The sequence below is a fragment of the Pelodiscus sinensis genome, chromosome 2 (genome assembly GCF_049634645.1).
Source record: "Pelodiscus sinensis isolate JC-2024 chromosome 2, ASM4963464v1, whole genome shotgun sequence".
In the NCBI taxonomy this organism is placed as follows: Eukaryota; Metazoa; Chordata; order Testudines; family Trionychidae; genus Pelodiscus; species Pelodiscus sinensis.
This window is the reverse complement of record NC_134712.1, coordinates 200720357-200792445: the sequence shown is the minus strand read 5'-3', so window position 1 is coordinate 200792445 and position 72089 is coordinate 200720357. Positions and strand designations below refer to the sequence as shown.

The 72089-nt window shown below is 43.0% G+C and overlaps 1 protein-coding gene and 1 long non-coding RNA gene across 4 annotated transcripts; one reads left to right on the top strand and one right to left on the bottom strand.

Annotated features, from left to right (window-relative positions):
* Window positions 1-16063: 16063 nt before the first annotated feature.
* Window positions 16064-21539, bottom strand: LOC106733020 (transcription factor Sp8). Of its 3 annotated transcripts, XR_012902007.1 has the most exons (3): window positions 20217-21532; window positions 17795-19351; window positions 16064-17395 (listed from the first exon to the last, which is right to left on the bottom strand). XR_012902007.1 is itself a non-coding variant. In XM_075922236.1 (2 exons), the coding sequence occupies exon 2, from the start codon at window positions 19316-19318 to the stop codon at window positions 17888-17890; it is 1431 nt and encodes a 476-aa protein (XP_075778351.1). In that variant the 5' UTR covers window positions 19319-19351; window positions 19810-21539; the 3' UTR covers window positions 16064-17887. The 3 variants fall into 3 exon arrangements, 2 of the variants coding, with proteins under 2 accessions (XP_075778351.1, XP_075778350.1); XM_075922236.1 differs by having other exon boundaries at window positions 16064-19351; window positions 19810-21539; XM_075922235.1 differs by having other exon boundaries at window positions 16064-19351; window positions 20217-21531.
* Window positions 21540-24836: 3297 nt separating this feature from the next.
* LOC142827323 (uncharacterized) lies at window positions 24837-54018 on the top strand. The gene is made up of 3 exons (XR_012902006.1): window positions 24837-25082; window positions 34837-34912; window positions 53157-54018. It is a non-coding gene; the product is annotated as an uncharacterized LOC142827323 (long non-coding RNA).
* Window positions 54019-72089: the final 18071 nt, after the last annotated feature.

Genomic DNA, 72089 nt, shown 5'->3' with positions numbered 1-72089 from the left:
CTAGGTTGGTGGGAACCATGCTGCCTAACCACCAGATCTCAGGACTTGAGCAGCACTTCCCAGCCCCCGAGCTTCGGGACTGGAGCCTGGGTGTGCTGAGCCCCGACATCCCAGCCCCTTGCTGGGGCCAAGGGCCGTTTGGGGAGAGTGTTTTGGGCTCCAGCTGTGGAGGATGGTTCCAGAATGGGAGGGTAAGCCAGCCATGCCCAGCAGCAGCACAAGAACCTTACCTGTGTAGGGCGGTTGGAAACATCCAGAGCCTCACCCCCTTGCTGGCACACTCTTACCAGTGTGCCACACCAGGGTGCACCAGCTTACTTTCACCTTTGCATATACCCCAGATCAGACCAAAAGTGTTTCAGTTTACTCCCAGTAATACCTTATAAGCTCAACCTTTTTCCTTTTAAGATAACACATCATTTTGTAATGCTCCTCTTGTAATGAAGAATGACTGCACAACCATCGTCAATCCTCCCAGATTGTAAAGCCAGGAGGGGCTGTTATGATGATCTAATCATAAGACAGGCCATTGGACTTTCCTGAATTAATTTCTGTTGGAATTGGACTAAATCTTTTACACACAAATCTATCCTGATTTTTACATTTTCCTCAAAGAATCCTGCACCACCATTGGTAAGCTGTCCTGATGTCAGGGGTCACAAAACCATTCAGTGACATTTAGCCCATCTGCCTCTCCGTTATGACTGAAGAGGAGTGGGGCCAAATCTGCCATCCTCTGGGCTGGTTTACACTAAAGATGTGAGTCAACCTAAGCCATGCTACTTCACTTACGTACGTAGGTCACTGAAATCAATATAATGTAGTGGTTTCTACACCCCACTATGTCAACCGGAGATGCTGTCCTGCCAACTTCTGCTTCTCTGAGAGAGAAAGTACAAATGTCAATGGGAGAGCAGCGCCCTCAACTAAGCTTGTCCTCACCAGACCCATAATATCGAAAGCACTGCATCAATCACAGCAGTCCCGATTTAGCCACAAGTATAGACAAGCCCTAAGTCTACGAGGATGGAGTAACAATGAAACGTTACTTAGTGCAACAGATTGTCCTGAGTGGCCTCTGATCCTAGATCTTTACAAATGGTACCTGGAGAAAGCTTTGTTGATGAATCATCACTCTCACCTTTATTTCCCTCAGCTTTAATCATAACCCAGCGGCAGCCCTCACACTGATGCATCATTCCACCTTTTTTGTTCCCATAAAAACAATTTCTTAAATTATTGCTTCATAGATAAATCCTGGTCTGGTTTAAAATGATACATTTACTAATGAGCTTAAAATATTGCCGTATACAAGTTTCCAAAGAGGCATCTGCAACACAAATTAAAATGTTAGAACTGTAATGGAAGACCACACCACTTTTTATTTATTTGTACAGGACTTTGAACTATTTATAACTCATTTATAATCTTCTGCATTAATAGCAAGCCCTTACCTTTTATATTATGGCCTCCTCCCTCCTCACCAGCTCTTTCCCTCCACCAATTATTTCACCATCAAATGCTCATTTTTCTACTTCTGCCACAAGAGTTGCCATAGTCCTTCCCACATGACTTCACATGCATGGAACATTCTCTGAATTGAGCCATAAAGCTGTTCTCTTCTCCTCAGACAGATCCACTCCTACAGTGACAGCCACATTAACTCGGCCAATGAGTAAAGTGGGTGGGTCAGTAGTTGAAAATACTTGATTGGTTTTGTTTATTTATTTAAAAATCCCAGCAGCATACATACGTTCCCTGATTTGGAAGCCTTAAATTGTGAAAATGCTAACCTAAATGGGGCTATCATTTCATTGCCTCTTTCTCTGTCTTGTCATAGCCCTTTACCTCATTTCACCCTCTGTAGGGTGAGGGCTGTAAATAATGTCTACATTCAGAAAAGTGCAGTGTTTGTGGGATTTTGAAGGATGGGGTTTGTGTGATACATCAAAGGTATTTACAAAAATCTTTGGCTGTGTCAACATTGGTGAGATCTTATGCAAAAGCAACCTGTCTACACTGGCCGCGAGTTCTTGCGCAAGAACACTGATGTTCTAATGTATGAAATCAGTACTTCTTGCACAAGACCTCTGATGCTCCCGCTCAGGAATAAGCCCTCTTGCGCAACTGTTTCTTGCGCAAGAGGCCAGTGTAGACAGGCAACATGAATTTCTTGCGGAAGAAAGCCCTATGGTTAAAATGGCCAACAGAGCTTTCTTGCACAAGAGTGTCTACACTGGCATGGATGTCTTGCGCCAAAGCACATTCCAGTGTAGACGCTCTCTTCTGGAAGAATTTTTGCTCAATATCATGCCACTGTAGACATAGCCTTCGTGAAGACAGAGGAAGGTATATTTTACCATCAGTTAACTAGTCAAGATGAGCCTTGGGTTCCCCTCTACCAGATACATTGAGAAAAAATTACAACTTACCTGGTCTGCTTTAGAATTTTACAATGTATTTGCTATCATGTTGTAAAAAAACCACCTTTTTGCCTAGTGTAAATATGTTTTGTGCCTACCTGAGCACCTACCACAAGGGAATCTTATTGCTGATTGAGGTCTTTAAGCACCATCATGGTGTTAACATCAGGCAAAACAATAGTCTGTGAATTTAAGAGGGAGGAGGATGCACCTTTGGTCAGAACACAGGAAGGAGTCAGGAGATTGGTAATCCAAAAAATGTCCTGTGTGATCTTGGGCACATGATGTGCCTCTTTGCCTTAGGCCAGGTCTACATTGCAAAAGAGTTAGCTGGCAAAGCTATGTCAGGCTGAAAACCACAACCCAGGTCGATATAACTATGCTGGCATCTCCGTGTGGAGGCAGTGTCCTATGATGGTAAAAGAGTCTTTTTGATTATATAGCTTATGTAATTCAAGGGGACAGTTTTACTCTATCTCAACAAAAGATGGTAGGCCAGTATAAACCCCCTTCTCGTGGTCTTCACTGTTGTAATGATTAGTGCAGTAAACGGCACCTTCACTAGCAGATGGGATATATTGTTATCCTAGTGTTAAGTTACCAGCTTGTATGTTTATGTTAACTAGACTTGGGGTGTAGCAGGCAGATCAGTCCTGCCTTTGTGTGCTGGAGTTGTTACTTGCCATGGGTAACCAGAGGTCCTGATATTAGGTGCTTTGTCTTGCATACATAGCTCTACTACCACTGCCCCTTCAAAAAAAGTGTCCCAGTTTTTCACATTTGCTAGCTGGTCACCATATAATTGCACTGTCCTAATAAACCTCCATGAATCTATAAGCATATATTATACTATACTGGTGGATCTGTATCAGCAAAATATTTCTAATGTAGACCTGACCTTAGTTTCCCCGTTTGGAAAATAAGACTCAATGAGCTTTGAGAATCTTGTCAGGAAGCTACTGGAGAAGCACAAAGCATTTTCAGATTACTTTCAGAAACACGGCAAAATGTTAAATTTGTATTATAAATTTAACCTTTATTATCGTAATTAATTGTGTCTTTGTAACAGTCATCAGTAACTGGACCTTGCAATATGGCCAAAGACATCACTTTCTTTTAAGCCTCTTTTTAGTTTGATTGCTGCTTTCCTACCTTAGTTTTTCCTGGCCAAATTTCCATCAGAACCCAGCAGATTTCCACAACTCCTCCTTTTTTTGTAAGGGGAGGGGGAATCCTCATAAATATGACACATTCATAAGTCAGACTTGCTCTTTATTCAGCCTGAAGGGATCTGAGTCTCCTTCCCAGTAAGTGAGCCTCTGTCTTTGCAGTATTCCCAGGTCTAAAATGCAGAACATCACCACTAGACCAGTTTAATACCTTGGTTGCCTGCATGGACAAGTGCTACCTCTAGATTAGTTTGCAGTGGTGCTCCCAATTTGCTAGCATGTACATAAGGCCTTGTCTACACAGGGAAATTGACCAGCATATTTCTTGCAGCATGGGGAGCTATTCCAGAGTGTAGGTTTCTTGTACAGTTTTTCTACTCAGATTGGTAATACTAGGGTTGAATTTCTTTCCTTTATGGATTATTGCTACAATTACCTTCCACACCACACATACTAAACCAGGAAGGATGTAGCACTACTTATGCTACTGCTTTTTAGAGAACAGAGCCTAACAATATTTTATCCAATTGTGTAACAAATACTTGTAACTTAAATAACACAAAAATAAACACCTATGATCTATCATTCCTATAAAGTGAGCCTCAGAAGCCTTTGAAAGCTTAAAGTACAGTATTCTGGCAATGTTATGAGTTTAAACAGTTTAAGGAGTTTGTGTACAAATCCTTTAATTGTGGAGTTAGATTAACTGAAGGGCATTTAACAGAGCAAGAAAGATGGGATGTGTGTGTATAAAAATGGAGGCATATATATATATATATATATATATATATATATATATATATATATATATATATATATATATATATAATATGTTACATTGACAGCTAAGGCTTACAATAGTGGAATATTCTACTTTTACCAGAAATATTTTTACAAAGAATGTACAAACAGGATCTGTGTAAAAACAAGGACACTTCTACCACTCGTAGCATGTAAACAGAACTAAAAATTAATAAATATGTAGTTTTCCATGTATCAGCTCGAGGCAGTAAAGATACTAAGAAAGCATTTGCTGATGCCATATATTCCTAATCATATTTATTGCACCTTTTCCATTTTGTAAGTAAGCAAAATATTTAAACCCAAGTTAATTTAAGTGATAGGAGACTGAGGAACCCAAGAAGAGTCATGGTAGGACATGTTCAGTTACCCATACCAGCTCGAATGTGGCACAAAAGAAGGTAGTTAGTTGATTTGCTTTTGATACTGAAGACATCCAGGACTCAGGTGTCATCACAAGAAATACCCGGTTACTTGTATATGGGCAGCTTTTAACTGCATACTTAATTACACATATAATCTACAAAACTAGGAAAGTGACAGCCAAGTGAAGTATTCTCACACTATTCATAAAACATAAAGATCCCTAGAGATTAAATTAATCAAATTCTGACTACTGGTGAGTGTTGTGTGTCAAATCAAATTCATGTCTTTATTTTTAGAAGAATACTTTTCTTTGATTTCTGTACTAAAAATGGCAATAAAATGTGTGTATTTTTAAAATAGTTAATTGATTATTTGTCAAGTTTTTTGGTTCCAAATATTAACTTTTTTGAATTTTATGCATGTAAGTGTTAGCATTTGGTAGCTATTTAGTTTTAACCATAAATGTGAAATTGAAAAAGTAAATTACCAAAAGCTTCTTATTGATGCTGCTAGGGCTCTTAAAGACCATGGTTCAAGACCTTTGTTTTTTCTATATTGCCTCTCAATGCACAAAACTTCCACTAGCAGTGCTAGACTTATCATACACTTTCCAAATGGATTGTTTCTTTTAAAGGAGAGAGACAACCATCTTTCTTCATTTTGGCAGCTTGTATCTCTTGTCATCTGCAGGACTCAGACAAACCATGTTTGTACTCAGTCTTCAAACTCCTCTTTTCTCAGACAAATTCCCAGTGAAGTTAGAGAGTTTACCTGTATAAAGGATCCTAAAACTTGGCCTATGAAAGAGCAGAAATCAGATTTGTCATTTATATTGTGTGTCTAGGGAGGATCTAAAAAGGGTTTTTAAGGGTAAGATAGATAAATCCCTGTTTTGGTATGTCATAATTCCCATCAATACGCAGCTAAGTCTTTGTACTTGTGTTGGAGGGACCTGAAAGTAATATTAGTAACTAATGGGTATATTTTCAGGGCATACATGCAGGCCCACAGAAGAGGGGGCAAAGGGAGCAACTGCGCTGGAGCCTGGCTGCCACCAGGGGCTCCCAGGCACCATTGCCACTTATGTGGCAACAGTGCCTGGGCCCTTTAAATCACCACTGCAGCATGCACTGCTCTCCGAGTAGCGATAAGGACTGGGAGAAATGGCTTGCACAGAGCTGCCCCCCATACATACCTTGTCTAAGGGCCCACTGTGGCCGTCGGCTCCTCTGCATTCATGATAAACTAATGAGAAGGTATTTGTAATATTTCTTGATATCTGCCTTCTTTAATATTGAATTTTCTCTGCAGAAACATAATGTTCATTATATACACAGTGTAAAGTATATACTGCACAAAGTAAAGCTTTTAAAAGCATTGAAAGAAAGTCATCAAACATCACTGCAAGTCACTATTTCATAAGCAGTGTTCTCTCTGTTCACCTATATGATGTGCCAACTTCATTTTTTTCTAGATTTCCTTTTTTTAAAACCTTCTCTTAATTATCCCATTATTTTGTTGGTGAAAAAACATCAGTTACATTACAAACAAACTAGTCATTTTAACTGCCAAATAATTAAATCAAAATGAAATACTAATAGGAACTAGGAAGATGTCAGTTCTGAGATAATCCTAATTTTTCTCTTTAGCTTTGAACTTTTATTAAAATCTCTTTGAAAGAGGCAGTAGAAAAATCAGTACATTTAGTATTTGTCTCACCTGCTTCTCCATATCTTATGCCTAATAGATAATAAAGCCTCTCCAAGTTACTCCAGGCAGCATTTCGTAACTGCCTGCTGCCCTAGAGATTGAGTTCTGGATAGTAGGAGCATTCTTGAGGTAACTCTGTGTGGGTGAGAGAAGGCAAGCTGCTTGTGTTGGGCAGCTGCCAATACCTGAAAAAGTTTTGCAAGGTCCATTTTAGAAATACTCTCGGGGCTTTTGTACTTGGCAAAGATCTACTGTGCATTCTGGCAGATTTTTGAATGTTGTCCCAGAGAACTTTACAAACAGGGCATGTCTAAACTACATCCCTCTTTCGAAAGAGGGATGTAAATTAGACAGATCAAAATTGCAAATTAAGCCTGGACTTGAATTTCCCGTGCTTCATTTGCATAATGGCAGCCACGCGTTCTTTCAAAAAAGGGTATTTTGAAAGTGAAACCACTGTCTAGACATGGTTCTTTTAAAAAAAAAAAAACCCTCTTTTCCATTTTTTGAGGAATACAGGATCTTTCGAAAAAGGGTGGGTTTTTTTCTGAAAATCGCATCTAGACAGTGGTTTCACTTTCGAAATACCCTTTTTCAAAAGAACGCGTGGCTGCCATTGTGCAAATGAAGTGCGGGAGATTCAAATCCCGACTTCATTTGCAATTTCGATCTGTCTAATTTACATCCCTCTTTCGAAAGAGGGAGGTAGTTTAGACATAGCCACTGATCACTTCTGTGTAAGTGAAGTTGATAGCTAAATATTGACCTTGTTTGCAGATGGGAAAACTGAGGCTGAGTTCGCTTTAATGGGCCATGTATTGGATGCAACATCTGAGGATTAGAACATAGAAATTCCTGTGCTCAGTCCAGTACTTGGTGCACTGGACCTATATCACTGAGTTGCTCCTATGAGTGACCAAAGGCTCTATTGACTACTTTTTAAAGAATGCAGTTCAAAAGGTACTTGCAGATGTGTAAAGCAATGGTTCTCAACCAAGGGTGCACATATCCCTGGGGCTACACAGAGGTCTTCCAAGGGGTGCATCAACTCATCTAGACAGCGCCATTATTACAGGGTGTATGGTCCAGGAGAACCCCACACACACTTTGCTATAGGCCCAGCCCCTGCTCTGCCCTATCCCATTTCTTCCCACACCTGCTCCACCCTCTCCTGCTCCCATTACACCCTCAAACTCAATGCAACCCTGGGGATTACTTCTGGTCCTGGTGCTGGCAGCAAGGGTTGAATGATTCCTGTCCCCTCCAACCATTCATTGCACTGGAGTCCTAAAAAAATCCAACAGTGTTTTTTCAGATATTGTCTCTAGATCCCTACACAGGGGACCATAAATAATCAAATGCCTTCAGCATAATTGAAGACTAGTTCATTTTTTAATATGTATTTGGAAAATGTATATTATTAAGCTTCCTTCCTCTCAATGTAAGGGAGTTAGCCACAGAAACTCAGGCCTTGTCAATATATGTAAACACACTAGGGCTACGTCTACACTGCACAGTTATTTCAGAATAAACTATTCCAGAATAGTTATTCCAAAATAGCTTATTTTGAAATAGCATGCCTACAGTGCAGGGAAGCCTCAAAATTAGTCCAAGGCAGGCTTCCTTACTGTAGAAATATTATCTCCATGTAGAGCCCCAGGAGGAATAACTTGGAATGGCCCTGGTGAGGGGCTATTTCGAATAGCAGCAGTGGAGCATCTATACACCCCTTATTTTGAAATAGCTATTTTGGAACAGGCATTATTCTTCGTAGAATGAGGTTTGAAGTCAGAATAAGCCATCCTTTATTTTGAAATTCTTTCAGAATAACAGAATTCCTGTGTAGATGCTCACATAGTTAGTTCAGAATAATGGCTGTTATTCCAAAATAATTTTGCTGTGTAGACACACACTAAGAGGTGCAAGACCTGGCTCAGAGCAAGGAGGGGGGCGGGCAAAATCCATTACTGAAACAAAGTAAGCATCTCTAACTACCAGTTAAGCTAGCACTCTCCCTGGGGTTCTTATATACTGCTATTCTTATTCAGGTAACAATTTATCCTGAAAGAGAAATCTCCCTTTAACTGTTGTATGCAATATGAAAAAGCAATAAAATCTGCCTATATTCCAACAATTTCATGGTATATGTATTAAAAATGAAGGAGGAGGGGAGAGATTATCCTGCTAATACCTTATACAAGCAAAAAGCAGGGTGTGTTTAACTGTCTCAGAGGAGCTGGTGCTACAATGATATGGCAATTATAATTAATTTATGACAAGGAAGGATTGGTTAAAATAAGTGGTTAGATAATCCCATCTCGGTATTATTTTTAAAAATAGCTTCTTACTAATATTGGTACTGGTTGCACCTGAAATTGAGGACTCAGAGGCTGTTAAAGCCATGGGGAGAATACAGATGGGAGAAAATTGGTATGCAACGGACTACGGGTGGGCAACTGTAAGAATAAAAACTTCCTTGGAGTAGTTCAAAATCTAGTGTGTGATGTGTAAGTGAAGGCACTAAAGTAGGTTGCATAAATCCTTCACGTATAAGTAGGTCCAATTGAAAAAAAATCGAGTCTGGTGGCACTTGAAACTAAGCCTAACAATTTTATTCTGGCATAAATTTTGCAACTCACAGGCAAGTCAGGAAAGCTGGTTAGTCTTTAAGCTGCCACCGGACTCTAGTTGTGTTTGCTGAAACAGACTAACACGGCCACCTCCTGGCCCAATTACAGCGTGAAGAAAGACAGTTTCTTTGCTGTTGGCTCCAGTCGCTGTTCCATCAACAATAAATGAGCATTGTCATCTGGGAAAGAGCCGGGCTGCACCATTGGCCGATGAGAGATTTCATTTCCCACGCAATGTAAACGGGACTAGCCGGTAGCCTCGTTGGAATCTTGGGTGAAATCAATTCCCTGTTGATTGTCTCATTGCTTAGTATCTTTCAAAGCCGTTGCTAGAAGGATTGTCCGAATGTAATAACGAGCTCGACCATTTAAGTAAGGACGCTTCCTACAACCGTGGGGGCAGTGAGCTGAATTACCATGTGGAATGATTTAAGGCAGCAAACACACGACGCCCCTCACCAGCTGGAGAACCCCAAAGAAGGGGTTTCAAAGCAAACTGCAAAGTAGTTTGAGGGGTCCCTGTGCGATTTAAAGCTCCCAGGTGCAGCTCTGAAAATGGCATGCCGGAGAGCTGGAAGTAAGAGCTTCGATTGCTCACGACAGAGTCCAAACCGCGTCCCCCAGGTCTCCCTGCCCAGCTTTGAAAGGGAGCCGAGCAAAATAAACAAAGCAAATGTTCAACACCGCTTCGGGGCCGCCAGCGTTCTCAGAGCTTGCTGGTGCTTCGAGGTGAGACAAAGTGCGGTATTCTCGGTGGTAAATGGAAGTGCCCGCTTTTCTTTTCGCCTTGACCCCTCCGTCTGGGCACAGAAAGTCAGAGAAATCAACCGGGAGGCTAACATCGCTAAGCAAACACTGGTCGCTTTCTACCTTCCCAGGTGCAATCCCGGCGCCGCAGCTACCGGAGTGACTGTTTACACGGACGGGGACATAGCTCCTGGGCTTCGAATTTTAAGGCAAACCTAGTGGGACTTGTTTGCCCGAGATTGACTCCGACAAACAGCTCCGTGCAGCTAATCTGCGAGCCGGGGCTCTTCTCCGGAGAATGGGGATTTGAAACCGCGGCTCCTTCGCACCCTTAAAAATTAAACCCTCTAATGAGGATCCCGCGAAAGGGAAGGAGTCGTTAATAAACCTTGGTGGCGCGGAGTGGGGAAAAAGATTTCCTAAGAGGGAAGGAGGCAATCGGCGATGATCTCCAGTAAAAGAGAGTTGAAAGCCACTTGTGGCTGCTACTTGTGAAGCCTCATTTAGCATCGAGTGTACCACGGGGACGCTGGTCGGTGGTGACAGCTCAGTGGGAATTCCCACTCCAGCAACCCATGAAGTGTTACACCGCATAATTAGTCACCTTCTGGGGCCCATTAGAAGGTGTCAGCCGAGGAAGAAATTCAATTTCATCTCACCCCTCTGAGCTTAATACTGCAAAGCGCTGGTGTTACCTAGTGTGTGGGGGTAATGCTTTGCCACACAATGGCGCACATTAAGGAACGGAAGGCTAACTTCTGAATCGCTTTGATTTCAGCCACATTCTTTTTGTGATTTTAACGCAGGTGAGTTTATTTGCTTGCCCGAAGAGAAGAGGCAGCATGAGCGAATCGTGCGAAACGCTGACGGGCAGCATGTCACTATATAGTACAGTACTTCTGCTGTTACATAGATCTCTTGGTTTCTGTTATTTCCACTCCATCTAAGGAAGTGGGTTTTACCCACGATAGCTCATGATTCGATATGAGCCACAGGACCACTTGTTTTTAAACTATATCCAGTGTATGTGGATAATATATATAGGCACCCATCCAACTCTAATCAGCAGATGATTACCACGATAAACTACGGCATGCTATTGTGCTTGAAGCTAAAGGTAATCCGAAATTACAGCCTATAAAAGGCCTTTAGAAAGTCCTGACCTGCAGCAGAGCTGTGTGGGGTGCTAAAACCTGTCTCTTTCACCCACAGACTGCCAGATCATACCAATGCCTCACCCACCTTCTCTCAAGTATCCTGGGATCAACATTGCCACAGCAACACTGCACCCAGCAACCCTCTTTGCATTTCATCGGCAGGCGGCTTGGTTCTCGTTTGCAAGAGTCCGCCTTAGGGATGCCCTGCGCCCACGCACAAAACTCCGCGTGCAAAAGGTCAGTGCCTGCCAACAAGGCCGCGCTGCGTTTTAAGCAGCTGCATAAGCACCTACGAGAGAGCCGTCTCCCTCCCAGCCCATCCAGCACTGACACTAGACCTCGGATCCCTGCCCCTGGCCAGCCCGAGCGGTTCAGTGCGCGATCTGGGTCTGATTTTAGGGGAGTCTGTTCCAAACCCCAGGCGATGGGTTTTTTAAGCTCCCCACTGAAGGTGTTTCATGGACAGACGCGGCGGGAGGGGGGGCACAGCAGCTCTGGGGTCAGCATGGCAGCCCAGCAGCTGGTGGCGGTAAGGCCCGGCGAAGCCAAGCCCCTGAAGACAGGCCAGCCAAAAGAGGCGGTGCCTCGCAGCCCCCGTCCCAGCCAGGGGAGCACGGGGTGTCAAAAGCGTCTGCAGACGCCAGGTGACCTCGGATCGCTCCAGTAGGGGCAGCAAGCGGCCTCGCCACCGCCTCGCCTGGGCGGGGGGGTGGGGGGAGATTAGGGCTGCGCCCCTGTAGCCCGGAGCAGAAGCCAAGCAGCGGGACAGCGAAGCTCCGAGCGGAGCAGCCCCGCTACCTGCTGCTGTACTGGGCACCTGCAAATGGGCGAATGCTGCGGCCGGAGCGAGTACACTGTCCGCCCCGCCTTGCTGGAGAGAGCCGCTCCTGAGTCCTAGCCAAGCGAGCCTCCCGGCTGGGACTGAAATCCGCACCCCCCCCCCCTTCCCCCCAACGCAGAGACTCCAGTGAGGCCCAGGGCGCGCGATGCTCTGCAGCCGGCCGCCCCCGTGCTGAAGCCGGGCACAGATCCACCCAGCCTTGCCCTGCGGGAGCCAGGTCTGACACCCCCCACCCACAACATAACTGGAGTTGATGCAAAAAGAAACTCCGGCGCCTAAAGTCTTCAAGCCCCTGGCAGCTGTATAGAGCCCCCCAGCGCCGGGCTCCCCTGCCCCGGAGCACCCGCACAGCGGGGCAGACCAAGGGGGAATCCCGCCTGAAAAGCGCCCAGTAGTGCCGGCAGAAAGGGGAAGACGCAGGGGGGCGCTGTGAGCCTGCTCAGGGGAAGGCCGGCGGGCTCCTTAGCATGGGCGAAGGGCGCTCGTGTGGCGCACAAGGCAAGGCTCAGCGCTGGACGGGGACCCCAGCACCAAGCCCAGCCATACGGCAGCAGTTGAGCGTGACACAACCCGACAAGGCGCCCAGTCCAGCAGCTCTGTGTCCCCCTTCTCCGCCTCCTCCCCAGGCTAGCTTAAAACGCGCAGGATACACGGGGGCTGAGAGTGTTCGAAAGGTGCTTGCATCCCGGCAATGCTGCTCCAATATGAGAGCTGCTGTTTGCCCGCGCTCTTTGCCCTGTGCGGTAATTCTAGCTCTCGGGGTAGGGGGCAAAAGGAGGGGAAAGAAAACTTCAACAGAGCGAGCAGGATTTCATTTCCATTTCGGATCAGATCCGTCCTTGGATATAAGCAGGAGCTGGTTTCTAGCCCACGTCCCGAAAAGGAAAGGAGGTTCCCTGGCAAGGCAAGAGGGAAGTCGTGGATTGAAATGTGGAGTCAGCTATTGGGCAGACTCATGATTTGGAACATGATTCCTTTGCTCCCTACCTGCCTTCACCCCCAAACGGGCGTTTGGTCCTAACTTGGCTCCATCAGCGACCTGAGAGGTTACTGTGGCGGTTGCTCTCTGGAGAAGAAGAAGGAACACACACACACACACACACACACACACACACACACAAACACGGAGCGTTTTACTCTATAAGAGATGAGTGTGGAAGAGAAGTTCCGCATTGTACTGATAACTTAAAATCCACAAAGGCGAAAAACAAAGTTGTTCCTTCATGGCTGGGTCCATTAGAAACCTTTCAAAGCCCATAGTATGTGACATAAGTTATGCCTGTAGCGGAACTATCCACCTATCAGAAGTATGACTGTTGAGATTCTGGTTCTAATAAGCCAGGTGTAAATACAGAGTAACTCCATTTAAAGCAAAATTTAGCTCCCTGGGGGGGGGGGGGGGGATTACCGGAATTTACCGGGATCTGATACACAATGTGCTATGCAATACTGCGTTACAAGGCATTTTTAAAAGTAGCAAAGTGAATAGTTCCAAGCAGCGTTTAAAAGTCACAAGACTAGAAACTCAGAAAATCTTAACTGAAGTAGGTTTTCCCCAAAACACACTTTTCTGGTGTATAACAAACACCTTCTCTGCAAGATTCTACGCGAACTAACCGACAAGAAGGAAATACAGATGATTGTAGAAAAATTTAAAATATTCAGATTTAAAGTAGCGAATTCAGTTTTTTCCTCACGGACCTGGGGGAGGGGGGGGATTAAGATCTGATTCTTAAAGAGTCCTTTAATATAATAAAGCAGAGTATAAAATGAAACTAGCTGATTTTGCAGCTCTTTTCGGTATGTTAAGAGACACATAGCTACTTTGAATTTGAGTGGAAATGTTTCAACATTTCATCAGACCTGAATAAGTTCTGGAGTCACTACATCTTATGACACCACACTAACAACAAATTCACACATTTTCTGTGCTATTTCTTCTCAAAGCCAAAATTAGAGATCGCGTCACCAAACACAATTGAAGAATGCCAATTTTAGGCAGCTCCGCATCTACCTATCTACACACACATTATATATATATGCAAACCTAGGGAATTATTTTTTATAAGTTGTCATCATACACATTCTTACAGTGCTGACTTCTTGAAGGCTCTGAAAATGTTACTGTTGTATCACCGGTCTGCATGGCAGGAAATGTTCAGCATTCATTTTCCTTTTTACATTCTCAGGGAGAAAAGACTGGATTTAAATAAATGGTTTCTGGCTTGTATTATTATCTTTAGGTATTAGACTGATGGGGCTGGAGGAAGGAGAAAGAAAACGCATTTAAGCAGAGTCAGAAATCACTAATATTTTTCAACCAACTCAACTGCATGCGCTTTCCCTCTCTATCCTTCTGAAAAGTAAAACTGAAAAATGAAAAGCTGGAATAAAAGGAAAAAATAGGACTCGAAATTTGACAGACATTGGTATAAGCTTGTGGAAGAAAGACTTAAAAGGTCAAAGAGCAAACAAGAATGGCCGCAATAATTCTAAAGCGCTTGGAAGGTGAGTTGATGGACACCGATTTGACCTGAAGGTCAGCACTAGTTTAATTCTACCTTGATCTACACAACGCTTGGTTTAAACTCTGGATAATTTGCAGTTGGTACCAAACAACTCAATGCCCTTAGCAAGGCGGGTTTAGTAAAAAAAATAAATCAAAGGGGAAAGAGATCAGAATTTTGTTCCCGGAAGACGTTAACGGGGAAAAAAATGTCTACTCTTATACAACGGGAACAGGTCACACACCTTTAAGGGGGAGGGGAAGGAAGAGTTTTATCATGCGCAGATCCTGTTATAAACCTGCCCCACGTCCAGAAAGCTAGCTCCATAAATTTAGCAGCAGTCTTCTCTTTATTGTCATGTTAGCCTCCTTTTCTTTTAAGTGACAGACTGAAAGAGCATTATTATGAGTTACCAGAAGTAGCATTCATCTTAACATTTAACTTTTAACTTTTAACATTTAACATATAACTTTCCTTATATTCCTCAGGACCTAAACTATTATTTAAATAAAAACTACTTAATTTTACATAGAGATATAACTAGAGCTACATTTAAATAAACTGATCCCACTTAAACACCATTAAAAAGAGGCACCACAAACTGTTGCTTTGTTTCAGTGGAAAACTTTGCAGGCCTCTAACAGTTACATTTGTAAAAAGGCTACTTGAAATTTAGTTTATTTAGAATAATTCCTGGTTCCAGTTTATTTTAAATGCCCATAAATTTACAGGATCAAGTTCTTGGGTGCATCACTCCTTTACAATTGCTAGGATATGCTATAGATGCTTATATATTTCACATACATGCACAGAGTGCAATTGTGGGAATTTCCGATCTGTATACATATTTCTTTAGTTACTGAATTTCCCATGGATTCAATAATCTGGCAAAATGTGTTTCCTATATTTAATAGAATAGATTAGGTTTTCAAAGAGAAACAGGTTCTAAGGCAAGAAGAGTTGGCCAGGACTTTTCACCAAAATCTAAAAATTGTATGCATTTTCATACTCTTTGTTCTAGATCAGTAAGTGACATTCTGTTCTAGGAAACCCACACAGTAAATAATATTTTTAAATGATGTTCACTGACACCTATGGACAATAACCAATTAATATATCAACAGTTTTAGTGCCTCCTGAGTGTAAAGTCCTTGAAATTAACAGATTACAGTTCTTGAAATTAACAAATTCAAGCCCAATACCAGAAGATAAGTCCCCCCCATAATGCCTATACAAAGTTGGAGTACCTCATATTAGTTACATTTTTGTGGGTGGATATGGTGGCCTTATGGTACCCAAAAAACATCCCCAGAATATTATTTTAGATTTTCAATAAATAATGATTTTTAATATAAATTGACTGTTTACAATTGATCTGACCTAGAAGAGAGAAAAAATTAAAGAGCTACATGTAACCCAATTAATTCATACACAGTGTTTTCATAGGATCAATACACTGGCCAGTAGTGCAGTAGGCATTTCCTTTAATTTCAACTATTGTTGCAGTTTTCACACAGGCTAATTTATCCATTTTAAAGTCTCAAGACTAAGTGCAGATTGCACAAGATACTAGCCTTTACAATTAAATTGGATTCTTTGTATTCCCTTGTTGACATTAAAATCTAGAGAATTATTCAGACTGCAGGAATTGCAGGTAAATAAAGAACCACCTACAGGGACTGCATTAAAAAAAACAATTAGTTGTCCTAATAGAATGTTTTATCTGGAGTTTATTAATACCATTTAAAATATTACAGATAAAAATCAATTACATATTTCATGCATTTAAAATGCAAATCTAAAATGTTCCAGCGAAAGGCTTTCCATTTCAATGTGAAATATCCAAATTATTTCAACATTACAATGAGACAAATAGTTTGCAGCATTTGCAAACCCCTAATGTAGTGTCAGGAGTGTTTATTAACATTTATCAATATTATTTTCAGGAAATACACATAGGCCAACGTTAGTTCAGTTTCACTTGGACAGTTTATTTAATACATGGGTTTTGGCAAACCCACTTTATGAAATATAGGAGAACTCTCACTTTAACTATACCTGAACTGCCAGCAAATGCAAATAAGTACATGCTCCATTAAATTAAATGTCATTCAACATTTATCAAATATTGTTTGCTTACAGATTTATGCCTATCTAAATTAATATTCAAGCAAAAACTATATCCTGAAGTGCCATCTGAAAGTACACTTCAAGAAACAAGTCCAGGAAAAAAAGGCAGTTAACTAGGACTGCAACAATAACGCTTAATATTTTCTCGTGACAAAAGAAAAAAAGCTCAAGTGTACTTCAATATATTTTCAAATATTTACTAGAAGTAATGTACAAGAAAAATACTATACAAAATCGTCTCCTGGACAACTGCACCTCACACCGATACATTGGTGGAGTTATATTTAATTGTTAGCTAATCTAGACCAATTCCCCAGTTGTACAAATCATTAGATTCAGTTGTAATTACAGGTATTTTATTTTTCTATTTTTCCCCACCGCCCTCTTTTTGGCTTTCGAACTACAGTTTCGCTTGTTACCAAAGATGCTTCTTTATTTGATTTTGAACTGAAATTAATTACCAAAAAATAAATTGAATCCTAATTCTTTTCGGCGAACCGTGCGAATGTACAGATACGGGAACTATACAAACGGACGGGTGGACTAGCAAAGGAGATTAAATTTGGAAAGCGGGGTGGGAAACCCATTTTTCAAAAGGAGAAATACACAGTCACTCTGGTCTCGCTGGAATGCAGTGCTTTTTTTTTTTTTTAAAAAAAAGAATATTGTATCCGGATCTGTTTAAATTCAACACTAGAGTGGTGTTTCCTAAACAACGACTGCAAAACGTGTTTCTAAAAAAACTTTGAGAGGGTTGTAACATTCCCACACCATGCCCTCCTCCAGCGCCAGGAAACAAGCAAGCGAGACGGGCCACTTCTTCGGCAACTTTTAATTGACGTAGCTTTAACGGTGGGTTGGGGTCTCGGTTGATTTTTTTAAATTGTGATTTCTAAGTGTAAAAAGCTCTTGACCTGTGAAATGGCGATTACGTTAGGCATTGAACTGCTGCAAAGCACGTGATTTTTAAATAAACACGGAAGGGTTTAAAAGTCTCCATGAAATCCCGTTTTCACCCAAATGCTTCGCGGGGCAGCAGTGGGCGCTTTCTGCCCCAACTTTCGCAATGAGACGCTATTTGGGCCCCCCGCTTGGGACTCGCTCAAACGATTTTGTCCCGATCTCCCCCCTCCTGGGCCGCTTCTCTGTTCCCCCGCCCCCTCCAGCTTTTCTTGTCTTGGCCCCACATCCCCCTTAGCCCAGGGGCGAGCGAGGCGCGCTAGGGGGAGGCTGGCTGGGGCCTGGCCCCGAGGCTGCGGGGAAGCTGCGGGAGGCCCCGGGGGGTGCCCGTGAGAGCAGTGCACGTTACTTACATGTCCATGTGCCCTTTGCACAGTGACTCACGCCGGGGAGCGGGAGAGGGCGCCGGCCGCAGCCTCTCCCCCGCCCGCCCCCCGCCGCAGCCTTCACTCCAGGCCGTTCCGGTGGCCGGGCTCCGGGGGCTGCAGCAGCTCCGGGGAGTGGCAGGGCGGGCTGCCCGCCGCGCTGTGCTCGCTGTCGGTGTCGCTGCCCTTCTTGCCCCCGCTGCCGGAGCCGCCCCCGCCGCCGCCGCCCCCTCCGCCGCCCCCGCCGCTGTGGGTCTTGACGTGCTTGCTGAGGTGGTCGCTGCGCATGAAGCGCTTGTTGCAGACGGGGCAGGCGAAGCGCTTCTCGCCCGTGTGGGTCCGCAGGTGCCGCTGCAGCTCGTCCGAGCGCGTGAAGCGCTTGCCGCAGAAGAGCCAGTTGCAGACGAAGGGCCGCTCGCCCGTGTGCCAGCGCAGATGCGCCTTCAGGTGCGACGTCTTGCCGTAGACCTTGCCGCAGCCCGGGATGTGGCAGCTGTGCAGCCCCTTGCGCCGCAGGCTGGCCCCGGCCGGCCCCAGCCGCTCCGCCTCCTGGCAGTTGGGGCAGTCGCAGGTGGCCCGGCCGGAGTAGCGGCGGGCTGAGGAGCGGGGCGAGCCCCCGAGCGGCGCGGCGGGGCCCCCGCTCAGCATGGAGCCCCCGGCGCCGGCCAGCGGCGAGGGGGCCGAGTCCGGGTAGGAGCCCGGCAGCACGGGCTTAAATCCGTCCATGAGGTGCTGCCCGGCGGGGCTGAGCAGGTGCGAGGAGGCGCCGCTGCTGAAGGCCGAGTGGCCCAGGCCCGAGTAATCCGAGTTGTAGCCGCCCAGCGGCGAGTGCAGCGAGGTCTGGAGCCCCCCGGCGGCCGGGTGCAGGGAGCCCTGCAGCGCCGCCGCCCCGTTGGGGTTCTGCACGTCGAGCCAGCCCGCGCCCACGTCCCACCAGCTGGAGGCGCCGGCCGAGCCCACGTCGCCGGCGGCCAGGCCCGGGTGCGAGGGCTTGAACCAGGACTCGTAGGGGTGCGCCATGCCCACGCGCGGGTAGATGCCCTGCAGCCCGTCCACCGACGTGTGCACCTTGGACAGGAAGACGGGCTGGTGCGCGGCCGCCTCCTGGGACGAGCCCCCGCCGCCGCCGCCGCCGCCGCCCCCGGAGCTGACGGGCGCCTGGAAGACCGAGTAGTCATTGGCGAAGGGCGAGCTGGCGGCCGCCGCGCTGCTGGAGGTGAGCGAGAAGGCGCTGGAGCCCGGCGAGCCGCCGCAGCTGAAGGAGTCCGAGACCAGGGCGGCCGCTGCTGCCGCGGCCGCGGCCGCAGCCGCCGCCGCCGAGGAACCGTTCCGAGCCGCGCCCGCCACCCCGAAGCCCGCCAGGCTGGAGCCCACCACGTTGCAGCTGCCCGAGGAGGAGGAGGAGGAGCGTTTCCAGGGGTGGAAGCCTTTGCCGAAGGAGGACGCGCTGTCCGAGAGGGACGAGGGCGACGGGCTGGGGCTGCCGATCTTATTGCAGGTGGCGGCGAGCATGGCCAAGGGAGTCGAGCCTAACCTCGGTTCTTCCTGCGGAGAAGGGGGACAAGAAGGGGCGTCAGCTTCAGCGCCTGGCCTCGCAACAACACCCCCTCCCCCGCGCACCCGCCTCCCAGCACGCCTCGGCCCCCTCCCCAAGCCGCTGACCCAGGCGGGCTCCATCTCCTCTACCTCCGAGAAGGGAGTGAAAGTTTTGCTGGCGCTGCCCTCGCCTTCCTCTGACCCGGGCTTGCGAGCCAGCGCAGGGTTTGTCCGCCCGCTGGCTGGGCTAGGTGGACGCCAATAACCCCAGAGGGGGTGGAAAAAAGTTATTTCCGCGCTGCTCAGGCTAAACCCCAGCCCGGAGGCGGCTCCGTTGCAGCCCGTCCTCCCTTTCCCAGGAGCTACTAGGATCGCTTCTCTCAGGCCGAAACAGCCCAGGCTGCATGAAGCTGTGAGACAGTCTTATCTAAGTAGCGATTGGGGGGAAAAATACAAGTTCAACGTACCTGCTGGACGCGACGGGCTGAAACAAGATTAAAGGCAAAAAGAACCCCACAATGTGTGGCAAATTAGCACTTGCACACGGAAGGAGAAAGCGCTGCTTTTTTTCCTCCAGCAGTCACATGGACAGAAGAGGCCACTTCACCGGGGACACAGGAACAGCACAGCCCGGGCGCTGTAGGTTGCTTCTACAAATGCCCTTAAAACCTTTCCCTGCACACTGAAAAGTGACTCTGGCCCCTTCCTCCCGCCCCCCCTTTCTTTTCGCCTAAACTCACTTGTACTTAAGAAAAAAAAACTTCAATAGAAGAGACTGATAGCCCTGGTCAAGACAGGGGCTATTTTAACCCCCTCCAATCGACAATAAAAAGAAACTAATTAAACCAGCAAGAGAAAAAATCCTTAGACTCACCCCTAGAAGTGAAGTTGCCATCACACAAAAGTGCCCTCCTCTCAGAGGATCTTTTTTATATTGATAAATCAGAGGCAGTGTTTTTTTTAGAGGTGTGCAATACAATGATCAGTTCCGCCCATTCCACCACAATTGTAGCTCCCTCTCAGGCTTTGAAGTGCCGCTGAGTCCCCGCCAGCCAATCTACAGCCTCGCCGGGCCTCTCAGAGACGTTCCTGCGTGAGGTCATCAACACCGCCAAACGCAGTCGGCAGCCGCCGCAGCAACAGCCGCTCTCCAAAAAGAAAGACACAGAGGGAGAGGCTGCACGTTTAAGGCAGGGCGGACAAATACACGATGCCCACAAATAATGCAAATACCCCCCCAGTGCATCTGCTTCTCTCTTCGCAGTCCCCTTCCTTCTAACAGCCTCTTCATTCATTTTTGTAGCCTTTGGTCCTCTCCTTCCTTCCCGCCCCTCCTTCCTCTTTAGCAATGGACAAGCAGTCGGGGGTTTGCAGCTAGACGTTGCAGGTTATGCCTTCTGCTGGACTTTTACTTTTGTCAGGTGTCTGGTGGCTCCGAAGGTCCCACTTTCCTCCTGCGTGTTAGTTTCCTCATAGCTAGTTCGGATTACTGTTCTGTCCCTTTGAATTCAGACTGTTTATCTTTTCGAAGGGAAACGGGAAAATATTTACGTGCCATGACTATCTCCCTATAGTTAGGTAGATGTCTACCCGGATTCCTTGTACGTTGCTTTGTGTGACTGTTGTTGGCACGCCAGCGTAAGCCACATCTCAGACACGTGGGGACAGGGACAGTGCCCTGGGTTATAGCTACACGGGAGGTCATTTGCAGTATAGAGCCTCAGAAAGTGTCATCAGAGTTTCAGGAACACAGCAGTTATAAAAGAATGTAACCAATATTTCATTTGCTATTCCCTCTATTGTGTGTACAGTACTGGAAACTCGCCGTTTAAACCTCTCTGTAGTCCAAATGTCGATAATTTAAAGGTGGAAGTTATTAAAGGTGGAGAGCTGCGTTCTTTTGGCTGGCCTGCTATCTTTGAGTTGTTTTTTTGTTTGTTTGTTTGTTTTTCAATTAATGCAATACCCCAGATCTTCCTAAAATCCAGAAAAAAATACAGCTGTCTCGGAGTGAGGTTGTATCAGCGGCGTGCATTGCGAGCAGCAAAACCGGCTGTTTGTTTGGGGGGCTGACTTGTTTTAATGTTGCGGGGATATTGACCGTACATCATATCTATTGATTAAGGGGGTAACGTACATTATCATACTTTGAAGTAAGAGTGAAGTAAATTAATGAACTGCTTTCTTTCTCTGAAGGCTGACGGTTACCATAAATGTCGTGTTTCTCTCTGCGAGCTGCTCTGAATGATTTTAGCCTGTTGAGAAGGCGTGACAGGCCAGCCCAGAAGGAGGAAGGGGTGGGGGAAGGAGGGAACTCCGTTTAACAAATAAAAAAGAATTAACTTCATTGCTTTGGTCTCTTTCTATAATGATATTCATTTTACAGACCTAATGCACGCTTGTTTAAATTTCAGGTTTAATTCTAATCAATACCATCATCCCCAAAGAGGGGGGGCGCATTTTCGTGAGAGACTCCCTTGTATAAATGCTTATTAACTTTTATCTCTACTTCCTTTATCTGTTGGAGCCGGGGTGTAACTATTAAGACATAGATCAGAAAGCTTAAGAGCAAAACACGCATTTTAAGTAATATGCTTTTCAAGAGGAATAGAAAATCGCATTTTGTGGTCTGCCAGAGGCTGTCTAAAGATTTTGTATTCTGTCTGATAAAGTTCCTCTATGTATGTGAACCATACTCAAGCAAAGCGCAATGCTTAAGTAATATTTGTAATGACCTCTTTAGTTAAGTCTTTTAATTAGATCGATTCCACATTTGTCTGCATTTTGTGTGAAATGAGCCTTCTTGGGTGAGGTTTGTTTCAGTACTTTTTACTCAATTTGCTTTTTAAAATTTTGTTCTGGACGTTTTTATTTTTCATTTTATTAAGTTTCTTTCTGTCGAAAAAATAAAGCCGAGAGACTTTGACGTTGGAAATAGCAATAAACTTTTACAGAAATCGTACAGGCAACTGGCGCGGGAAATTGACAACATGTTGGGGGGGGGGGACAAAAGCAAAAGAGATAATCATAACTTAATACAAACCACAAAAATGGGGTTAGTAGCATTACTCTGCGGGTCAGATAGTTTCACTGAAACTGGAAAAACAGCAATTCTGAACTTTGAGAGAAGTTGCGCTGATCATTTCTGAATTCACCCCAGGAACATCTGTAAACTTCCCCTTTTGTATACATTGCCTGCTGGGCAGAGGGTTTCAGGAAACTGACAATTTTGTTTGCATTTGCGTTATTGACCACTGCACTTAAGGGTGTATTACATCAAGATAATATGCAGGATTGTGGGGAGGAGAGAAGAGGAGAAAAGCTAGCAAGTAAAGGCTTTTCCGAAATTAATTAAAACTTTTTTTTTCCATTTGAAGTTTAATGTACTGGGGTAGATAAATGTTCGTGCTGTTTCTTGAAAACCTGTGGGATCCACTCTCAATAAAGCGAAAATCTATTAGCATTCTGTATGCATCTGCGGCATAAATTTCATTTGAATTTCAAATTTAATAAACCAGGAGGTTTTTAATCATCCCTGGTTTTATTTGTTTGATATTAACATGCTTATTGACCGGGTCTGTTGACCAGTTTGATCATTACAGGACAGCAAAAAGTTAATTAAAACGACCACAGCTCCTTAATCATATCATCTGTCTCATCCATGTCGTTCCCTTTATTACAGGCTATGATGGATAGTCTCCCAGATTAATTTCTCTGTTTCTTCGATTTGGACAACAGCTTTTGGGACCTAATTTACATCCTGAGAACAACTTGCTCGAGTGTACTGAACACCTTGTGTCTACAGTATACATAAGCGATCTCAGAACTTTACCAGCAAGGATAGCTTTCGGTAACCCTTTCCTTGGATCTCGTAAATGGCCCCGTGTGACGCCCAGTACCCAGATAATCACATAAATACTCGTTCCTAATGGTTAGCTCCCTGTATACAATGTGCTTTAGAAGGAGGGGAGCTCTTTCAGTTTGATGCAAGGGAAATATAGTTCCTCTTCGGCTATTTCAGAAGGACATAGCTGGAAAGGATTTAATCTAAATAATGAACACATCAGATCTTGGAGGTAAATATAAAAAATGAGATTAGATTGCAAGTGTTTGTACTCTGTGAGTGCGTGCTTTGTTTGTAGAATTCCTGTAGGTGGTTGTGATACATTTGCATCATGCTATATCGTGAATATTATATAATTACAATAATATCGCTTAGTCTCTAATTACGCACATTTTCTCAGGCATCTCCGTAAGCGGAAGGTGCTCGGTTATATTTTATACACCCCCATCCATAAGCATGGTGATATGATTGCACATCTCTTTCTCTCTTCCTATAACCACAATCATGGGTGCACACTTTTATTTATAGTCTAATCTAATTGCGCAGGCACAGACATTAGAGTTTAGAGCTAATGCTTCCCGTCTAAATGTAACTGGTTTAAATTCGGGTTTTATCATGCGCATTGGGAAGGATCTCATCGATGTGGATTCTTTACCCCCCATGCAGCATGGTCACTGCCCTGGAAACTCCTGTCTTGGATTGGGGTGCGGATAAATAAACCGTACCGGAGATGGACGCAGCGGGGGGCGGAGAGGAGGCGAGGTCCCTCCGGATTCTGTATTTGCAGTTTTGAATCTCTCGGGCTTACGGCCAAAGTTTCTTCAGTTCTTTGCATGCCTGCAGAAAAGAAAACCCTGGCCGACTGTAGCAGGTACCTGTGGATTCAGTGTCGTCCTCCCTTTCTCCCCTCCAACACACACATTACAGTTCTAAAGCCACCTTCACCAGGAGGTTGTCTCATGTCCCTGAGCGATGGTGGCAGCAAACTCTCTAGGCTGCCAGGGCTCATCTTGGAAGGGAAAATGGAAGGGGAAAAAACACAGACACCTCCCAGAAAGGACTGTACTGTCATTACCGATTACCATTTACCAATAATAATGATTAATGTTTTTATTTGATTATCATCCACACCTGTTCATTGCCATGACTGATTTTAGACGTTTCTCTCATTACATAATTGGGCAAATTCGTTGATTGCAGCTGTGCAGTAGGGCATCTTGGTCTAATGAGAGACAGACTCTGATGGAAGCAGAGAATCCTTTTTCTGGCTGTATTTATTTCCCAACACAGTGTACCTAATTGGGATCTCATGTTGTACCTGCAAGCACAATAATGTTCCTCGTCCTGTACGCGAACTCTGTTGATTTTCCCCCAGAACATTCAAGACGCCTTGTGTAACTTCGAAGAGCCTGCGTGCTGCGGCTTTCTTGTCTCAAAAAGGAGGAGATGGCGCAAAGTGGGCATCACTGTCTTAGTGTCTGGTTTCCTTGAGTCTTTTTTAGCGAGGGCACCCTATTTTCAGCTGAGGGGGAAATGTGTTTTGTTTTGTCCAAAAAAGGGGGGGGGGCTATGCGTCTCTCAAATCTCTATGTCCGTGCCATTATATTAGCCTATGGATAGACGTGTGCACATATCATGTATAAGGAGAGAGAGAGGTGCATTCATATCACCATGTTTATAGATGGGAGGGTGTGTGCAATGGCACTGAGCACCATTTGCACGGCTATTGTGTAACTGTACACCAGCAGCGTTCCTGAGTGATTGTGTATGTACAGGAGACACGTTCTGGAGAGAAAGTGAGCTTCCGATCTGCGTGCGTGTGGATGCACGTATTCTTGTTATGCAGAGAGAAAGGGACAGCGAGAATGCGCGAGATAGACCCGTTTCCTGCAAACAGTAGGTCGCTTTGGTTTTTCCTTGCTTAAGCTGTTTTCTCTATTTCTCTGATCTCCCCCTCCCTCCCAGCTACCATTTAACAGTCAAAAACAACTAAATTCTTATCCTTGTGCCTATTGATTTCTTTTCCTTCGGCTCTGTGAGTCGAGGAGGCAATGCTTCCAGATTACCCCGCGTCTCCTCCAGACGGTGGACAATTGCAAGCGCAGCTTCGGAAAGATAAATGTTACTTTGGGAATTCTGTTTAATTACAAATAACCCGGGAGCTGCTCGGGGTCCGCTGGTTTAAGCACACGTGTTCGAATCACTGCAGCAGCTTTCCAAAGGGGTGACAAGAAACAGGGAACTATTGAGAAATAAGTGTGGAGGATCTGACATCCCCACTGATAGGGATTGTCTAGCGCCAGGTTATGCCCTGAAAATGCATTTAACCCCCCCTCTCCTTTCTCTTATCCCCCCTCCCCCACCACTAGAGCAAGAGAAGTCAGGGTTCGCAGGGTACAGAAAGGAAGAAAAATGAATCATTTCCACATTCTGCCACTTGCAGAGAAACGACGAGCAGAAAATAAATCCTTGCCGCCGCTGTCGGTTAAATACAAGCATTCCTGATGCCCAGATAAGGCTGCAAACTATTAAGCCGTTATTGGTCCTGGTTTCAAGATCTCCGTGATAGACAGACGTCCTGAGATTTGCCCCCAAAGAACCCAACACTGTATGTTTACTGCTCCACTTCCAGTGTAGCTGCCACCTTTTTGTATCCATTTGCCTATGGAACAAGGCAATTAGAATTAGCGATCCCCTCCCCCGCCTAGTCTCCTTAACTGGGGGAAAGGGGAAGGAGGGGGGCGAACAGGTTCTTTGCCGAACCTGTCCTGGCTGTGCGAACTAGATGAGCAACCCTGAACAGATGTCCCCATTTGAGTCCTCCTTCCTCCACATGCCTGCTGCCGGATCCTGCCAGCGCGCAGGAAGCTCGCTTCAAACCTGGCCCATTCCCGCTCATAATGGCCAAGTTATTCTGGACCAGTGAGCACGAACAAAATGGGTTTCAGATCGCGTGCTTTAGAATAATTCGAGCCCAGGCAAAAAAAAAAAAAAATTAAAACCTGTTCAAAAAGCATTCTGAGCTCAGAGCGCAGAAGAACTTGCTCAAAAGATCGTTATCCCCTCCCTACCCACCCCCCCGGCAAATATGGTATAATTTACAGAGCAACTTAATAATCCGAGGGGCACTGCAAAAGCCCTTTGCGTTGTAAACCGCTTCTAATTACCTGCCAGAGCAATTAGCTGACTATCACGAAGAAATTAGATCGCTCAATGTAGCATAAATAATGCGAATAATTTTGTAAGGAGAATGGAAAGCGAGACCTGGTGTTTCTTTATAAGGAAATAACACCTCGTACTGTACGAACCCTACATGAACACATATTAATGTCTAGGCATGCATGGAAATGAATCCGAACATGAACCCTCTGGCTTTGATTCAGCGCTTTCTTCATTTACATATGCGGGGTGAAAGTCGGCTTCCAGGCGTTTAGATATAGAGCTCTTCCAGATCACAGTAATTAACACATAGAGACTTCAATAGGAAAACCTGTTTTCCAGATGATTTTTACAATGCGGCTTTATGTCTCATTTGGCAGTTTAAATAGCTGGAGTTGTTTTCTGGCTGCATCTCTACTATCATCTGTTGAGCATATTTTGCCTAGAATGCTGACCAAAATGTAGTAGGATGGAGGGGAGGGGGATGGATGTGCTGTGTATTCCCTTATTTTGGGGGGCATTCGGCTTCTTATTCTATTACAGGTTAATTTCTAAGCAGAGTTAATATACTTTTGTTATACGACTGTCTTTTTAAAAGTTTATGTCACGCAGTCTTTATAGTCACTTCTCCTGACTATTGCACAGGAAAATGGAAAAGCTTTGCCTGTTTCAGAGTGTTTTATATCAAGGTGAAACTTGTTTCTGAAACCAGATTTTGCGGGAAAGAAATCGTATTCTTCAAGAGGAAAACTATTTATTTAGGAATCTATGTATCAGGCTATTTAATAGGACAATTTAGAAGATACTGATACTTCCTCTATTTTCAGATCTGGAACTTCAGATCTGGAATTTAGTAAGGTCATTTTCCTTATAAATTCGTGTATATAGAGACAGTACATATCTCTGATAACGATGTAACATAATATAATGGTGCGTTCATTTTACAGTTTAATTTCGTAGTGATTTTTTTTCTAAAGTTGATCGAGCTCTGTATTTTCCTTTCGCTTTGTTTCCTCCAGTCATCAGAAAGCTGCTGGTCCGAAAATTGCAAGCAAAGTGGCAATACAAAGTGAAATTGATCAAATCACAATCTGATAGCTACTTAATGTAGGGCCTGATTCCTGAATTAATAAATTTCATTTGGAGTCACTGGATTATTTGACAACACAGCTAACTAGGCGTATGTCTAATATGTACAAATACATACAAGCCTTTCTTGTTTGAAATTTCTCTCTGATAAAAACCTCCGTTGATGATAAAACTTCCCTAACTTTTTAGTTATTTGAATTTCCTTGCTGATGCTATCATTTCAGGTAGTAAACTTGAAATCATTTATGAACAGTCTTGCGTATAAGTTGTATTTGTAATAACATATGAACATCAATACTATCTGACCCCAGTATTTTAATGGGGAACATTTAACTGTTTCACAGTCTCCAAACAGAATACACTTAATTTGTACAGAATGAACAAATGTTTAAGGATTCTTTCGTGGCTGCTAATTAGAGAATCCTTTGAAGCTCCATTACCAGGCAACAAAATTATTGTGGTCACTTTAGGATACATTCTGCAGTCCTTAATGGAGCGAAACTCCCAATGAAGTCAATGGGGTAGAAGTCAATGGGCGTTTTGCTCTATTAAGGACCACAGAATGTGTCCCTCGGCGATTTAGAGATTACACGCAGGTATCAATAAAATGTGGAAAACATAGGGTCAGATTCTGCTCTCAGTTATAACCGTAGAAACTCTATTGACTTTCGCGGAGCTGCTCCAGAATCTCAAGGGTTGTAACTCAGAGCAGAATTTGGCCCCGAAATTCTTTTGGTCTGTTACATTCAAAGTTTCGAATCCTGCTTGCCACTCAGATGTAAGTGCGGGGAGCGGGAGAAGAAGGCAGAATTCGGCTCTGAATAGTGTGTTTCAAATGGATATGAGTTTCTATGCCACAAAGGGACACTATTTTATAGAGAAAAACTCCCAGTGAGTTCACTCCCGTTGACTTCAGTGGGAATTGTGCGTCGTTCAGGAGAGAAGTTGGCCCGTACTGTGCTATCTTGTAAACATCAAGCTAATTCAGAAGTGAGGGCAGAATAGTTCATGTCCCCTAGTTCAGACAGAACGATGCCATTTATTCCGCATTACTGTGACTCTCCCCTCCCAACTCCCCCCTCCCCAACGCAAACAGGTTGGTTTCCAAATTGCACGAGAACACAAAACCGAAGCCTACATTCCACGTACTATCTCTTGGATACTAGCCGAGGGCAGCCCGGGCCATGTAGGGAGGCACCTCCCCTGGCCAGGCAAATCCCCTCCTTAGGAAATGGTTAGGTCCTGAGGGTGCCGGATGAAGGAGGTCCAACCTGTATCAGACTTGGGAAGTCCATCTGAACCCATAGCCACTTTATTGCGGTTAATGTTATGTGACAGCCAATGCCATGCACTGGTTTTAAGTCACTTGCATTTAGGTATCGCCTTAACTCTGTAGAGGTTTATTGCACTTATAAAAAATGAACATGTCTATCTACATGGACAAAATAGCACCGAAAACAGTGTATAATATTCGAGAGCATGTGTTAGAGAACTCGAAAAATACGTTGCTGAGTTGGTGAGGCGCTTCCATTGAAACTTCCATTGTTTTTCTGTCCTTGAGAAAAATAAACCGACAGCGATCGTCCCTTCTTTTCAATGGACAGTCCCTGAAAACGTCAAAGCTTTGTCCAAAGGACTTTCAGGGAGAGACAGAGCTGACCCTCCAGGAAGCTGCACATAACACGCGGTGGGGATTTCTGCTGGAATAATTAATTGTGCAAATCAAAGCTCAGACGTTTGCTTTTCCGTTGTTTATCAGCCATAACAATTAACTCCTATCCCCCTCCACACACACATACTGTATTATGTTGCAATAAAACGCTGGCGTATGAACGCCACTTTGGGTAAATCTCTTCAAAGGGGAGTCTAAAGAGTCAAGTTATACAGTACATTGATTTCAAAAGCAAATGGCCAACATAAATAATGGGTGAGATCAGTGAAGGCTTCTGGAGCTTTCATGCAGACGCCAGCTGGAAACAAAAATACCCACGAGTTGTGCTTCAAAAGCTACAGGAGATTCCTGGAGATAGAACTCCTCCCCCCACTCCCGAAAGAGGCCCTCTCACTTAGCTGACTGAGCTGAAGTTTCGCCCGATCCTTCAACCTTTATTCGAGAAACTCCCTTGTACTCCCATCACGGGAGTGTGCCTATCATCTCTTTAAAATGTACTGGGATTTTCATCCACTGCCCCGTCGTGTCATATCTGGCCACGCAGGGAAGCTGGGATAGCTGAGATGCGCTCACGACCAATTCTCAACGCTTGCTTCTGTATCTTGCAGCTCTGCGCCCAATATATTTGTGTCTCTATAAAATATGCCAGTCCTGGAGTATGGTCTCTTAATATGGGACGCTCCCCCGCCCTGCTGAAGGAGCACTTGGTTCACAACGCTAAGAAAAAAATTGCTTTATATTCTGTCTGCTTCTATAAATTATTATAAAACGGGCACGAGCCGTGACACGGTGCTGACCAGATGAACTGGACTCAAGTTGAACAAGAATATGCATGTTCGAATCCTCAGGACAGCTTTTTAATCAACAGGTTCGTTCATTTTTCCACGGTGTAGGGAATCCGGAGAGATGTCCTGGGGAACTGGCTTTCTGAGAAAGCTTTAATGTCCGCTGTATCGTTGGTGCTGATGAAAAAGAGTAACCTTTCTTTTTCTATTTTCCTGCATGCCTGGCTTTGAAAGATGCTTACCAAAATACCCTAGGCTCCTTGGCCTGACATGCCTCAACAATCTATCTATTGGTGATTTTTTGTTGCCTAATTTCTTACTGATTTGCCCCTTCATGATCAGAAGCAGATCGAGGTGCCGAGCATGCGGGGACCCTACACAGGGGAATAATCTTGCACATTCTGTTGTTTTTTAACCACAGGATATGAAGTGATAGAAATGTGATTTGTCCTTTTCATATTTGTTCACTTTTTTTAATTGTATCCTTTGGTATATATGGTTGTGACTACTTTCTTCCACTATTTGATCTGAGGAAGTGGGTCTGGCCCACGAAAGCTCATCATCTAATAAACCATCTTGTTAGTCTTTAAAGTGCTACATTGTCCTGCATTTTGCTTCAGGATATGAAGTGAATGCCCGTTCAAACAAGCAGGAAAGGAGGGAAAGAACCGATTAGGGGGTGTGAAGTGTAGAAGTAGCCAAATTCGCTGGCGATGGAGCTCTACTTGCCAATGGGATACAATTTAAAAAATGTGGTTCAATCATGCTGACCTGAGATTTCACCGGGGAGAGGGATTTTCCCAAGGCAATCTCTTTGTTATCCACTTTGATGTGCAAAGTGGATGGTCTTCTTACATCAAACAGAAGGCACGCTTGAGGACATCTCCCTCCCTTCGCCTTCTCCCCTTCTAGCTATTGGACGTTCCTAGATTACTTCTATTTGACTCTGTGTTTTCAGTAAAACATTGTGGGAATCAAATCCCGCCTTCCCTCACATTCTCTTGAAACTGCCCCAGTCGAGTCGGCGGGATTGCACAAGGGTGTGTCTTCTGAGATGACTAAAAGTCAGATTCATATGGCCAGGGCCTGATCAAAAGCCTGTTGCAATCAGTGGAAAGATTCCCAGTGACTTTGGGATCGGGCCGGGGATGAGTTTGTCTAACAAGATGAAAGTGAAAGAAAATTACTTGCAAAAATCAAGAACAGGCCATAATATGTGCAATGTAGCATGGGGGCGGAGGGGGGGGGAGTACATTTTACCGACAGCGATTTTTTTTGAAATACAGTATTGGTAGAGGGGCTTTACGTCCAATGCACTTTAGATCAAGGGGCTTCCTAACCTTTAGGCCTGTACAATAAGAGGCCAATGCCAGGACTGAGTGATTCTACAGAAGAGCTGCAAGACAAAAGGCCAGAAAGCACTGGGGTGGTCTCGTCTCGGTTCCATGTGGAAGGGAAGTGCCAGTGCGCACTCACTATTGTGCAGCAGGAAAATTGTTTTCCAACCCGGGTCAAAACGAGAATCTAATCTGACTCAGAAAACCAGCCATGTTCCCTCAGTCAGAAGAGGCTGACAGGAGTGTCACAATGAGAAAGCACCTGTATATTACAGCGCAGCCGGGGATCGCCCAGCCCTATGGAAAACTGTCAACAAGGCAAGGTCCTGATTAAAGGGGGGCTTTTGCGCTCTTGATTTTTTTTTTAGGGTGGCTTTGGTACCATGTTCTGGTGTGAAGACAGCAGCTGTCTCCACCGTTCCCATGCATCCCACACACACACACACACACACACACACACACACACACACACACACACACACACCTGAGCCCTACACACACACACAAACTTTCTTCCTCAGCCCTACAAGCACACACGTTCTCCCTCAGCCCTGCCCCCACACACAATTAGCACGCGCTCACACACACACACCCTTGTAGGTCCCACACACGCTCCCACACATTCTCACACACTCCCTCTCAATCACTCTTGCCCTGAGCGCTGACAGGCGGGGAGGGTAAAGGACAAAAGGCAAATCCCCGCTCCGCACGGTGGATCCCACCCTAGCCAGCCCCCCTCCGCCCCTCGGATCCCACCCCTTCCCCTGATTCCGCCCCGCTCCGCCCTCTCGGTACGCGCCGCGTCCCTGTCTGAGAGCGCTCCCAGGGCACCCTCCGCCGCGGCTCAGTGTCAGTTTCTCCCGCGCTCCTCCCCCGCCCCTTGGCGTCTGGTTTCCGCGCTGAGGCGAGACAGAGACCAGGACCCGGAGCACTTGTGTTTGCCACTTGTTCTGCCGGCAGGTGCAGCCACAGGGCGGCTCTGAATGGGCTGGGGGGGAGGGGAGCTCTAGCCTCTTGTGCGAGGGGGGGCTGATAGTGGGGGCGGTAACTCTACGCCCCCTCCCCCCACACTTTTCATTTCCTCGGGGTGCAGCCGACACCCCGCGGGGCTCGGCTGCAGCCCCGAGTGCCTGTGGCTGCCGACAGGCTACCGCGGACACTTCGCAGAGCCGATTGCGAGGGGTGGTCGGCGGCGAGCACTTCTGAGCCTTTGTCTCTGATTAGCAGGGAGGAGGGGCGGTGACTTCCCACCTTTACAATAGCCCTGCTGGCTGCCCCCTTTGTTTCCCGGGGCATTGCGTGTGTCCGACTCACCCGAGCCCAGCGGCCTGGCACTGGGGAAATACAGAATGGACAGCGCGGCTGGAGAGGCCAGCCAGCCCTCCCTGCTCAAAGTTCTCCTCCCTCCCATCCCCGGCCCGGATTAAACCCATTATTAGCTCTAGAATTCAAATGGGAACTGTGTGTGTGTGTGTGTGTGTGTGTTCAATGTGACCCAAGAGACTCCAAAAGGTGGAGGCATAACCTGAAACTCCTTATAAGGGCTGGACTCCCACTCCCTTGCTCCTGCCGAGTAGCACTTTACTCCACACAGTGCTACTTTTTGTTTCAATGGGACCACTCCCCAGGTAAAGTACTCCTCAATGAAAAGTGTCCCCACCTGCACTTGAGCGAGTAGTAGCTGAACTCTCATCTTTTGGGGTATTTTTGAACCATGAAATAGATACAGCAACCACGTTTCCATCTGTAATGGTTATTTTCATAATGTCTTAACTGAGAATACATATTTTGCCTTTCTCATAGTTATACTTAAACAAGTAATTCTTTGAATTTACAAGGAGTTAATCCTTGGTCTGACACCCCAAATTATTACATTCAAACCCAGCGCTGTGCCCCACTTTCTTTTAAACAGTATAGACTTACTTATTTCATTCAGCTAAACATAGTATTACATATTTAAAATAGAGAATTTTGGTATCTTGCTCTTAAAAATTCACCACCCTATAAATGATCTTTTGTTATGTACAGTACTGCTAACTGCTGAAAATGCTGAGAGCTCAACAAACATGTAAATATAGAAGACTATTTACACTTTGATCGTTTTTAGGTATGGCTTTATGGGCCCAATTAAGAAAGCTCCTGTTGACTTCAGTGAGGGTTTTGAATCAGGCCCAATGAGAAAAATACATGTAATAAAATCAACTACTTCTTTAGCTCAGAGTTCCTGGTGTTTTAATTAAATGTAACTAATTTAACAAAGCAAATTTAGCAAAGTTTTAATATATAGCTTTTTTACTTAAGTTCAAAAACCAAAATCTCCTAAATCTTATTTTTCAACATGAGATAAGTTACAGGAGTTATCTTACTAGTTAAATAATAAATTGGAAAATATTAGCTTATTTTCTCCAGAATCTGTGTATGTAGGTTTTAATCCAACACATATTTAACCACAATGTATCTGCACTTTTAACGATTGTGAAATGTTTCTGATGGGGAAATCATTTGGCTATAGGTTGTTGTGAGTTTTTCCAAATACTGGCTTTCAAAATCTATTGTTCATCATGTACATTTTGCAGGACATATTCTATTCCCCTTATACTATTGGCAGATGAAAACATGAAAGATATGAATAAAGAAGGACTCTCTAAATATATATTTATGTCTACATGAAAAGCAGATACAGTATAATAGATATAGAAAATATTTGTTAAAATGGTCCAAATGCATTTAGTTAAAATTTGGTAAATTAAAAGCATCTTTATATATAAAACTTTTCCCTTCTGGCAATATCTTTAGAATTAATTTCTCAGACAGGATACAGTCACTAATTTGAAAGGAGCTTTTATTTTGTCTGTATTGGTGGTGATTGCTAATTAGGTAGAATACATAAACTGGAGACAGTTTTAAATCCCAGTTTAGGAACCTAATTTGGTTAGTAGTTTATAGGGACACTTTTTTTATTCTATTGGAGAATGGGCATTAAGTCTACTTTAGTTTATTGTGGGTGTACTGTGTGCTTAAAGTTATTCACCACATAACATTATGTTAGTAGTTATTAATTTATTCATCTACTTTCTGCTACACTAGGAATACTGCCTACAACTGTTAAAGAAGCAGCTGGCTTTTTTAACTATATAAATTGGGCTCTGAGACTGTCAATCTTCTCTGTTTGACAGAGAGGAGTTCCTGCCTTCTTTGAAAGAGTAGCTCTACATCTGTCATCCCATTCACTAGTGTGGCCCAAAATCAGGGAGACTACAGCTGTCCTGTTCCTTTCAGATACTTCTGGGCTAGAGAGGTAGGAGGATTGAGTATTTGGTCAGCATGTTCATCATGCATTAAGCAAGCCACTACAAGTCCTTCCATGTAATTGTATTGTTTGCTCACTACTTGAATAGGAGAATATGCAGTTTAAAAGGTCTTTGGAATGTTGTTTCTACTGTGTATTTCTATCTAATTAGTTTAGTCTGAACTTGCATTTGTTAATAAAACACGTTTTTATTGAATCTAAAATTGGTAGCAATAATTTACATTTAGACATGTATACGTGTGCATATAAATGATAGATTTATACAATGTATATAAATCAGAAAATGTTATTTTTACAGGTTTGGAATGACACCACAACTGTCATTGTGTTGGATTAAAGATGAGAAACAAGTGACTTACATTAGCTCATTCAAGGCAAGTAAAAACCAAAAGACAACTTTCAAACAATCTGTCTCTGTCTCTGTCTCTGTCTGTCTCTCCCTCACACACCCACACACAAACCAGTTGCCACTTAAAAGATATCTGAACATAAAAGAAATGTGAATTTTTATAAATGAACATGTACTCCTCCGCTTTCAATGGTAAGGAAAATGAAGTTGTTAATTACAGTTAGTATTGAGGTTGTCACCACATAACAGTCAAATAAACAGCCTACGCTGGAAGGTTTAAGTTATGGTCTGTAATGTTTACAACAATTGAGAGTATCAGTGGTAAACCTCATACTGTCATGTGATAGTAACTATTATTGTTATTATTAATTATTATTTTGTTATTTTTATTATGAATCATGTTTAAATGGCCATAGCCTAAAAAGGCCAAAGATGATGAAGATATTTCCAAGTACGCAGATAATTAGGAATTGCACCTCTACAGACTGCTAGCCACTGGGGCTACTTAGTGGCTGCCTCCTTTCTCGGGGGAGCATTGCAAGATGAGCAGTGCTTGCCATAGTGTAATTAGGCATGAGTGGGCCTCTGATTTGACCACAAGTGCCAATAAAAATTATATCGAGGGTGACCTTATTTCCCAAAGGGAAAACAAGACACCATGTAGAGATCGCATGAGAGCCCTTTCCCAGTCAGGACAGGCCCCAGCTGCTTGTCTAAGACCCTTCTTCCCCCATGTGGGGCTGGCCCAAGCCAGAGGCCTGAGCTTCCCAGCTTGGAGCTGGCATTGCTGCTTGCTTGAGCCCTGCCTGATCTCCATCCCAGTCCTGCTTCCTTCCACCCTTGTGCAGGGCTTGCATTGCTCCTCCCATTCCCCCAACGTTCTGCCGCATGCCACTTTGTTGACAAACGTGGGCACTTGTCCTGTTTGTTGTTGTCAAGAGCAAATAGGACAAATGTCTACTTTTACCCAAAAAAGTAAGGACAGTTGGTATAAGACCAAAAAAGAGACTGTCCTGGCCAAAACAAGTTGTATTATTGCCCTATTTATACCATTAGCCCAAACCTGAAATAACACTCTTTTGTCATCAATCTTATTTTACAATCTGTGAAAACATCTTACATTTTTAAATGAGACTTTTATCAACAGTAATGAAATTTTCCCCTTGATTTTTGAAAATCAGATTGAAAATGATTTTTTGAAATATAGGGACTACTTTTTATATTGACTAAGCTTGGGAATAGCTCCTCTCACTTATTTGAAATCAGTGGGAGCTAAGGTCTTAGATACTTTTGAACATTCCACTAGGTGCCTTTCTGCAGTTTGAAACTTCTAAATACGTTTAAAAATCTGTCTTGAGATCCAGAGATCTTTGACTTCAATGTCATTTTATTCATCATTAACACCAAGGAGAAGAGAATCAGGCTCCACTTGATCTAATCTATACTAATCTCATCATTGCAATACCTAAAAAGTGAAATTCGCCCCTGGGCAGAGGGCCTACATGAAATAAGGTTAAGTGGACCATAATTAGTGTGAAGTGTTTGTGTGGGCTCTCTGCCCAGGTGTGAATTTCATGCTAAGTGCCTATGAAAGGATTATTAATATGAGGTCCTTCATTTACTGTAGTTTCTTCTTTCCTTTCCTTGAGGCAGATAGGAAATGAAACAAACAAAAAAAATCTGTTTATAGTCATACACCCATCTCAAACACTCTGATAGGCAATCTGATAAACAATTTCTAATAGACCATGGTGGCAATTGAAAGAATCAGCATAACCTAACAAGCCCTAGTATGGGACCTCATCACTTCAAAGCCAGGAATTCAAGGGAATATGGTCTGAAAGCAGAGTGGACGGAAATGTCATTCTTTGGGTGGGAGGGGATGCCATAATTTAATCATGCGATTGATCAGGCTGAACACAAAGCAGGAAATAAAAGGGAGAGTCTGCTTCTCATTCTGAAAATTGTCTAGATAAGATAGGGGCTGCTCCTGAGGCTGTCTCCAGATCTGACAGATGTGGTGGTTGTGGCAGTGGCAGCTGGGAAAATTAGTCTAGATGGAGGTAGGCTGAAGAAAAACTCTAGGGAGGTGTGACCATTGCCATAGGGTAAACCTTAGATGCTTTCGGAACAAAAGGTTTTGGTGACAATGAGCACTATAAAGGAAACTATGCCTGAAGGGAATGCTTAGGAGGTGAGGGACTCTGTAACTGCTGAAGATATTTTATGATCTTATTGAACCAGATGCCAAGAGGAGTGGTGTTGTTAGAGACTTTATCAAACCAACCCCTGGGAGGATGAGAAAGGATTTGAAGTGACCTAAAAAATAGAACCTGCATCCATGTGACACCACACAACTGAGGCATGGATATATCAGACCCTGGAGAGAGATGCTATGGTTACCCATACACATTTTTACATCTAAGCTTCACAAAAAGCTCACAAAAGCTTATGCCCAAATACACATCTTTAAGGTGTCATAGGACTCCTCATTGTTTTACTAAATAAAATCAATCTAACTAAAATAAAAGAGTCTGTTCCCACAATATCCAACATTATTAGCAACGCCCCCCCCCCCCTAAAAAACCAAAAAAACCTTTGCTCCACACAGGACCTCAAACACTTCAAATACCCATAAACTCTCCAAATTGTGGCTCAGGATCATCATGCCCTCCCTTCACAAACCTGAAAATAAAAATGGTTTCTCACTGTCTGAAGGAGAACAAGTTGAGTTACAACTGGCCAAGATGGGAAACAAGTTTCACAGTTGAGAGGCCTTCCCAGAATTCCTAGCAACAAGCATCTCCTGCTTAAACCAAAGAAGGTCTGCTGGTCTTTATAACAATAGAATAGCATTGAAAAAGAGGTAGGCAGGCCACACTCAATTTAGAGCTTTGTAGGTCAAAACCAATACCTCTTAAACTCTGTTCAGAAAACAGGGCACTTCATGAAACAGTGGTGCTAGATAGTCTCAGCACGAAAGTCTCCTTAATAATTAAGCAGCCACATTTCTGAACTAGATGATACTATTGGGAGGTTTCAGCGTGTATCACTATGTACAGTGTGTGAATTTAACGTGAAGCTGAAAAAGACAGGATTAACTCTAGAAGGGCTGGAATAAAAAAGAACTAAAACAAACACTAGTCCTGCCTTGCAATCTACAGCTGGACAAGCAGGCTATGTGCTACAGTCACTAGGCAGGCATCAAATAGCAGGTCAGGAACTAGAAAGCCTCCAGAATTACAAACCAAAGTGACGACTGGTGGTCACACTCCCTCACTCAGGGCGCTGAATCAATCTCCTTCATTCTTCTGATTTCTTCTGCCAATCTACCAACATTTTCTGTGCTTTGTATGGATTAAGCCACAACCTTCCAGTACCTGGCAAGACCCAGTTCTCTGGAGACACTTGCATTTGTATGGTATCCAAGCAAATCCTATGCTGTGGCTATGGTGTTGAAATAAGATACTCCGAGCATTGGCTTGACATTAAATGCCACAGAAAGAAAGAGAAGTGATGTCTGGAGGCTGGCCCTAAGACAGAAATATCTCCTTGTTTGTGTCAGACAGAGAGAAGCAGAAAGTGGCCTAATGGACTTTTATCCTCCATCTCTTAGAAGAAATAGCAGTCTTGGAGAACGCCACCCAGCCTGAACCATCACACTCCTGTGATCGGGGTCTTAATCAACGTTTGAAGTTCTGTTTAAAAAAAATAAAAGGAAATCAGTGTGGGACCTGTTTGATTCATCACCAGAAAGAAACATAGAGGGTGGGGTCATTGCAGTCCTACAAGTATAGGAATTTCTGTGAGCTATGTGACCTTAGGTATTTGCAGTATTGCCAAGTCCAGGCATTCACAAATCATGAGTCAGTACTTAGCAAATCATGAGATTGTCTTAAAATCATCTTAAAAGGGAAAGGGTTGGGGTTTTTTTAAACTGAGATTCTCACATAAATCATCTGCTCCTGGGAACTGAGTCTTTAAAAAGCCCCACAAATAACGTGAGACTCAGAATATATTTGGGAGAGTTGGCAATGTGGCAGTCGGTTTATTGGGAATGACTTAGCACAGTGTTACTCAACGTGCGGCCTGTGGGGCGCATGCAGCCCATGGCCTGTTTATTTGCGGCCCGTGGTGCAGTTTGGGTTTACACGGGGCTCAACACGCAGCCCACAGGTGGGATCTTTTGAATATGGCCTCCACCGGGAACACACTGCACAATGGCAAGGCATCTCTCAGATGAGGTGAGCATTGAAAGACACAAGCGGACGGGCTGGCTGGAACAGATGGGTACAATATAGTGTTGGCATTTCTAGCCCTCATGGAGGGGGTGCCAGGAGCACCAGGGCACTGTGGGAAGTGCTTTGTATTCATGCCCAACAGTGTGAAAGAAGCTATTTGCATATATGTTTGCATATGTATACAACCACACTTAAGCTGCGGCCCTTGGCATGTGCTGTGAGTATCATTGTGGCTCCCGGGGCTTCCAAAGTTGAGTAGCCCTGGTTTAGCACATCCCTAGTGTCCTAATGTAAAGTCAGGGCCTGAAAGTCACAAACCCAAGGCAGACATATGAAGGGTATGTAAGGGCTCAAGTTTATCGGAGTATTTGTATTTGTCTTCCAAAATGATCATAGTCAGGGTAAGTCTACACTACAGAGAAGATCGAAGCTGCTGCTGTCAATCTTCCAGGGTTTGAATTAGTGGTCTAGTGAAGACATGCTAATTCGAACTGAGAGGGGCCCTCCAGTCAATGCTGGTAGCCCTGCTTCCATGAGAAGTAAGGGAAGTCGAAGGGGGAGAACACTCCCCCTTCCACTTCCTATAGTGTGGACAGTGCGTAAAGTCGAGTTAAGCTACTTCGACTTCAGCTACGTAACTAACTTACGTAACGTAGCTGAAGTTGCATATCTTAATTTGACTTTATCCTATAGACATACCCTCAGGTTCCATATAATTTCTGATGTTCTGTGTGTCAAAGCTTTATTGTAATTAATCTGTAAGTTATATGAGACAGAGAGAGATAACTCCACAGTCACGGAGGGTTTGACTGAGAAAACTTCACAAGGATTGATGATGTCACTGCTGACATAAATGGCAAAACTGCAAATGGTTTCATATTTTTAAATATTTCGCAGCTGTTTCTATCATATTTCCAAGATTTCTTTGTTGTGCAAGTTAATAAATCTTTTACTTGCTATTGTCAATTATATGTACATTGGATAAGTATGCAGTAAGAAAAATCCAAGTAGATAGCGCTTACATGTTCATGAAAATAAGTGGAACAAAACAAATGGAGCCATGATTTCAGTAATCTGTGTATTAGCAGAATAAAAACTCCTAATAGTCATGGTGTTGCCTGGGTCTGATGTCCAGGCTTGGTAGCAAGCTTTGTATTGTGTTTATGAACTAAGAGCCCAGGGAGAGGAATCCTTACTTCCATGTCACAAAGCTGCTATAGAGCCATTCCACAGAGGCTACTTCAGTGGCCGAATAAGCCTTCTGCAACCTCACTGTAACTCTGGTAGGAGAACTGAGGGAATGGGGAATTTACCCAGTGAATTGTCCTTGTCTGTCCCACCCTGTTTTGACTTGCACCTTACGCTCTGCACCTCCCTTTACATACAGAGAGACTTCAGCTTCATGCTGAAAGTGCACATTCTCAAATCCAGCCTCCCCTGCATATCAGTTCTGCTGCCATGAGGAACATCCTTAGGGGACAAACACTTAGCCCTGTCACTTGTGGCTAAGTTATGAAATGCAGACATTATAGTGTAAATTAAATAATAGTTCAATTGTGCCTTTGAAAGTGTAAAAATACAGTCTTTTTTACAAGATGGAAATATGAGCATGAAGAACTTTTGTGGACTTTATTCTTTTCAGGAAGAGGAGTTTTTAGCAAAATGTGAACCAGTTTTGCAACTGTATTTTTTTTATCCTGAAACTTGCGAAAGCCATTTAAATGTGAAGTGGTGAATGGGCAGGGGCCAGCTTTAGGGGCATGTGACATGGGTGGCTGCACAGGTCACCAAAAACCAGGGGGCACCATTCATGCAATGTGAGAATTTTGCAGTATCATGATTGTGCTGCTGATTCTGCTTCTTATCAGCTACTGGCTTGGAGCTTTGATGGCTGATCCGACAAACCATAAATAATGGAAGGTCAAACTGAGCAATGTTGTTCATTCTGACCTTCTAATACTTCTGGTTTATTAGATCAGTCATTAGAGCTTCAACAGGCTGCTAAGGAGCAACATACAGGCAGTGCAGCTGGCAAATTTCTGCCTGACCAAAGATGGGCTCTCTGAAGAAATAAAATACATTTTATTTAATCCTTGCATAAGGTGTTTATTATAAGACCTGTAAGTACCATAAAACACAACAAAACAAAATACCCAAATACAAACACTAAAAGTTGCCAACTGTCCAAATATAATACATGGTCAGACACAGATTTTTTTCCACACTCTGTCACAAAACCAAAGGTTATAGCCATTTAATAAATCACCTTACCCCCAAAGGGATCAGTTCTTGGCTATCAAATGGTGCATCTATACTTTAGGGCTTAACTGAAAATAAGCTATACAAATTGAGCTACGTCAATTGCGTATCTTATTTTGAAATAGCTTATTTCGAAATAGGGAGCATCTACACAGCACTTATTTCGAAACAGAGCACTCTTCCTCTGACTTCCCTTATTCCTTGTACAATGAGGGTTACACAAGTTGGAGTAAGAAGTCCTCCAGTATGACAGTACTTTGACACTATTTCGAAATAACTGCCTGCTGTGTAGATATGGACTATGTTATTTCAGAATAGCACTAGTTATTTCAAAATAGTGTTACAGTGTAGATGTACCCAAATTTCAGAAAAACTTGCTCTTTCGACATATCCCTTTTTCCTCATAGAATGAGGTTTACAGGGATGGCGAAAGAGCACATCCGCTTTTCCAAATTTCCTTGGACACAGCATAGACGTAGCCTATGTTTAGAGGGAGTTTTTCTAAAGTTGGTCCTCCAAGGTTGTTGGGGGATGTGACTCTGGGCACCGGAACTGAAGTTAGGGCGATTGTCTGTCCCATATTCACAATGTACCTTCTGCTGTCTGACTCAAATGCAGAGGTGAGAAGCAGAGGAGAGAAAGGGTAGTAGGCTAAAGAAACCAATAGGAACCAAGAGTGGAACAGAACAAGAACAGTGGTTCACAGGAACTGAGATACATGCAGGATGAGAGACATGCTAGAGGATTGGTGCAAAGGGTACAGGCTTGTGAGGAATAGAGTAGAAAGAACACAAGAATACACTGTACTCCAGAACTGGAATAGAACTCAGGATTCCTGAGTGTCAATGTTCTGCTGGCTCACAAGCATCTGTGAATCCTATCAGCAAAGTATGTGACTCATCCACCTTCAGTGGCTGGTACATATAAAGGTTAACTGATTATAAATGCTACTATCACTCTGTTATCTAAATTGACAAAGATCTAAATCAAAAGTGCCAAACCCACTGTTAAACCATATGGGGAGCTCAGAATGATAGGACTGCTGTTTTTATTTCAGCTTTTTTTTTAAGGGGGGGTCAGGATTTACAAAATTGCATTTTAAAAATTTACATTAAAATGTTACATTTGCAAACTCAAACATTGTATAGTTACAAAAAGACTGCAATAGCTGTTGGTGTTATCTGCTGATTCTTCTATCAAGCCAGGTTCTCTCTGGGTTTGCTTGCACAACCTTCATTTGGCTCCTTTGCGCACATGCATTGTGAGGCAATCCTTAATTACATGATCATATTCTAGGATTTTTTCACGGTACATCAGCCTCATTCTGTGCAAAGGATGAATGTTGCTCAGGGAATATAAGATTTGTCTAGAGGATGAGACTGTTGAAGAAGCTGGAAGGTATATAATGAATAAGGCAGGGCTAGGCAGAAAGAGAACGATGGTCTTATGGTTAACACAGTTGAATGCTACCCCAAAGAATTGGATTCTGTTCCTGTATTTGCCATAAAGTTCTTATGTAATACTGAGAACCCACTTAAACCTGATTTTTCATAGGCGTCTGCTAATTCCGTGTGCCTCATTTTCTGAGTGCACAACTTGAGCCACTTGGAGTTGATTTGTACAAGTGGTGGCACTCACAACTGCAACTGAAGTGAAAGAGAGCTATGCTTTGCATAGATCAAGTGCTATACAAATGCTAAGTATTCTGAAAAATCAGGTTCGAGGCATGTAAATGTGAGCACCCCAAATTAGTGGACATTTTTAACAATTTTTTATCTCTAAAGTGGCCATAATAATACATCTTATTTCATAACATCATTATACAAATAAACAAATTAATGTTTGGGAAATAATCAAAAACTATGGCAATAAACACTATCTCGAACAAGTTAATAGTGCAGAATTCAAAGGAGGGTGTGACTGGTGTGCAGTAATGAAGGCATGGAGCCACTTATTGAATGATAAGGATAAAATGAAATAGTTAATATGCTCATTCAGGGTGTATCTACACAGCAGTGTTATTTCGGAATAATGGCCGTTATTCCGAAATAACAATTTGAGTGTCTACACAGCAATTCTGTTATCTCAAAATAACAGTTGGCTTATTCCGACTTCTGTAAACCTCATTCCATGAGGAATAACCAATTCTGAAATAGCTATTTTGAAATAGCTGTAGTATGGACACTCCACTGCTGCTATTTCGAAATAGCTCCTCCCCAGGGTCATTCAAACTAATTACTCCCCATTGCGTCCTGAAGCTCTAAATCGAGGTAGCACGTCCACATTAGGGAAGCCTGCCTTGGACTAATTTGAGGCTTCCCTGTAGTGTAGACGTGCTATATTAAAATAAGCTATTTTGGAGTATTTCTTCTGGAATAGTTTATTTTGAAATAAGCATGCAGTATAGACGTACCCTCGGTGAGCCTCATCCATCCTCTGTATAGAAAGAAACAGAGGTTCCGTTAAAAAAAAAACAGTATGTGATCACATAATTAAAGACCGTGCTATAATGCATATGCAAATTAAAGTTACACAGTAAACCTAATTCTGGGGCTCCCTAACTTTTCTGAGTGCTTAACTTTGCAACATGAATGTCTTTGTAATATAGAGATTTGGGGTCATCACTAATGTACATTAATATTTTATTTGTGAGTAAGAGAGGTGGTGTGTGCCTTTGAACTCAGTGGCCACTCACAAATTGACTCTTGCTACAACTCTGTTAATTTTATTAGAGTTACACCAGGGATTAATTTGGTTCAGATCATCATTTTAGCCTCATTACATATTTTTAGTGCAAGCTGTGTAGGAGTGGATCAAAAACAATATCAAGGGAATAACAAACCTGTCTTTTGGTTTTACTTTATTTTCTGTCAGTTTTTGGTGGTTAATGTAGCATTTGGTGAATCAGATAAACTATAATCCCAGAAATGAAAGTATTACCAAAGCAAAAATTCCTATATTTACATATAAATATCCCCATTCCGCATGACTGAATACATTTCTCATTTGTAATGAAATGGCAACAACCACAGCAATCAAGTTCTAAGACACAAATGTTAGATTAAACTGACTGAGAATATCTTTGGCTCCAAAAATAATCTTTCCCATTTTACCTGATCCAAACTGATAATCCCTATTAAACCTATTTTGTATTACTACAAGATTCCTAGATATGACTACACAGTACCAGCCAAATAATTTATCAGACATTTACAAGAGGGAGTAAGATTGTTGCCTCATCCTATGGCACACAGGAAAAGTAGCTCTATTTTTAGTATATCATCTATCTTTAGATCAGAGACCAATAGTTTTGATTTTTATAGTGACCTATAGCAGTCAATGAATACTGTGGTCTTCCACTAACCACAACATTGTCATTTCAACGGGGAGATGTATCAGCATCTGACTGAATGCTTTAAGTTCCAGAGAAGAGGAGAATACATTTTAAAACAATATTTTGACTGATAATAATACAGTTAAAATATTTGCTTTTTCCCATCTGCAAATTCTCCTTATCCCAGCTATAAAATAAATTAAATTGATTTATTAACAGATATGGTTTGATATTCAATATAGTCGTGTCTCTGGTAAGATTTTTGTCCACATACTATAGACATCAATTTAGTCTCCAATTCAGGGAACAGCATATGTAAGAGTATTCCTAATCAGAAAATAATTTGAGCATTAAATCCTATTGATTTAATTATGTGTTTAATTTTAATCATGTGCTTATGTATTTTCCTGTGGATGCTTTCTCAAAGAGAAGTCTTCTTGTTTTTTACATAATCCTCCTTTTTTTCTTCTCTCTTTTTTTCCCCCCAGACACATAACTTATTATCTACTACAAGATTAAAAGTATTCTAAACCACATAAGCTGGGAGAAATAGCTATCCTGTTGATTTTTTAAAATGTCTATAATATTCCATCTAATGTATTCAATGAATTATTTATCCTTTAAAGAGATACAATAAATCTTTACCTACTGTATTTCATGATTTTCATGGGAATAATAAGTAACATGATTTGAGTATGATTGGAACGAGGTATATTTTGGATTCAATTTAGAATAGTTACTAGAAATCAGTAAATAAACTATGAAAAATAAACTATGGATATTATTAAATTGCTCATTATAATTATTTTTTCAGTGAGGTAAAATAGTATTTATTTCGGTCAGGCTAAAGCAGGGGTGGGCAACAGCTTCTCAGTGGGCAGATCTGGCCCGTTAGGGCTTTGATCCGGCCCGCAAGGCAGTTCCAGGCCCCACCCGCTAGCGTGTTGCCTTGGAGTGGGAGAGGGTCATGAGCGCTTCTAATTGTTTCTATTTAAAGAGCTCATGTCTTCCCCGCGCCTTCCCAAGCAGCTCAAAGACAATGGGCCAGTGGGGCAGAGCTGTGAGCTCTTTTCAATTGTTTAAAGTAGGGATGTGGAAGACTAGTCGACTAGTTGCTTCCCCCTCCCTTGCTGCCTCTATCAGAAAGGGACAGCAAGGATGGGGGCAGAGGAGGCGGGTCTTCAAAGCGGCAGCGCCATGTGGAGCCTGGGGCCAGACCCTGGGCTTCACGCAGCAGCTACTGCTTTGAAATGCCATGAGGAGCCTGACGCTTGGGAAGCACGAGCCCTTTCAACTGCTTCTATTCAAAGGGCTTGTGCCTGCTGCACAGCTGCCAGACAACAAGTTAGCAGTGTGGGCCAGGATCTGCGAGTCCTGTAATATGAAATCTAAGCCTCCACCCCAGATAACTCTGGGAGGAGGCTAGCCCCTGGCACAGTTGCCATCTGCTCCAGGCCCCTTCTATTGGCCGGAAGTCAGGAAGCAGAGACCTTAGATGAAGCTCCCAGTAGGGTGGCTCTCAACCCTGCCCCTTGCACCTGAGGCCCCGCCCCTTCTGAGTGGGCCCAGGGCCACTTCTGAAATTTGTGAAGTGGCCCCCCTTCAAAAATTATTGCCCACCCTGGACTAAAGACATGGAATAGATTGGATATTTGTACATTTTAGAAACATCTGAGGTACATAGGCACTATTATGATTTTCACTATCATTATTCTTAGTTATATTGGAGCAACTGCATTGATTTCAGGGGTTTCACATTGAGGTACCCTCAGTAAAATTTGGTTCATTTTTTATTTTAGGTGAAAAAAAGTAATGAGACTGCAAATAGTGTAAAAATATAAACTCTCTACAAGAAAATCTTGTGTTTCAGAAACTGTGCCAATACTCTTTCAGACAGGTTCACAATTTAAGAAATGGGGCATCTAAAATTTAAAATGTTTACAATAGTAAAATCTGTATCAAAATACTAAGTCACCAAGATACACTAAATTATCACAGATGTTAATTTAGGCTCACAACAAACTCATGATAGAAGTGAGGCTTTTAGTTCAATAACAAGTGTATTTCTGAGGCTTAGAGAAGAGGGTTGGAAACCAAGATTCCTGTCTCATTTCTGTCACTGGCATGTGGCTGCCTGGTGGCTATCAGGAGCTAATTAAAGGGTTACGTAAGTTGTCTTGGGTCTTGACTCCTGAGCCATTTTTAATGGCATTTGTCAGTATTTGAAAAGGAATCTTGTAGACTATTTGTGCTTAATTTCAGGTTGTTTAGATCTTTACATATTGGAAACTTAAACCCTGCCATTTCTGAATATTAGCTTCTACTGTGGGAATAGAAGTCATAGTTTAGATAGAACTTCAATTTAGACATTCATAATGTCTCCTTACTTGCTTGATCCTCAGTAATGGTATACTTTGTATGGAGTATTCAGGACTTGATCTTGTCCAGCAGAAATCAGTGGCAAAACACGCATCAACATCCAACTACCTGTTCCCATACACCTTAATTTGAGCAGGAGTATCTTGATTTCACAATCTTTAAATGCTCTCGAGGTACAGTTTTTCTGGTGACTAATGATATATAAATGTGTGATGTTATCAATGTTTTAATCATTAAAATGCCTAATCTTCAAAACATAGGAACCAGGTTGATTTCAGTAATTTCAGTTTAAGATGCTTTCCTACTTAAATATGTCTCCTGTAAAAAGCTATTCCAAACATCTGCTTGCATAAATGACATAGTAATTTGCATCTGTTGACTGGATTGCTGATTCTGTTTACATTTTGGGGAATAGTTTTCCTTAATAGTCTAGTTAGTCAATGACATTTGACTGGTAATAAGATACAGAGTGCTAGCATATTTAAATAGATGAATTCTTGTTTCACTTTTTTTAAGGCAATCTTCTCTTTCCCCTCTCTTCTGAATTAGAGTTGTATATAACCATCTTATTAATGCTTGAATTGCTGATGCTTCAAAAGATTTCTAATACCACAAATAAATTCAGCATAAATGTAACTTTCAACTCTGGGTCGTACAAGTTAATGCGTTTTCTTTTCAAAACATTTTTTTGTCTACTAATAATAGAACACTTCATATCTTTCTTATATATGTACATGAGCAAATCTAACAGTAACATTAATATGATAATGCAAATAGCTTGTCCACCTATTGGTAATTACCAACATTATGAGTCAAATTCCACTTTGGAGTAAGTGAGTGAAATTACATGAAAGTCAGTAGTGTGAAACCAGCTTTCATAAGGGCTAACTGTAACCCTATAGATACATTCACACACACTGGCTTTTGGAGATATGCATTGTATCTCTCAGTGGTAACCAGGTCTCTCATGCTTGAGGGCAATTCATCCCTCGCTCCTGTTGTCCTCTCTCATTGAAGCAGCACAATCACATACACCTGTTCATACCCCTCTTCAGCCTGCAACATTCAATTTTCTGGCTACAAAGGCTCCCTACAGGTTTTCCCCAACTTGGAAGAGAAGAGATAGTAACGATTCACTGGCACTGCAAACTCCCTCTCTGAAGGAATTGCCACTTAGGGAGTCTTATGTCTGGAAACACACTAGTGGAAGCCGACATAACTCAGAGTGACTGTATCACTAGCCCTTCTTCCTTGCCACTTTTGCTTTCAGTGCCTCAGGAAATTGCACCCTAGTTAAATGATGCTTTTACTCCCACTAAACATATTTAGGATCTGGCTTATCCAACTTATCAGTGCAGCACTGCTTTTTAGCCCTGCCTCCACTACATTCCAGCCAATCAGCAATCTCTGTTAGTGATGAACTTCTGTCACAATCAGACCAGGATTTTATTTCACAACTTCCTTTTTAATAAACTAGGAAAATGTATCCCCTCTACCATGTACAAATCTCTGTTTACCAAACAAGAATGAAAGAACTAGACTTTATACCTAGACTTTAGTAAGGCATTTGATACGGTCTCGCATGATATTCTTATTGATAAACTAGGCAAATATAACTTAGATAGGGCCACGATAAGGTGGGTGCATATTTGGCTGGATAACCGTAGTCAGAGAGTGGTTGTTAACGGTTCTAAATCCTGCTGGAAAGGGATAACAAGTGGAGTTCCTCAAGGGTCTGTTTTGGGACCCGTACTGTTCAATATCTTCATCAATGATGTAGATATTGGGATAGAGAGTACGCTTGTTAAGTTTGCAGATGATACCAAACTGGGTGGGGTTGCGACTTCTTTGGAGGATAGGGACATAATTCAAAATGACCTTAGCAAGTTAGAGAAATGGTCAGAGGTAAACAGGATGAGGTTTAATAAAGAGAAATGCAAAGTGCTCCACTTAGGAAGGAACAATCTGTTCCATACATACAAGATGGGAAGCGACTGTCTAGGAAGGAGCATGGCAGAAAGGGATCTAGGGGTCATAGTGGACCACAAGTTGAATATGAGTCAACAGTGTGATGCTGTTGCAAAAAAAGCAAATATGATTCTAGGTTGTATCAACAGGTGTGTTGTAAGCAAAACTCGTGAAGTCATTCTGCCGCTCTACTCTGCACTAGTTAGGCCTCAGCTGGAGTACTGTGTCCAGTTCTAGGCGCCACATTTCAAGAAAGATGTAGAGAAATTGGAAAGGGTACAGAGAAGAGCGACAAGAATGATTAAAGGTCTAGAGAACATGACCTATGAAGCCAGGCTTCATGAACTAGGCTTGTTTAGTTTGGAAAAAAGAAGATTAAGGGGGGACATGATAGCGGTTTTCAAATATCTAAAAGGGTGTCACAAGGAGGAAGGAGAAAATTTGTTCCTCTTGGTTTCTGAGGACAGGACAGGAGTAATGGGCTTAAAGTGCAGCAGGGGAGGTTTAGATTGGACATTAGGAAAAAATTCCTAACTGTCAGGGTGGTCAAATATTGGAATAAATTGCCAAGGGAGGTGGTGGAATCTCCCTCTCTGGAGATATTTAAGAACAGGTTAGATAGACATCTGTCAGGGATGGTGTAGGTGGAGCTTGGTCCTGCCTTGAGGGCGGGGGGCTGGACTCAATGACCTCTTGAGGTCCCTTCCAGTCCTATGATTCTATGATTCTATGAACTGAGAACATTATTTTAGCGCAATTAGGTAAACATCTACAATCATAGTCTAATGAAAATGCCCTGTTTGAATCAGTATTTAAAACCACAGTGAAGAAGGCATACTTATTTATGTCGAAAAAATGGGCAAAATTCTATTGTTAGGTATATCCATGCAACTCCACAGTCCTTCTGAATGGAACATAAACAAGAGAATACAGCCAAATGTATTTATTATTATAATAAATATCTTAGATAATTGTAGCACCTAGAAATACCAATCAGCACTGGCACTCCATTATGCTGGATGTGGTAGAAACACAGGTAAAGTGATGTTCACTGCTCCGGGATGTTTGCACTCTAATGCCTAGTTCTGCAATTTGTTGCACTTGGATAGACTGCTCTGCACTGAAATGCTATGTGGGTGCAGAAGAGGGCCTGCATGCTGTGTGGACAGGATTGGGATGTATGGTCCCAATCTGATAACATTTGTGCCCATGCTTAACTTTAAGTATACACAATTTGTGCTTGATGTTCAGCATCCCATCTTACTGATTGCAGGCTCAGAGCCTACTGACAGACAGTAGGATGGGGCAGGGATATCATGTACAAGCAAATGAACATGGGCCATGGCAATGGATCGGAACAGTTCTCTTAGTAACATATATTGGTTTGGCTTTTAATTTGGGGTAGAGTTGGGGTTCAGGGAATGCCAGAATGATGATATTGGGAGTAAGAGAGAAGAAAAGGGAAGGAAGGGGAAGAGGGAGTCATAATTTGTTACTTGCCTTAACTTTGATCAGCCAGTAGGATCTCTAGGCATCATAGAAGAGCATTACAGAGAGATTTTTAAAGAGGATAGGGATAGGATAGACCACATGGGCTGTGTCTAGACTGGCCAGTTTTTCCGGAAAATCAGCCGCTTTTCTGGAAAAACTTGCCAGCTGTCTATACTGGCCGCTTGAATTTCCGCAAAAGCGCTGACTTCCTACTGTAAGAAATCAGTGCTTTTTGCAGAAATACTATGCTGCTCCCGTTCAGGCAAAAGTCCCTTTTGTGCAAAACTTTTGTGCAAAAGGGCCAGTGTAGACAGCTGAGATTTGTTTTGCGCAAAAAAGCCCCGATCGCGAAAATGGCGATCAGGGCTTTTTTTGCACAAAAGCGCGTCTAGATTGGCCATGGATGCTTTTCCGCAAAAAGTGCTTTTGCGGAAAAGCGTCCGTGCCAATCTAGATGCTGTTTTCCGAAAATGCTTTTAACGGAAAACTTTTCCATTAAAAGCATTTCCGGAAAATCATGCCAGTCTAGACGTAGTCATGGAGTTTATTGGGGAGTTTGCATCCATGTATCTCTTTAACATCATTGAGAAAACTTAAATGAGATCAAAGATTGCAAAATTCTTTAAAATAGTCTCAACAATGGGAAGAGGGTTTCTATTTCATTGGAACTGTGTCCATTTTCTATGCAGGGCTCTTGACTTGCTGGTGACCTAGACGAATGTCCAGTATGTAGTTTTAGTTTAAAAACAACAACTCAAAAGGGTTTGTTTTCACTGGCAAGTTTTGTCAAGGAAAAGTGCCTTTTGCTGACAACAAGTGTGTGATTGTTCACATTGCAACATGACTGTTGTCATGAAAAATGGCCATTTTTGTTGACAAAAAAATTCCAGCTCTATGAGAGACTTTTGTCTTTGCCCTTCCCTGAGTTGCTGACAGACACACAGAGGCTGTGTCTACACTGCACCCCTTTTCCGGAAAAGGGATGCAGATTAGACACTTTGGAATAGGCAAATCTGCGAGGGATTTAAATATCCCCCACAGTATTTGCATTAACATGGCTGCTGCTTTTTTCCGGCTCGGGGTTTTGCCGGAGAAAAGCGCCAGTCTAGACGGGATCTTGCGGAAAATAAGCCCTTTTCCGGAAGTAGGAATAAGAGATCTTACGGAAAAGGGCTTATTTTCTGCAAGATCCCGTCTAGACTGGCGCTTTTCTCTGGCAAAACCCCAAGCCGGAAAAAAGCGGCAGCCATGTTCATGCAAATGCCGCGGGGGATATTTAAATCCCCCACGGCATTTGCAATTCTGACTGGTCTCATTAGCATCCCTTTTCCGGAAAGGGGTGCCAATGTAGACACAGCCACAGTGTGGACACCTCAAGGTACTTTTTCGCTGATTCTGGTCTCCAGGAAGTGTCCCACAATTCCCAAGCTGCCACTCGGGTCAGCAGTTTGAACTCTGCTGCCCTGCAGCCAGTTGACCAGGTACTTGGACTGCCATGGAGCTCTTGAATCTGATCAGTGTATGGGGAGAGGAGTCTGTCCAATCCCATTGTGAGTGACCCATAGGAACTGGGACACATACAGGCACATTGCTTGTATGAAAAGGGGTACGAGAGGGACACACTGCAGTGCAGAACAAAGATTAAAGAACTCAGACAAGCTCGCACTCTGGTGCTTTACTGAAGACCTGTCATTTCTATAAGGAGCTGGATGCAGTTCTTCGTGGTGATCTCACCTCCACCACCAAGAGCCCCATTGATACTTCGGAGGGCAAGGAGGCAGGGCATGGAGGGCCTAAACCAGAGGATGAAATTCTAGATGAAGAGGCTAAGGTAGATGAGGATCTCTTTTCTGAGGTTGCTGGGTGTGTCTGGCAGTGAGGAAATGTCCTTCGCTTCTAACAGACACAGCCAGTGTGAGCAGCTGATTTCCAGGGACTAGAAAGCAGGGGTTTGAGATGCAGGGCAAGTGGCTGTGGCTTGTGGAGTGCAGAGGTGAGGGCATGGAAAAGCGGGAGGCTGTCAGTTTTCTGTGAGCTGCATGTATCCCTGTGTAGCTAATCCATATGGCCAAGCAGCACATTGATGCTCACTGTGATCTCAATGGAATCCTGCAGAGAGAGGCTGTTGAAACTTTTGGATTGGTATTTGTAGATTTTCTGCTTAAGATTCCATGGCAGTGCTGCTTTGTCCCCTTCCCCATTGTAGGACACTAACCCGTGCTGTTCATCAATCATTTGTGCACGACATTGGTGGACTGCATAAGGAGCGGGCTGAAAGCCACAAGCCTGGAGAATCTGTGCCCTTGTTTCCTTGCTTACTCTGAGCAGGGAAATGTCTGTCGGTGGACACCTGTGGCATAATTAGAACTATGTTTATTCCTGCTAGCTCTGGCTGCAATTTATGTTGTCCCTATGCACAAATGCCACCATCCCTTTCCCCCTCACTCACCATGATTAAGGTGCTTGCCGAGATGCATTCCTTTCAAGGGTCAGTGGGACAGTGAGAGAAAATGGTAGGAAAGGGTGTGTAAAAGAGAAATGTTACCATGTAGGATTCTGTTAACAGACTCCTTTTTGTGCTTTGTTTCGAATAACAGAGATCTTGGCAGCCCCATTGCCCCTGCTTTGGAGTACTTGCTGCAGGTAAGGTGATGTTCCCACAGAAACAGGGAGGATTTGGTCTGCAAAGTGGTAGATCCGTCATCGAGTGAGTGCAGATGTTGGAAACAGAGCTTGGAAAAGGAACTCGAGGACCTGCAAGGACAACTAGGCCTTTGCCAAGCAGACTACAGAATGCATGATCAGGGTCATGGAAGAACAGAGATCCTGAAGTACTTGGTGAAGCAGCACAGTGAACCAAAACAGGTTGCCTTCCTCCCCCTCCTCCCTGTGGCAGATTAAAAATGTGATGTCCCTCCATGTCACCCCGGTGCCCTCACATTCCTTTTCCTTCTCTGAGAGTCCAATTTTCCCCATGCACTCCACCCCCTCTCCCATCTGTGATTTGATGCCTTATGATGTCAGAACCTACACATATCTGTGAGTTGTAACCCTTTGCCAGCCCATGTGGGGGAGGACTTCACTGCGTTTCAGTGCACTGCTTTCTAATGAACAAAGGCACACGTTTAGAGCAATTCTAGGCCTCTCATTTACTGTTTAACAGTGTCACAGACTAGTCACTGCGATCCCAGGTGCAGCCATTAAAGACAGGTGCCCGATGATGTTTTGCATTGGGGGTGGGGTGGGGAGAGATGCAATTGTCACAGAGGTTTATTTCAATGCCCCTTATTTTCACAGTGCACCCTCAAAGCCTCCCTGATGTTGACAACAGCCCCTTGGGCTCCTCTGACAGCTCTAGTATCTCACTGCTCAAACTCTGCAGCCAAGTGCTGTGCTTCAGTGCTCCACCCATGAGCAAGTAATTCCCCCTTAGATTCACACACATTATGCAAAGAACAGTAAGCCACTCTGACTGTGGGAATATTGTCCTCAGTGAGGTTTCACCTGCCATAGAGACACCTCCGTATCTCCTTAAGTCTCCCAAAGGCACATTCAACCACCATGCAGCACCTTCTCAGCCTGTTATTAAACTACTCCTTACAGCTATCCAGGTGCTTTCTGTATGGTTTGATGAGCTAGGGCTGCAAGGGGTAAGATGGGTCTCCTGGGATCACAACGGGCATCTCCACATCCCTAACTGTAATCTAACAGTCTGGACAGAAAGTCCCTGCCTGCAGCTGTCTGTGCAGGCCAGTGTTCCTGAAGATTTGTGTGTCATGCACCTTTCCAGACCACCCCACACTGACATCTGTGAAATGCCCATGGTGTCTGCAGCATCATCAAGAAGTATCTCTTCCTGTTGATGTACTTGATGGCAAGGTAGGCTTGTGGTAAAATCAGAATATGTGTGTCATCTGTGGTCCCCGACAGTAGGAAGTCCCATGTCTGCAAATCCAGCCACATTTTCCAGAGTCACAGTCCTCCATAGCAGAATGAGACTTCTTGCCCTGCACACTTGTAGCAGTACAGATCCAACGGTAGACTTCCCCACTCCATACTGGTTTGACAGTTTTCACACAGCCACTGCCACAGTCTTCTCTACCGAGAGGGCAGCTCTCATTTTGGTGTCCTTGCATCACAGGTCAGGAGCCAGCTCAGCGCACAGCTCCAGGAAGGTTGCTTTGCATAGACTAGAGTTTTGTAGCCACAGATCTTCATCCCACACCTGCATGATGATGCAGTCTCACCAATCAGTGCTGGTTTCCTTAGCCCAGATGCGACGGTCTACCCTATACAGCTGCTCTGTGAATGCCAAATGCAATGACAGATTGCTGCTGACCATATAATGCACACTGTCAAGCTCCTCTGAGTTGTCTTCCTCTGTTAGTAACTTCAAGATGATCGTGGCTGCCATGTGTGAGGTTCTCACAACACTCATCGGAGCATGGAAGAGAAGTCTGGGAGCCATTCTTTCTTGCTGCGGATGCCAGAATCCACTGCAGAGAATGGTGGTTGGAAAAAAGGGTATGATAGGACCCTGGAAGTCCTGGAACAAAGCAGTGCCTGACACAGGAGCGGCCCTAGTCAAGCTGCCGGCAACTGGCACCCTAGGCAAAATGTGCAATCGGCGCGCCATTGGCGCCCTCGCCTCCAAAGCCCTCAACGGCCATTTATCTTGGCGCCTTAGGCAACCGCCTAGTTTGCTGGTATTGACAGGCCACCACTGGCCTGACAGGATGTCTTGCATGGTCCCAAGATGCCCCACACTCTGTTCCGAAATCCCACTACACCACAGCGCATTGCTCTTGCTGTCAGCAGGGGAGCTCTGATGTGGACACCATCTGTGGACAGAGGAAGCAAGTATAAACATGCTTTGGCACCTTTTTGGGGGGTGACTTCTGCACGTCAACTGTAGTTTCCTTGACAAAGCTCAGTAGTGCAGATGAAACAAAGTGTATTGTGGCTGCAGATAGCACAACAGTGTGATTATTTCCTTTTGCAAACCAAAGTTCACAAAGACTCATCATCATCATTGCCCTTCATGCCCATTGGCATATAGGGCAGCAACCAAGGTCCTCCACTTCTGTCTGTCTCTGGCCAACCTCTCAATAGTGCCCCAAGTGTGATTCATGCTCTTCATTTCTACTTCAACAGTCCTATGCCATGTTGTCTTGGGTCATCCTTGTTTCCGCTTTCCTTCAGGGGTCCAGTGCAGAGCAATCTTTGTGACGGAGCTTCCGTCTTTCCTGAGCTCGTGCCCAATCCATCTCCAGCATCTTTTCATAATGATGGTAGCCATGTCATCTTGTTTGCACCATGCAAGCAGGTCCCGATTTGAAATTATTCTTGGCCAAAAATTATGTAGGATCCTCCAAAGACTTGTGGTGTGAAAAGTCAACAAAGAATAGTGCTGAAACAAACTGTCATGGGTTTGTTCTTTTGGCTTAGAAGGGAACTATCTAGACTTGTCAAACATGGTAGAGACTAGGGAACATGGAGTTCAATTTTCTCAATGTATAGGGAATAGAACATAATTAGTTCCATTCTGCCTCAGTTTTCTAGCCAACAGTATGTTCTCATTGCATAAAGGAGATCTTTTCCAAGTTAACATCAGATGATTGAACTTGGCAGTATCTGTAAAATCAGGCTTCAAGCCTCATGCTCTTTTTTTTAAACCAAATCTTCTGCATATATTCCTGACTTTGCTTTACATGGAACTGATTGCTAAAAACACCTGTAAAAGATTTATTTTTTAAAAAAACCCTGTCAAAATCAGCTTCTCGCTAACTTGTCACATGAGCTGCATTATCCTTCCTGACAATGGCGATGTATTAGCACTTTGGATATAGCTAACACTTTTCTTATGTGCATTGGCATTGCTACTGGAATATTGTGTCTAGCCAAGGTGTCAATATTTTAAAAAGGATTTGAAAAATTGGAAACGGTTCAGAAAAGATCACCAAGAATGATCTGAAATCTGGAAAGTGTGCCTTACGGTGAGAAATGAAAGGAACTCAATCTATTTTGCTTATTAAAGAACATATGAAAAGGCAACTTGATTCTAGTTGACAGGCTTTCCATCTGTCTGTCCCCTTGGGGTTAGGGCACTGCTTCACTATGTGCCCTGTTCCCCACACCCATAGCACCAACATCTATACTTCTGTCTCCCTCAGGAGGACCTCTCATCTTTCCCTGAGGCTCCTCTCTCTCTGGGGTGGGCCGGTCCTAGTCCCGACGTACCACCACCAGGTACGGTGGCCAGTACACCATGTACGGTGGCCAGTACTCACACCAGCATCCACTGGAAGCTGCCCCTCACTTCCAGTGGCACCAGGGCTATTGGGTAGGACCTCTTGTCCCCATGGACGCATTCTAGCATCACCTGTGCTCCAGGGACTAGCGAGTGGGCTGACATGGGGTCCATTAGCCCTCACAGGGCCTTCCTCCCCACCTGCATATAGGACAGTGGGCAGACTCTGATTCCATCCACAGAACCCCACGCACCCACAGTCTATACTGTCTGGGGAAGTCCCACTTCCTATACCCTGCCCTCCCGCACTGTCAGCTGGTCATTGTGTCACCCTCCACACCAAGGTACTTCTCCTCTCCCAGAAAAGAGCTCCTCCAGCTTCCTCCCTGGGTCCTTCTCCCTGCAGAGTTGGCCTTCTCTCCAGGGAACCTCTGCCTTGGCATATACCTCCGTCAGCCTGACTGCTACATCCATGGTTTCAGGCTGATAAGAACATAAGAATGGCCATACTGGGTCAGAGCAAAGGTCCATGTAGCCCAGTATCCTGTCTGCTGACAGAGGCCAATACCAGATGCCCCAGAGGGAGGGATCACAACAGGTAATCCTCATGTGATCCCTCCCCTGTCACCCACTTCCAAAGAAACAGAGGCTAGGGATCCCATTCCTATCCATCCTGGCTAATAGCCATTGATGGACCTAACCTCCATGAATCTATCCAGCTCTTTTTTGAACCCTGTTAAAGTTCTAGCCTTCACCACATCCTCTGGCAAGGAGTTCCACAGGTTGACTGCCAACTGAGTGAAGATAAACTTTCTTTTGTTTGTTTTAAACCTGCTGCCTGTTAATTTCATTTGGTGACCCCTAGTTCTTATATAGTTCTTATAACTTTTCCTTATTCACTTTTCCATACCAGTCATGATTTTATAGACCTCTATCATATCCCCCCTTAGTCTCCTCTTTTCTAAGCTGAAAAGTCCAAATCTTTTAAATCTCTCTTCATATGGGACCCATTCCAAACCCCTAATCATTTTTGTTGCCCTTTACTGAACCTTTTCCAATGCCAATATATCTTTTTTGAGATCAGGCAACGGCATCTGTTTACAATATTCAAGTTGTGGGTGTACCATGGTTTTATATAGAGGCAAATAAGATATTTTCTTATTCCCTATCTCCTTTTTTATGACTCCTAACATTGTATTTGCTTTTTTCACTGCTGCTGCACACTGAGTGGATGTTTTCAGAGAACTACCCACAATGATGCCAAGATCTCTCTCTTGAGTAGTTGTAGCCAAATTAGTCCCCATCATATTGTATATATAGTTGGGATTGTTTTTTCCAATGTGCATAACTTTACATTTATCAACATTAAATTTCATTTGCCATTTTGTTGCCCAATAACTTAGTTTGGTGAGAGCTTTTTGAAGCTCTTCACAGTCTGCTTTGGTCTTAACTATCTTGAGCAGTTTAGTATCATCTGCAAATTTTGCCACCTCACTGTTTACCCCTTACTCTAGATCATTTATAAATAAGTTGAATAGGATGGGTCCCAGGACAGAGCCTTGGGAGTCCCCATTAGTTACCCGTCTCCACTTGGAAAACTTACCGTTTATTCCTACCATTTGTTTCCTGTCTTTTAACCAGTTATCAATCCACGAAAGGACCTTCCCTCTTATCCCTTGATAACTTACTTTACTTAAGAACCTTTGGTAAGGGACCTTGTCAAAGGCTTTCTGGAAATCTAAATATACACTGGACCCCCTTTGTGCCAAATTCAAAATAAGCTATTTCAAAATTACTTCAAAATAAGCATAGCTCAAATTGAGTAGCTTATTTTGAAGTCAGAATACAGTATAGACACATCCCTAGTGTCCCCTGTTAAGCTTGCCTGACACTTCCCATTATAGGCTCTAGAAAGATTTACCTTAGGGGGAAAAGCAAAGACACCCAAAGACCTGTGTAGGAAACACTAAAGTTGAGATACAAAGGATTTGTCCATTTTAGCCAATCCCTGTACCTCTAAGTATTGCAGAAAGGTTAGAGGAGTGCGTAATATTACCAAATGTGTGAAACATAATGGGCTAATCAAGGATATATTGTCAGTCTTTACTTTGAATTCTTTTCTTTCGTTGTCTTGTGTCACAATCTAAAGGTTACTTAAAGATTTCACTATGCTAATTAACATGTTAATTAATTTTTTTTAAAAATACTGTTGTGGTGAACTTCTGTCTAAGGCATGTGTAAATCTTTACATATCTTCATATTTTTCAGCATATTTTATGCAAATAGTTGTTAAAAATGAAAACTCTAATTTCAAATGAAGAAAATTCATGGCATGCATCTTGTGTTGCAGTTTAATCACTGTATACCCAGGAAAGTATTGACAGTTGTCCCGTGGAAGCTATTAAAGTTCCTGTCCAAGGTTAAATGAAATTGCAGTTTATCAGTGCAGCATTGAGAAAATAAGGGAATCTGTTCATGGCTCTTGATTAATGCCAAGCGTGATCAACACAAGGGGGTTCATTAAGCTATACATCATGTGGGTAATTTAACATGTCATTGTGCCTGCTGTCTGCTTTAACTCTCTACACAACACAGTGTTCCAAAGTTGTATCAGATATGCACTTGAAGCTTTTTTTATCCCAGATATTGGGTTGACTTTTGCATTTGGCATTAGTTCATTTATTCATATAACTCTTTAGTTAAAAAAAAACCACAAAAATATCCTTCAGAACTTCACTATCTTGTGACTCATCTAAATACATTTGTAACATATTAAGATGTAAGAAAGAAACACAATGAATGACTCCTTCATTCCCAGGATTCTTAATGTTTGCACTGATTTTTAGAAGTTACCTCATCGTCACATTTTAGCTATATGCCCGAATAAAGTTTCCTGAGAGTTATTCAGGATTTAAGGAGTAGATCCTGATTGTGAGTCATTGTGTGGCTTCAACACCCAGTGAAGGCAATCGACAAGTGTATCACCTTGCAGAATCAGACCCTTGCCAATTAAATTGTGATCCATTAGATCCGTGGTATAGCAGGGCAAATTTCTCTCTGGTGTAACAACTCCAGATATATTAGTGGAATTACACCAGGGATGATTTAGGTCCATGGCTGAGCAATGGAATTAGCATACTGTATCAGAACAGTTGTCCATCCAGTTCCATTTCCTGCTGGCTAGCTCCAGATGCTTTAACGGAAGTGTAAGAAATTTCATACCAGTCAATTATGGATTTGTCTGTGTACAGGAGAAGTTTCTTCCTAACACCTGATTCTTAGCATTTGGTTTGTGTCCCAGAGGATGACCACTTATAACCCTTATAGATTTTGCTGTTTTAAGTAACGGGGGACACACATCCATATAAGCGTCTAACCCTTTTTTTAAATCCTACTAAGCTCTTAGGTGTCACGGTATTGAATGGCAGTGAGTTTCACATGCATTGTGTTTATACTATTATATTGTAAATGAACTGCAGAAGGAACTGAAGGGGATGAAGGGCTGCAAGATATTATGCTTTGCAGGTTTTTTAAGATGAGGTTATTGTTGCTTTCTTTATAGGACTAATAGCATGCAATGGAATCAAAATTTTGTAAGGCTGCTGGCTCTTGCCTAGTGTCAGATTATTTTTGATTAAAAGATGTAGTCATACTGGTTTGCTTTATAGCATGATGTTGGATAGTGCCGAAAGAAATCTCTGTAGTCTGTTATTAAGGTATCTTCCATCTCAGAAATGAATTGTGAATGGGAAGCTCTCTGTGAACTTGGGAAGTCACTGCAGCATCATTATTTCATCACTTAACATAGGTACACACAGAAGAGATGGACTTGAATCGCAGAGTCTGATATAAATATGTTTCCCAAAGTATGGGGCAGTACAATTGTAAGGTTTTGTTTCATGCCCATCTCTAGTGCACAGCCATTACTACAGGAAAAACACACCATCTGCCTTTCAATTCTACTTCTGCAAAGTTGTCATAACATTATTTCCATTTTGATTTTGCTTATTTGATAAGTAAAAACCTCTTTTTTGTAACTACATCTCAGTCTTGGTTTTGAAAGTCAAGGTGGGTTCTTTGTGGTTTCAGCTCCAACAGTAGCCAAGAGTTGTTGGGAGAAATGTTGCCTTCAGATATACCAGTGCAATCCATTTGTCTTGGTGTTCATCATGTTGGTGGACTTAAAAATAAATAAATGAACATGAAATCACGTACAATTGAATCACTCAGAACTTACTTCCTAAACCAAATATTTTCTTTTTGTTTTGCTTTGGTTTTTTGTTTAAGGCCTACGTCCTCACTAAAGACTTAGAAAAACTTAAAAAACAACAAACTAGTGAAAACTCATGATACCATCTACATCAGTGGTCTCCAACCTTTTTACACCCCAGATCACTTTTTAAATGACAGACCAAGCCAAGATCTACTGCCCCGCCCCTTCCTTGAAGCCCCGCCCTCTCTATTCTCCTCCTCTCCATCACTTGCTGTCCCCAATCCTTATACTGCTACTTTAAAAAAAAATTCCCACCATTCCTCGCAGCTACTGTGCTGTTGCTCAGTGAGTAGCTGCTCCTCAAATGAGGAAATCTAATGTAAATGTACAGCGCAGGTGTGCAGTTCAGAGAGGGCTCAAGAGCTACTCTTAGAGCCTCCGAGATCTACCGGTAGATCGCGATCTACTGGTTGGTGAACACCGATCTACATGTTTTGTTAGTCTTTAAGGTGCTACTAGTCTATTTGTTGTTTTTTAAGTTTTTCCTGTTACAGACTAACTCAGCTACCCCTCTGAAGCTAAAGACCTAGAGTACATAGAATCATAGAATCATAGGGCTGGAAGAGACTTAGGAGATCATCAAATTCAGGCCCCTGCCCAAAGCAGGACCAATCCCAACTAAATCAACTCAGCCAGGGCTTTGTCAAGCCAAGACTTAAAAACCTCTAGATGGAGATTCTACCACCTCCCTAGGTAACCCATTCCAGTGCTTCACCACCCTCCTAGTGAAATAGTTTTTCCTAATATCCAACCTAGACCTCCCCCTGTAACTTGACACCATTGCTCCTTGTTCTGCCATCTGTCACTACTGAGAACAGCCTCTCTCCATCCTCTTTGGAACCTCCCCTCAGGAAGCTGAAGGCTGCTATCAAATGCTCACTCTTCTCTTCTGCAGACTAAATAAGCCCAAATCCCTCAGCCTCTCCTTGTAGATCATGTGCTCCAGCCCCCTAATCATTTTGGATGCCCTCCACTGGATGCTCTCCAGTGCCTCCACATCCTTTCTATAGTAGGGGGCCCAGAACTGGACGCAATACCCCAGATGATGCATCACCAGAGCTGAATAAAGGGGAATAATCACTTCTCTAGACCTGCTGGCAATGCTCCTCCTAATGCACCCTAATATTCCATTCACCTTCTTGGCTACAAGGGCACACTGTTGACTCATATCCAGCTTCTCATCCACTGTAATCCCCAGGTCTTTTTCTGCAGAACTGCGACTTAGCCAGTCGGTCCCCAGCCTGCAATAATGCTTGGGATTCTTCTGTCCCAAGTGCAGGACTCTACACTTGTCTTTGTTGAACCTCATCAGATTTCTTTTGGCCCAATCCTCTAATCTGTCTAGGTCACTCTTGACCCTATCCCTGCTCTCAAACCTATCTACCTCTCCCCCTAGCTTAGTATTATCTGCAAACTTGCTGAGGGTGCAATCCATCCCCTCATCCAGGTCATTAATAAAGATGTTGAACAAAACTGGCCCCGATCCTTGGGGCACCCCAAGGAGCATGCTCAGGATGGAGTATACTGCAAGGAAGGATGTGCCACTGATTAGGACATTAGCCTGGAACTTGGGTTCAATTTCCTACTCTGACACAAGATTTTCTGTCTAAAATTGGTGAACTTATATTAATGGTGAGATTTAAAAAAATATATTTAGTGTAGCTACTAGGAAAAATTGTAAACATTTTTCTATGTTGGTATAGCTGCACAGGCAGAACTAACAATAACATAAGCTGTAATGCAGACCAGACATCAATATGTTATCTGATTCTAATCAATTTAGAAGGATCTGGCACAACTTTCAGCAGCTCAGCATTTGCATACCACTTTATACCATGGATGGTAGGACCTGCAATGAAGACAAGGGAAAAGAAAGTGCATTCCTTTTTTTAAAATATGAAAGAGGTATAAATGCAAGTAGCTCCAGCACAAGCGATTTACAGGGAGCAAATTTACAAGTATAAATAGCACAGTTAATCTTAGGTGTCAAATATCCTGTTCGCTCTATTGGAACAATTTTCCATTTTCCTACTATTCCACTGATGGCGTTCGGGATTACATTAGGAATTGTTGCTTTTATTCAGTGAGATGGTCCTGAGCACCAGAATGCCCAAAACACACTAACAGAACATGAATGTTAACTTCAGTTGCATGCTTCTTTTGGGGAAGGTGAATTTACTGCCCATACCTGAAAAATTAACTGTTTTACCATTTTAATCAGAGGTTTGAAAATCTATTTGAATTAGGTCGAAGACCAAATTATAATGGTATGAAATGAAAACAAATGTTACAGTAAGTAAAATGAATGGATTGTTATTTAAAGGGTATTATTGCAGCACAACTCTTTTTATGTTGACCTTTAGTTTCAACCACCTTGCATTCATATTGACTATGTGAAACCTTAAAATGTACCTTAAAATGTACAAATAAAATAAAAGTTATTTCACATATTTGTAATCTCATACTTTTAAAAAAGACACTGTACTTTTTTCTACAGTCATTAATTACCAAGGGTTTATTTACAAGACAATAATTAATTATACCTCTGGGATGCTCAAGAGTCTAACATGAATCAAAGCAGACTTGATAAGAAGCGATGAAAGTCTCACATAATTAACCAGGGCACTAGAGACCAATTGTTTATAGAATGATTTTGCTGGGGCTAATTGACACTAATTATTTAATCTGATTTTCTTCTCCTGGTGATTCTTCTACCTTTTCACAGTTTCTTGCTAATGGTACAGACACAGTTGACTTTATCAAGGTGTTCTTAGAGTACTAATATGATGGATTTTCACCTCTCCTCTTCACTAGATTTTGCTATAGAAATGTACAAGTGCCGGATAGACAATGTCATTCTCAAAAAGTTTTGGGAGATATTATTTCTTTATTGTGTTTGGAGGTAATATATAAACCTTCATTGGTTTAAAAATGATAACAATTTAAAGATATTTGGAAATAAATATCAAACATACAGGATCCCTAGCAAGTAAATTGTAGTTCTGTTCACTCTGTATGATCTACACCTTTCCAACTTACAACATTGGCCTGTTGGCATAAAATTTCACTCTACATAAGATTAAGTTTCATTTTCACTGATAGGTTAGGTCTAATTTATTAAAAGAGTTTCTATCAAATGAGCTTGCATAATTTCCAAATGATTTTATGCATGATTTGAAATGTGAGTTGTATGAGATTAAAAGAGAGAAAAATGACAAGCTGCAGATGTTCAAAGGCATGACAAGTATATTTTTACATGTAGAAATCATGCACCCAACCCAAGTAGTAGACTGTAATAAATACCCATCACTTTAGTATCTAAGGGTACGTCTACACCAGCCCCCTAGATCGATCTAGGGAGGCTAATGAGGGCGACCAGAATTGCAAATCAAGCCTGGGGTTTAAATATCCCGTGCTTGATTGTCATGTTCCCGGCTGGTCACCATTTTAGAAATTGACTAGCCCGAAGTAACTGCCCGTATCTACATGCAGCAGTGAAACGGGCTTCTGATTTAAAGCCCCTAATTCGAATTAGGTGGTAAACCTCATTGCAGGAGGAATACCAGCTAATTCGAGTTAGGGCTTTAAATCGAAAGCCCGTTTCACTGCCACATGTAGACGTGGGCAGTTACTTCAGGATATTCAATTTCTAAAATGGCGACTGGCCGGGAACATGCAAATCAAGTGCGGGATATTTATATCCCGGGCTTGATTTGCAATTCCGGTCGCCCTCATTAGCCTTCCTAGATCGATCTAGGGGGCTAGTGTAGATGTACCCTACATTTAATCATAAGGCAGAATGATCTATATTTAATATCGAACCAGATAATAAACATATTTTGATGCCTGGTTATGTACCTAAATACCTTTAAAAAGTCTGGCCTATATTGTATATTTGCAAAAATATACACAATTTTATATGAGATACTGTGTGATTAGGATTCTTTCATTCCTCACATACAGCCTAATCAAATTACAGGCAGTCCCCGGGTTACGTACAAGATAGGGACTGTAGGTTTGTTCTTAAGTTGAATCTATATGTAAGTCGGAACTGGCATCCAGATTCAGCCGCTGCTGAAACTGATCAGTTTCAACAGCGGCTGAATCTGGACACCAGTTCCGACTTACATACAGATTCAACTTAAGAACCCCAGGTGTCCCCAAGTCAGCTGCTGCTGAAACTGATCAGCAGCTGATTCCAGAAGCCCGGGGCAGAGCAACTCTGCCTCGGGCTTCCTGTAGTCAGCAGCTGGTCAGTTTCAGCAGCGGCTGAATCAGGACGCCTGGGGCAGAGCAGCTCAGGTGCTGCTGGGTTGGTCCAGTAGCGCGGCCACTCCTCAGCACTACTGGACCAACCCAGCAGCACCCCAGCTGCTCTGCCCCAGGAGTCCTGATTCAGCCGCTGCTGAAACTGATCAGCAGCGACTGAATCAGGACTCCTGGGGCAGAGCAGCTGGGGTGCTGCTGGGTTGGTCCAGTAGCGCCAAGGAGTGGTGCTGCAGGACCAACCGGCAGTGCCCCACCTGCTCTACCACAGGCCCCGGGCTTTGCTCCACGTCTCCCTGGTCTGCTGGGGTGGGGCACTAGCTGCGTCCCCTCCCCCCCCAGCAGACCAGGGAGATGCGGAGCAAAGTGGCGGAGGACCCGGGCCGGACTGCGGCGCTTCCAGATCAGCGCCGCGGTCCGGCCCGGGTCCTCCGCTGCTTTGCTCCCCGTCTCCCTGGTCTGCTGGCTCCCCCAGCAGACCAGGGAGACGGGGAGCAGCTTTTCTCGCCCCGGAGGAGGCGGGCGGCGGGACCAGGTGTCCCGCCGCTCCAGTCCTCTGGGGCGAGAAAATCCCCGTTCGTAACATAAGTCGGATCCGCGTAACTCGGGTACTGCCTGTACAGAGAAATCACTGGGTTATGGCTACACTTCAGTTAACCCAGCTCCTATTCAGGTTTTAGTCCAATGTTCCCACTCCTTGGAAAACTTCTGTCATGGGTGTGGAGTTGTTTTAAGGCCAGACTAACTGACCCTGCTGGAGCTGGAGTTTGGAACCAGGATTCTGCTTTAACTCTGGTACTTTGCACTGAATGAAGATAGCTCTGGTACTTTATTGATGAAGGTAAAATCACTGGAGTGCTGATAAGTCCTCCAATGTTCTCCCACAATTACCCTCAAAGGAGAAAGAAGTTCTGCAACTGAAACAATTATGAAAGAATCTGAGAGCATCTAAGCACAAAGAATCGTGGAAATGTCACCAGACACACAAGGTGGGTACAAAAATGTTGAGAAGGCAGTAACGGGGGTAAAGATTTGCAGCAAGGATAATCACACCACGGTAGGCAAACCCGAATGCTTAGGCCTGGGTGCAAATCAACCAGGTTACCTGAGCTGTCTAATCATAGCCTGGGAGTCCTTCCTGATGACACCTCTGTAAAGAGGCAAAATGCCAAATAGCATCTAGACAGTGCTATGGTTACTTGCTTCTATATAGAAATGGTAGCAACCTGCAACAATGAAGAGGTTAAAAAAAACAGAGTAATCTCAACCTACCATTCACATAATTTTTTGATATATGTACATGGTACAGATCATTATTTTGTGTTAGAGACATGCCAAGTACATGAAGAAACATTTTGTTCAATGTATCTGGTTTTTTTAGGCAGCACTGAAGCAGTTAGCAGTTTTTGGAAATTTAGATTGAGATCTTGCAAATTTTAATTTTAAGCATGTGAGTAATCCTATTACTATCAATATTTAAAGTTAAGCATTGGCTATCATTTGCATAATATGGTAAACATATATTCATATACAACTGTAGATGTTCAAACTGTAAACGGAGGCTGCTTTTTTTTTGTTCCAGTGGCTCCAGCCCTATATAAATCTTACTGTTTCAGTGTTTTTTTTAAGAAGCATCTTTTTAAGAAATGATACAAGGCTTGATCCAGTCCCTCAGTGCCAGGTGTACTGGCATGCTACTGCATATCTTGTAAAATCAGATATTATCTTTGCATGCGTGCACAAGTTCTGCATCTGATTTTATGATTATCATTAACAGTTATTATTTGGGTGGTGCAAAGACTTTCGTCCTTAAAAGCCATTACCCTTTTTCAAATACTTCTTCAAGAGCGACTTCTGTTGTGACATCTAAAAGAAAATGTTCAACAAATGATGGCAGGCTAAGGTTTGCAACCCTTCACCCCCACCAAATCCTTTAAAGTGATTCTGAATCATTGAACAATTCAACTACACTACCAACATTGTAACCACAATTCACCACTGTTAGTAGCAACACTAGAAGCTGTAGCATAGACAAGACACAGGCAGCAGTATTAACATATCTCCTAATCACACTCTGATTAGTCTTTTAGAAATATTATTTGTTTGTTGTTATAAAATGTTTTATTTATATCCAAATGCCCCAATCAAGAATCAGGGCCAAATTGTCTTGGAAGCTATACAAACACATAAGGAAAACCTCAAAACAAAATCTAATTTATGACCACAGTAGGTTATTTGTATTAATTTTTGTTATGGTGCTTTACAATCCTTGGATTGAAGGTCATATAAATGAGATAATATAAATGCAAAAAATCAGTATTAGTATATAGATACTTGCATTGCAAGGAATATGTTTGCTAGTTATTTTCCTCCAAGATTCAATAACTGAAAATAAATCAAAATGATTGAGTATTAAGTAGAAGTCTGAGGCCAAAGCGTCCCAAGTATGTGACTAATATTCAACATCAAATAGATATTTCAAAGAAGGGGCAAAACACAAAAATACAAAGGCAGACCCTCATTCTCTGAAGAGAGAGTTGTGTGTATTTGTCAACATTTTGGTAATTTTTTGTCTTGTAGCGAGCAATAGGATGCAAGACAGATCATTATTTTCTCTTTACTTGTTTTGTCTTGATGTGGATTTTTAACTAAACTTAAATCAATTTCAATTGAGTTTATTTGTATGCACCTTGTGTGGGGGGATTTAATCAGTCTGTTATAAATGTATTTTTAACAGGCAAGGAAAAAGATGGTTTGGTGGTAGAATCAAATTATCTGAGTATAAATGGATCTTATAGAGAGAGAGGATAGGATAGTAGGGTTTGAAGATATTTTGGAGAACATGCTTCAAGATAGTAAGGAGGATGCTGTATTTTAAATAATTACTTTGCAAGTGGAGAGACCGTAGCTGTGAGGAACAATGTGTAGGGATATAAACTAGTATGAAAATGTAATGTAATTTAGAAATAAAAGAACAATGTAAAGCCAAAATTAAAAAAAATCTGGACGATAAAGTCTTAAATCCATAACTGGGACCGAAATAAATTCCCGATTCAATAGGATACATAAGAATGTGCATAACTTCAGGCATGTGTGTTAAGGAACCTGCTGAATCAAGGATTAGATGGCTGATTTTTAGACGTGCTGAACATTCAGCAGCTTCCAGAAACTTTGAGCAGGACTCTAAGATTTAGGCATTACAGTATGTTTGGTCTAAGTTTTTCCACATAAGTAAAGGATAAGTCCCCAATCCTGCAGCTGGTTCCATCCAAACATCCCCAACTCCACATGCTGCTCCTAGGAAGAGCTAACTGTAGCATCAAATCCTAAAATGGCAACTTCTTGTTTAGCTGCAACTGAAAATCCACTGAGGTTTTAAAAAATTAGACTCCTAAGGCCACCGGTAGGCATCTAAATAAGCAGCCTGATTCTCAAATGTGCTGACCACCCAAGCAGTCTCCTTCAATGACAGTTTTGGTCTAAATCAGTGTTGGCTTCCAATGAGCTTGTGGGTGGAATTCAAAGTGCTGTTTTTTCCCAATAAAACCCTAAATGGTTTGAGTGCTAGCTACCTGACAGATCATATCTCTCCCTCCCCATGATATACAGCCACAGCTGAGATCAGCACAGGCACTCAAGCTGGAGATGCCTCAATATAAACAAGAGGCATGGCTCATACTGAATTCTCTGAGAGGGTTTCTGGAACTTGCTGTGGCCTGCCAGAGCCCACACCTGCAAAGCCTATTTCTCCCTCTGCTCCCAGAAGAGTGTGCTGAGGTGGGCAGTCTGTATGGTGTCATTTTTAATTTAATTTATAAGCAGGGTGCTCAGAGCACTAGAGGAGTACTTAGGGTTGTATTTTAACAGCACGAAGGAAGAGAAATAAAATATGTATTCTGGTACAATAATCATATGATTATATTATCTGATATGTTAAGATCCTCAGCAGAATGTCAGATGAAACAGAGCTAGGAATGACCTACCTGTACTCTTGAAATTAGCCATTTTATATACATACAGGTCTTAGCTGGGGAGAAATTTGTACCAAACGTATGATAGTATCTGAACCTTAAAATCCAGCTCAATCAAAATTTTAGGGTTCACTACTGATGTCACTGTGGTTAGTGATAAAATTGCCTATGACTTTAAGTAGGCGGGGTTCCACAGTGTACTTTCTTATCCAATACTTTCTACCAATCAGAAGGAATCAGCAGGGCACACAGGCAAGCAGCAGAGTAAGTCACAGTGCCTGGTTGCTTTCTCCTCAGAATAATGGGATATTATTAGGTTACTTATTCAGAGGGAGATCCTTGGTTTAAAGGTAGCACAGGGATAACATGAGTTGGTGCCTGTTGACAGTTCAGCAGCGAGTTGAAAATCCTGATGCTAAAGCTTGTATATTGGGCTGTGTGTGTTCAGTTCAGATTCTTTCAGCTTTTGTGAAAATCTTCCCCAGGCCAGAAATTCAGCTGTTCTTGTTGTGTCAGACTTATTTTATGCCACTGAAACAACAGTAATGCAGCTCATCACTGATTGCATTACTGACCTTACTAAGTTATTGCTGAAAAACACATGCTTCTAATGAATGCTCACATCTTTGAGGATTATTTGTGACAGTGTTGACACAGAAATAAATACAAGCTTTCCTTAATACAACACCAGTAGTCACAAACGTATATACTGTGGTTATTTCTGTTTAAAGACTAAGAGTGGTTTCATTCTCTTTGTAAAGCAGGGGATCATTTTCAGTCCTTTAAGTTTATCTGGGTTCATTCCTGTAACATACACAACTGTATTTGATTTAAGTGTCACACTGTCTCCTGCAGTCTGATTTGGCTAATTCAGAAATATTTGTGAGCTCACATTTCTAGCAGCAAAGGAATTACTTCACTCAGAATTCATTCTACTGCATTCTATAGTTCATGGAGGGAGAATTCTACCTAACACTCATTGATGCAACAAGGCAGGAATTTTCTTTTTTCTCTGTTAGATTCAGCATGGCAATCAATGAAGGAGCAAAGTAGAATCAATTTTAATTGATCAGTCAGGTTTTTAAATAATTGGCATTCATCACAATTGCTTAGCAATGTAACAGCTATCTAGCATTTTCCAACTCTCCTTGCAACTACACATAACTATTGGTGTGACTTAGAAACTGTTGCATATACCCAGACACAGCAAATCACTGCTCTGACTTATAGAGAAGCTGTCTCCAAACTGTAGAATGCACCACCCTAGGGGATCACAGAGGAACATTTTGAGGGGGGGCGGGGAGGGGACGACAGTTGGGCCAGGGCCAGTCCCCATGTGAGACAGGGAGGGAATGTGAGACAGAGCTCTGGGCCCATTTCCTGATCACTGCTCTGCTCCTGGCTTTACCTCTAGCTGTGACTCTAGCCTCAGCCCCTGGGTCCTGACCTAGACACATCTTTGCACTGGGCTGCAGCTCCAGGCTGGGTCCCTGGCCACACTCCCAGCCCCATACCCACCCCCAGCTGTGGCCTTGGCCTTAGTCCCTGGCTTCCGACACTTGTTCTGGCCCTGACCGTGACTCCGAAACATGGTTCATGGAAGGAGTGCAGAGGTGAGGGGGAGCACAAGGTAAAAAGTTTGGGCACCATTGCCTCAGAAGTACACATACAATTAAAATGTATGAGGAAAAAGTGGGCTATAGATTGCAAATCAACAGTCTCACCCACACGCACCTACTGTGTACTTTGCTGCTGCAAATTCTTTCTTTGTGGTAGAGCTGGTCTTGTATAGGGTATGCGCTGCTAAGTGAAGCTAGAGAGAGAAGGTGGGTGAAATAATATCTTTTTATTGGACCAACATGCATTGCAGAGATAGACAAGCTTTAGAGCCACACAGAGCTCTCTTCAGGTTTGGGAAAGGCAAAGCTCAAATGAAGCTTAGAAATACACGGTTGCTTTTTGTTGGCTTGATTCAGTCAAAATCCTTGTTGAATTTTACTTGAGGCTTCAGAATGAAACCTAACTGTCTACACTGGCTTGAATTTCCGCAAGAACACTGACGATCTCAGGTAAGATTTTCAGTGTTCTTGCGGAAATACTATGCTGCTCCCGTTCGGGCAAAAGCCCTCTTGCGCAAATGCTTTTGCGCAAGAGGGCCAGTGTAGACAACGTGGTATTGTTTTGCGCAAAAAAGCTCCGATGGTGAAAATGGCAATCGGGGCTTTCTTGCGCAAAACCGCGTCTAGATTGGCACGGACGTTTTTCCGCAAAAAGTGCTTTTGCAGAAAAGCGTCCATGCCAGTCTAGATGCTCTTTTCCGCAAATGCTTTTAACGGGAAAAACTTTTCCGTTAAAAGCATTTTTGGAAAATCATGCCAGTCTAGACGTAGCCAACATGTATATATGCATTTAAAACACTAGCAAATGAAATGAATGGAATGCCTTGTCTGATGGTTTCTACCCTTTTGTAATCTTGTAGCACAGTAGAGAGCTAGCTAATTGCTGCAGTAATAGTAATAGCAAATTTCAATGACATCATATATTCACATTCATTTTGGCCTTTATAATAATGAAACTAGGAACCAAATACTCATCTCCCTCTCTCTCTCCCCTTCTCCTCTCACCCTTCTGCCTCCTACCCAGGCACTCAGGAATATGGGCTGAATGATATTCTCAATGGTCAGAAAATCTACTTAACTATGGCAGGAACCACTGAGGAATGTAACCGAGTCTGCTGCCTGTCTGATGCTTGAAACAGTAGAGAGGAGTG

Coding starts and splice junctions, on each gene's coding strand:
- LOC106733020 (XM_075922235.1), bottom strand. CDS start 20,237: ATGGCAACTTCACTTCTAGGG. Junction 19,352..20,216: donor TGGCAACTTCACTTCTAGGG/GTGAGTCTAAGG, acceptor CCTTCTCCGCAG/GAAGAACCGAGGTTAGGCTC.